This window comes from Rutidosis leptorrhynchoides, chromosome 1 (assembly GCF_046630445.1).
Source record: "Rutidosis leptorrhynchoides isolate AG116_Rl617_1_P2 chromosome 1, CSIRO_AGI_Rlap_v1, whole genome shotgun sequence".
Classification (NCBI taxonomy): domain Eukaryota; kingdom Viridiplantae; phylum Streptophyta; class Magnoliopsida; order Asterales; family Asteraceae; genus Rutidosis; species Rutidosis leptorrhynchoides.
Genome location: NC_092333.1, coordinates 467,211,211 through 467,283,299, shown reverse-complemented (window position 1 = coordinate 467,283,299; position 72,089 = coordinate 467,211,211). Strand labels below are relative to the sequence as shown.

General features: G+C 36.1%; 3 protein-coding genes across 3 annotated transcripts; 2 read left to right on the top strand and 1 right to left on the bottom strand.

Moving 5' to 3' along the window:
* Window positions 1–33,832: 33,832 nt before the first annotated feature.
* Window positions 33,833–37,816, top strand: LOC139886615 (transketolase, chloroplastic-like). Its single transcript, XM_071870530.1, has 7 exons — window positions 33,833–34,388; window positions 34,943–35,033; window positions 35,117–35,222; window positions 35,319–35,601; window positions 35,692–35,840; window positions 36,174–36,327; window positions 36,464–37,816. The coding sequence occupies exons 1-7, from the start codon at window positions 33,903–33,905 to the stop codon at window positions 37,421–37,423; spliced, it is 2,229 nt and encodes a 742-aa protein (XP_071726631.1). The 5' UTR covers window positions 33,833–33,902; the 3' UTR covers window positions 37,424–37,816.
* Window positions 37,817–40,201: 2,385 nt separating this feature from the next.
* LOC139874491 (uncharacterized) lies at window positions 40,202–41,415 on the top strand. Its single transcript, XM_071861919.1, has 2 exons — window positions 40,202–40,481; window positions 41,016–41,415. Exons 1-2 carry the CDS (start codon window positions 40,235–40,237, stop codon window positions 41,234–41,236), a joined length of 468 nt encoding a protein of 155 aa, XP_071718020.1. The 5' UTR covers window positions 40,202–40,234; the 3' UTR covers window positions 41,237–41,415.
* Window positions 41,416–43,899: 2,484 nt separating this feature from the next.
* Window positions 43,900–49,875, bottom strand: LOC139874488 (uncharacterized). The gene is made up of 8 exons (XM_071861916.1): window positions 49,627–49,875; window positions 46,021–46,108; window positions 45,531–45,678; window positions 45,361–45,450; window positions 45,149–45,203; window positions 44,941–45,063; window positions 44,421–44,477; window positions 43,900–44,220 (listed from the first exon to the last, which is right to left on the bottom strand). Exons 1-8 carry the CDS (start codon window positions 49,832–49,834, stop codon window positions 44,090–44,092), a joined length of 900 nt encoding a protein of 299 aa, XP_071718017.1. The 5' UTR covers window positions 49,835–49,875; the 3' UTR covers window positions 43,900–44,089.
* Window positions 49,876–72,089: the final 22,214 nt, after the last annotated feature.

Genomic DNA, 72,089 nt, shown 5'->3' with positions numbered 1-72,089 from the left:
TCCGCCTCTGCTAGCTCGCGGCCGGTCACCGCGTCGTCCTTTTCCCTACTGACCCTGTCAAGCTTAACCCGCAGATGCTCAGTCACACCCTTCGCCTGATCAACCGCCCCCACCAGCTCTTGATTTTTCTTCCTCTCCGCAATCAAGGCAGTTTTCATCTCGGCCGTAGAAGCTTCGGCAGCCTTGCGTGCCTCCTCCGCATCTTTCCTGTCATTCCTCAGCTGGTCAACACCCGCTTGTAGCAAACCGAGCTCAGTTTCTTTCCGCATTGCCACTTGGTGCAAATTGGTGGCACGGCGTGCATGATCCGAAAACATGCCAAAAAACACAAGGCCGTTTTGAATGAAGGTGTCGTGTGCTTGACGGAAGGGCAGTGCGGATAGTTGCTCACGAAATTCCACTGGAAAGATTTGTTGCAAAAAGGCAGACTGCTCGGCGGCGTTCTCTGTGGAGGACTGGGTGAGCTGGGCAAGATTAGCCAGGCGGAAGCTACCGTGCGGTGGCGTAGTATCTGAATCCAAGTCTATGGCCCGGTCTTTGGAGGTGGCAGTTGCTTCGAGGTCAGGATTCACCCGCGGCGGCGTCTGATGTGTATCATCAATATGCTCTGCGAGTACATGTGTAAGTTAGCACAAAGGAAACAATCATGCGGTATTCGAACAATAAGACGCTTACCAGTAACTGGGGGAGGCAGATCTGCGGACGGCTGCTCCACAGGGACAAAATTATCATTCCGCATATCCTCCTTTTGTTTAGGAGTCAGTTTCTTCTTTTTTTGTTGATTTGTTTATGTAGTCGCGGCTCCCTTGCGCTTGTTGGCCGAAGTCGCGGAGGCGAAAACCTCATTCTCGCCGATTTTTTCTTGCTCCAGCTGCTCATTGACGTTTTGCTTGCGGAAGGTGATATCCGCAATCTTCTCGGCGGTAAGAACTTTCTTCATCTTCATCTCTGCAAATATACGCGAGCAGTTAGAATACATATAAGTATGCAGCCGCGGTAAATATATTAACATGCATGTATACTATTCCTACCCTTGCCATTCAGTGTGATTATGGCTGGACGCATGTTCTCCCATGGCCAGTATGCCGATATCTTTCTTAACCGCAGCATAATGTTCCCATACGATCGATGCACAAGCTGTGCGTTAGCGCACTCCGCTAACAGTTTTGTTTCCTCATCATCAAGGATGGGGGTCTTGTTCACATCTTTCGCCACGCTATCGCACCAAATTAACGTTTGCAGAAAATTGGCTCCGACGACTGACTGGTCGATATAAAAGAAGGTTTCTTTCCAATGGCCAGCGTTAGATTTGGGGGTTTTGGTAAAATTCTGTCGGGCAAAGAAAGTGAACCAGGACTTATGGTGGGTGGCCAGACGGTATAGATGGCAAAACACCTTCACTAATGGTACTTTATTTAGCGCAACGCACCACATCTGAAAAAGCACTATCTTCCCTATGGCATACGGATGTAATTGCCCTAATCCTACGTGGTAATGGTCTAGAACGCCTAGAAAGAAGTCCGAAGGTGGAACCCTAAAGTTTCCGTGCTTAAAGGCGTGTTCGTATATGGCTACCTTCTTCTCCGGTGGTTCCTGGGCACGTTGGTTCGCATGGGGTGGCACCGGGTTGTACTGTTTTAACAGTGGGTACTGTTTCACTAACGAATCTATATGCTTCTGTTCTATAATCGATACTACGCTATCTACAAGTGTCTCAGTTGCTTTTGTCATTTTCTAAGAGTAATCGAAGAATTACTGAGCTTTTACGGCTTGCCGGAATACGCGAAAATTGATCGGAATTGATTAAGCAGAGTATCGGAGAAGCTTTTGGCAGAAAAGTAGAAATGAGGCTAAAACACGCCTATTTATAGTGAAGTGTTGGTGTAGTGGGTTGAAACGGTTTCATCGTAGGCGTACACATGTCTAGATCTGACGGTGGGCGTTTTTTATCGCGCATGCATCTTTGCTTACAGTTCCCAATATGGAGCGAGTGGCTCACACGCGCCTGATCAATGTCACTTTATGTCTTGTCAGCTGAATGGGCTTCTGCGACAGTGACAGGCATTTAATGACCTCGAGCTGCGTGTGGTAAATTTAATGCTCGTTTCTTTTTCTTTTTCTTTTTGCTTAATAGTTTGCTATCATATGTCTTGCGTCAAATAACACCAAACTGGGGGGGACATAATGATACCGCGACCCGCATGCGCATACTATACGTATGCGGGTAAGCATCAGTATGCGCATGCGCATGGAATATCTGCGGTAAGCGGTAGCGCATTGAATGTTTTGTTCCCGGTATGGCGGTTACTTGTTGACCAAGCGTGGTAATCTTTTCCATAATTATATCCGAGATACGGGGGAGTTGGTTATGGAAAGAATTATCGCTAGAATTAGGGGTTGTCTATATATACTAACCCTAATCGTCATTCTTGACAATAACACGTAACACATCTTACGTAACAACTATTATCATCATCTCTCTTATCTTATAGGGTTAACAGGTTAGTTCTCTTACGACTGTTGCCTACAACCTTACTTAGGGCTTTCTGATCGATGGCCGTCGTCGAAGGTGGACTTAATCACTTAGCCACCCCACCGACATCATCATGTCGGCCAGGGTTATTTACGGTAGTCGGACCGGAGACCTAAGTTCTAAGATCCTTAAACCTCTTTAAATGTATTGAGCGTGCATATTTACCTTCTGGAAAATATACGCATGATCAATAATTATATTATATTATATTATATTATAATTTATAATAAAAAGTTAAAAGACTCGTGAATTAAAGAATTTGTTTAAATAAAATACATATAATTCTATTTTTTTAAAACTTAGGAATTTTTCTTAAGCATTATTACATTCAGTTTATACAAACATATATAAAAATTACTGTAATGGGTAAATTTCCACCTTCAACTTAAAATACTACGGAGTACAATACAATGTTAGAATAAAAGGACACTAATTACTTATCACATACTCCCTCCCTCCCTCTCATTACAAGTTAATTTACATTTTGTAAACAATTTTAGGAAATTCTACCAACTTTATTCTCCACCAATAAGAAATATTCTCTCTCTAGAATAACCTCTTTTGATTAACTGAAATACAAAGTGAACACTTGAAATGAAACATCTTAAAATGAAAATTTGGACACTTTAAATGGGACGGAGGGAGTACTTTTTTGAACTGCGGTTAAGAGTCACTGACTGAGTTTGAACGCGATATCCGAACCCACCCACCCATTATCTAAGTTAACACAGGTAGTCACCAATTATCAAAACAATTGGTGGTGGAGGTTTAGAGTGAAAAATAATGATTTATGGTATACGGTCATAAAAAATATATATGGTGTCGATGGCGGTCTCGCCTATACTCTCATATTAATAACAAAAGTCTCACGTGCACTTGCCTACCATCATAAAAAAGGTAGATTTTTAGACTCGAGAGGTATTCCATTCACCTCTTCTTTTAAAAAAGTAATTTAGAAAGGTAAAACTACTAGTTTATGGAATGAACTTTGGTTAGGGGAGGTCAAACTTAAGGATAAATATAATCCTCTCTTTCGACTTGATTTAAACAAAAATGCAACTATCCATGATCGGGCCCGGGGAAAAACAATGGTATTGTTCCTATTTGGTTTTGCTCCTGTGAAATCTCGGGTAGACTTCATGAGGACCTCACCAATCTATCTAACAGTTTATCTAGTTTTGTGCCTTGTAACAATTGCAACACCAAATAATCTTGGGTCTTAACTTCTCATGGTCGGTTCTTGGTCAAGGAACTAGCATATACAGTATTGTCAAACAAGATAGTATAATGAGTGATTATGCGGTAGCTGAAACTTTGATCAATAAACTGGTACCTTTAAAGTTATTATATTTATTTGGAGAGAAAGGCGCTGATATGACCGAAACGGACGGTTTTATTTATACGGTGTCGTCAGACCTCAAGGCGTCAGAATCAGCTACCAAGAGAGGGAGGTAATAGTTTTAAATTTATATTTAGCGGAGCCTAAATCGTACTACTCCTTATTATGAGTAAGGGAAGTATGACCTAGGGTCGTATTTTTAAAATATCAGTAGAATCGAACCTATAATTAAAGCTTAAGATAATCTTAGAGTGAAGGAGTAGTGGGTTATTACCTAATTTTGGGTTTTCTAGTTTATAAGATAAAGTAAAGTAAATGCGATAAAATCTGTAATTCGGATAAGGTTAAAACAAACGCATACTGTGATTTTATCAGTTACTTTACCGAGATTATGGAATGTTGGCTCATGAATAGGTAGTGACCTTGTATTCATTACACTGGTCCTAAACGCCCATGTCATAAGACATGTCACTGGGTAATGCGTTAGGCTTGAAGATTCTGAATAGACAGCAACGTCCCTTACTCCCCGACGCCCGTGCAGTCTGACTACAAGCATACACATTCAGACGGCTCATCCAATTGAGCGACTCGGTTGGGTGACGTATTAACATTCCACAAATGTCTAAACTTTCTTAAGCATAATAGAATACAGAGTTTGCCATATCCGAGAGACGTGATGTGTTTCGATGCTAACCAATTGTGAAGGAATAAAGAGGGCGGAAACCTTCTTTTCTCCTTTCTTCCAATTATTTCATAGTATCAGCTAACCAATCATCTTTATCTTCACATTCCGATTTTTCAGATTTTTTACTATTAACTTCATTGTTTTCATTCATCTCTTCATTAACTTCTTCTTCCTTCTCATCAAACAACTCATGCATGAAAATTACCTCATCACGATCAAGACCTCGAACTTAGCATCTTTTGATTTATCTTCTTCAGTAGCAATTAACTTCTTTATTTCTTGATCATACTCTTCTTCTCCCATTTCAAACTCCCATAAGTACCTCAAACCAGGTTCATGAACATCAACCCTATTCACTTCTCTAATAACATTCACCTTTTCAAAACGAACTTCCTTAGAAAATTCAGATTAAACAGGAACTTTACCCTCGAAAAGTTTGAATAACTTAGTAACATTGCGCTCTAAGTTTTGAATGGACGCTTGATGATTATTTTGTACTTGGAAAAGTTGAGCTTTTATGTTTTCATTAGCTTCATTTTGATTTTTGATAAAAGTGAGGATGCTTTCTTCAAGATTAGACTTCTTATCATTAGAAGAATTTAGAATGAAAGGTGCTCTAACAGGAAAGAAACCAGTTGGGTTTTTATTATTAGTAGGATAAGGTGCATTATAATTATTACGGTAGTTTGGGTTTCCTTGAAAATGATTCACATACAAAACATTCTCAACTTGCTCCATAGTAAGACTAGCGACACAATCCTTAGTAGCATGAGGACCTTGACATTTTTCACAACCTACCTTAATCATATGCATCTCCTTAGTAAGCTTTTCAATTTGTCTTCCTAAATTACCCAATTGCACATTCATAGCCTTAACCATATCTTCAGAATCATAACTAAAAGATTTTGCCGAACGAGAAATATCTAAGTCTTGGTGCCATTCATGGGAATGCGCAGCCAACTTATTAATCAAAGTTTCAGCTTCTTCGACAGTTTTACTCATAATGTTCCCTTCAGTAGATGTATCAATCTCTCTTCTCGTAGCAATATCACAACCCTTATAGAAAGTAGTTACCTTTTTAAAATTTATCCAAACCATGTTTTGGACAACCTCTAAGCATTTGACCAAATCGAACCCAAGCAGAATAAAGAGACTCATTAGTTTTCTGACGAAAATTAGCAATTTCAGTTTGAAGGGTGACAGTTTTAGACGCAGGAAAGAATCGAGTGAGAAACTTTTCAACCATCGTATCCCAACTAGTAATATCTCCTTCAGGTAACGAGTTCAACCATTCTCTAGCTTCATCTTTTAGCGACCATGGGAAGAGACGAAGATAAATAGTATTACTTTCCACATTATTAATGTTAAACAGATTACAAATATCTTTAAAATTCCAAATGTGGGCATTAGCATCTTCCTTCTACGTACCCCTAAATTGATTATCTTTAAGCAAATGAAAAATAGGACCCTTCATATCAAAATTTTCTTTTATTTCAGGCTGAGTAATAGCATGACATAATCCTTCCCGACCTGCTTTCATTAACGCTTCCATTGAATCAGTCATTTTAATTTCTGAATCAAAAAGAGATCCTAAATTAGAATCAGGACTAGACGGGGGGCTAGATAATGAATCATCATTAGAAATAGTTCCCTCTTGGAAATCTAATTTCTTAACAATTTTCGAATCCTTAAAAAGTTTAAATAATATATCAGGATTTGACAACGTTCTTTGTAAGACCGGTTTCTTGGACCGAGTAATCATGTGATCTAAAATCATGAAAAGAAATATTTTAGGAGAAAATCTTTTAAGCCTTAAAGGATATATATATTTAAGTTTTATGTTTATATTAATATTTAAGAAATATCTTAGTATATTATTGAATTTTAAATAAATAAATATAATAAATATTAATAATATAATTAATAATATAAATATTAAATAACAACTTTTATCGCATAACAACGAATAATCAAACATACACGGCCTATTGAATCTTTCAATACTTAAGTGACCCGTCAACGTCTAGGTTCGAGCAGGAGCCTTTAAATCGGAACCCCAGCAACCCTCCCCTAAAGGAAGATAGTCATCACCCATTTTCAAGAAATATCAACAACCAAAGTATATCCAACTTCCGTATTTACCGCGCTACACTTCCCCGGCAGCGGCGCCAAAAAGTTGATGTGCAAAAGTGTGTAGTGCTTAATTTGCCTTTCAAACTTTTAAATTTATATAACCTTTATTATTACACTTTTAACATTCTAACGAGCTACAAAACCCGATCAGAGGTAGTATTTTAGGTTATCATCCAAAGGAAGTGCTAGGTATGGATAAGAGTTGTTTTATTATTTAATTCTTATTAAAGAATTAAAGATATATTTTTATGTCTTTTATGGGATAGATTTATCTCTTAAGAAAGAGTTTGCTTTTAAAGATAAACAAAGTAAAATAAGGAATTGAAGATTCAAAATAAAATAAAATATAAATATAAATAAAGATACAAGTAAAGATACAAGTAAAGATACAAGTGATTACATGGACAATTAATTCATACGGGAATCATATTAGATAAGTTTCATAACTTATATTAATCCAAATCAAGATAATAATCATAGACCAATTATTATCCCTAAGAAGGTTAAGACAAGTGTTGCATATTAATTAATAAGCAGGACTTAAAGCATATGCTAGATATGTGATGTGCATAACTAACATCTTAATTCTTCATGTTCAATTCAATTACATGATACATACTAATCTTGTGATGAGGATCAATATGCAAATAGACGGACAAATTATATAAGCTATTAAATACCAAGTAGATCAACTCAAGTTACTAGTTGAAAGTCAATTACTACTAAGTTTTCATGCAATCATTAATTAAACAAATCCAAACGAAGGATCTTCGATTAAGCCTAACAATATCAACTTCTATTATATAAGCGTAACTTAAATCAAATAAGTTTATCACTATTAAGTTCTTTAACTTAGTTGCATGCAATTCAATTTAACAAGTTTGATGGACTAGATCTAAACAAGTAGCATGAATCGAATAATAGATTATCGGATCAAGGACTAATCAACTCTAAAATCATGTTATTTAATCATTAAGCATGGAAAACAAGTGTAATTAAACAAAACAGACTCAAAACAACTCAAATATCATTACAAAAACTCAACCATACAGATCTGGAAAAGAACTAGAAATTGCACAGAATAAAGCACGAAGCCGGTGGCTTCCTTCACTCCAAGTCGGCGGCTTAAGGATGAAGCCAGCGGCTTCATCTGAATCCCAGATGAAGTTTAGTTTTCGTCCACGTAATCACTATGAACGTTTAGTTCATAATAAAACACGAACAGAAACGAATATAGTAAATAAAATAGATAAAACAATAAAATAAGGATAGAATCATACCTTGACAAGAAGATAGATGTAAAAAGACTTGAATTAAATCTTGAATCTTGATTACAAAAAGTAAATCTAACCTAAGGGTTTGGAGAAAACCTCTACAAAACGATCTAACAAAATCTGGAAAAACTATCTACTTCTGAACATATGAAAACTGAGACCAGAGGCCTTAATTTATAGAATTCTGGGGCGGTGGCCAAGCCGGTGGCTTCAGTGGGAAGCCGGCGGCTTGCCTTGAGTCGGTGACTCCTCGTGCAAGTTAAACTTTATCCGCAAGCTAAATCTTTGTAACCGTCATACTCAAGCCGGCGGCTTCAGTCCAGGCCGGCGGCTTCACTTGATTCGCCAAATCTTTCTGATTTTATCTTGATTTTGTTTCCATTTTTACTTGAACTTGGTCGATAAGTTGATAAACCGTGTCAACCAGGCCGGCGGCTTCATTGGGAAGCCGGCGGCTTCCTTGCCTTTTTCTTGATCAACAAGTTCTTTCAATTTTACATCGATTCTGGAACATTCTGGTCCGGCGACTTCATTATCACCATGCCGGCGGCTTCATCTAGCCACTTTGCAATTTTCTCTATTTTTGATCCTGTTTAATACATAACTTGGACATAATCATTAGAAATATCTTTTTCCCATTTTTACCCATTTTAGTGTGTTTTAGCATCAAAATGACTCAAAAATACTAAGATAACTCCTCAAAATGTTATCAAAAAACTGTATAATTTAGGAGTTATCAAAGACAAAGGATAGAAGTACCATTAGATTAAACGAGTTCCGGATACAAAAGTGACAACTTCAAACTCCAGACCGCTCCTAATAAAATCTTCGGCGTTCTTCTCCGGGTACTAGGTTTCCCGCACGGAGTCGAAGACCTTAAAAGTATGACTAATATTGTAGAGAGAGAGAGAGAAATGAATTGAAGTGTGTGTAAAAATGGGTGACAAAGACCCTTTAAATAGACTTGGAAATGGCCTGCATACGGCTGGCAAGTTGTATGGCAGGCTGTTTTTACATGCCGTTTGCTTTGACAGGCCGTTTTGCATGGTCGTTTGCCCAGGCCGTATGGCAGGCCATTTTTCCTACTGGTAGGTCGTACGGCAAGCCGTATGGCCTGCCCTGGTTTGCTGTTTTCACTGGATCGCAACTTGATTTCCTTGGTCGTAGCTTGGTTTCTCGTCTTTCACCATTTTCGCTCTAGAATCTTCATTTTAGCTCCGATTCTCTTGATTATTTTTGCACCGTCTTTGTAATTACTTAATCTTCGATTTCAACCGCGAAACGAGTATTTTGGCGATAAATCTTGAAACTTTATCGTTTTTGGGCCTCAATACCGGGGTGAAAACGTGACTTTTTAGCCGATATCAAATATCCCACACTTAGACTTTGCTTGTCCTCAAGTAAACTTCTTGTTTTTACTTTAAGAAATCTTTTTGGAGTTTCCTTTCTATTAACCTAAGCAGTTTGCTTTTTATTATAAGGGCGAAAAATAAGGTGAGTTATCTATGTTAGGGTTGAAACTATCTCTGCAAGCATGCGGGGAGGTTACATGACTTAGGCTAGCTCTCACGGGTCACTCAAATCACACAAGTGTTTAGGGTTCCCTATAGATCTAAGAAATGAATTCACTCATAGCCAATCATGTTGCACCCATTGTTATAGGCTTGATAAAGACTCAAATCCTTGCTACTAATGTGAAGAACGGTAATAACCATAGCTTCTAGGTCATTTGTCAATTTGGAATGATGGAAAGGAATTTTGGAGTGGTGGTGAAGTTGTTTTAAAAGAGGTGAGAAAAGGGTAATATAGTCTTTTTAAAGACTTTTATTCGGAATTTTGGAAATATAGGATAGATATGAGTGCTGATAATTTTGAGAAGTACTTTGAATTTTTCTCTTTTGGAGTGATAGGGGTTTGTGGTCAAGTTCTTCTTCGACGTTTCTCTTTATAAGTTCTGCTCCTTTTCTCAGAACTTTGAATATATATATATATATATATATATATATATATATATATATATATATATATATATATATATATATATATATATATATATATATATATATATATATATATATGTATGTATATATATACATACATATATACATACATACATACATACATACATACATACATACATACATACATACATACATACATACATATATATGTGGAAGTTTCGGTGAGAAGATTGCTCATTCTCGAGGCCATGAGAAATGCAATGTTGACAGTTTTCTTCTTTTCTAGACACCATAGTAATGCAAGCTGAGTGGCATGAATGTTGGCGTGATTTCTATCTTTACAATACACGTTGAAACTGATCACACTACTCCATAGTTCGTACTTAGGAAGTAGATGTCTTCCTAACACACCCTTTTCAAGAATCTCTTCACGTGGGGCTTCAAATTTACATAACATCTCAATCACTTCATTTGCATCTGGGAGAAAGTTTGGAAGATTGATTATGTCGCGATATCTGCTGTAGAATTCGTAACCCACTGATGGAACTTCCATTATTTCACCGAAATCCTTGGGGGAGAGGGAGTAGTTTTTGTTAAGGAGAACAAAGGAGATTACCCCATTTTCGAAGGTGAAATTGGCGTAGAATTCCCGGATGAGAGTTGGATAGATTGGTCCATCAAGAGTGAGAAATGCCTCATACATGAGTGCGGAAAAAGTAGTCATAAGATCAGGCAGCTGAGCATGAGCGACCCTTCTTCCTTCAGCAATCTTCCTGTCACTAAGGAATTGTATGTTGTAGTTGATTTCGGCATTTAGAGTTTTTGGAGTATTGTATGCTTTCTTTCCTCTTGATTTCGCATCCTTGGTTCTTGCCATTTCCTGTACAATAACACTCAATTTAAATCAAGGTGAGCATACAAATGACTCAATTGTGTAATCACTGTTTTGCAAACTTAGTTGACACAAGCACAAGTGTGTTCTAGTGTTAACATTCTTCATATTATCACCCTCTTTTGGTAAAAATGTGTTTGCAAATGTATGAATGCATATTTTCACAATATTCATACAAGATAATGATTTTCAAACTTGGTTATCATCAATACCTAGTGTTTTGATGGTAACGTTCTTCATATTCTCACCCTCTTTTGGTGATAATGCTTTTGCACTTTAGATTATTAGTGATTTTCATAATGTTCACATGGATTCATGTTTTACAAATTTGATTTTCATCAATATACAAGTGTTTTGATGTTACCAATTTCTACATTATTACTCTTCATTAGTGACAATGTGCTTAAACCATGTGAACAATGAACTTATGAAAACCTAATCTAGTTGTATGATGAACCCTAGAATTCATAATCTTGAATTGATGCGGTGTTAATCATGATTTCAAAGGATTTAGATGTTTTCATGAACACAATTAATTATTTGCATCAATTTGAGTTGATTTTTCTAATTAGGGTTTCTTCAAACAATGTTTGAAGATTTCATCATACCAACACAATTGAATGAATGAAATTTATAGATTAATCTTACTGATAGTGAAGATTAAGGATGAGAGAGCAAATTCTTCGGTGTGCGGTTTGAGGTCTTGAGCCGTGGAAGAGAGGGAGTGAAAATAGATTTTGGATAGAATGAGGAATGAGGGCTAGAAATAGAATAAAAAGCCGTCAGGACCAGTACAGTCGATCTGCGGTCAACCGTGGGGTTGACCATGGAGGGTGAAGTTTATGCAGTTGATCTCGCGATCTGTCGTGGTTCGACCGTGCAGATCAGAATAGTGAACTTTGTTCTCTTCTTCATGTCGAGCGCGTTTTGGCGATTTTGTTGTTCGGTAGAATACTTGAGGACAAGTGTTCTTAGCTTAACATTGTCTGATCACATCCAACTGATGTTTCATCATCAATGACATGTATGTAAGCGCACACACATACACACAATATATATATATATATATATATATATATATATATATATATATACATACATACATACATACATACTTACACATATATTAAACACATAAGGCACATTGTCCTACAACTAGCATGCAATCATTTCAAGTAAGCATTCATTCCTAAGCTAAGCATAATCTTATTGAGTAATCCTTATAATTACTTTGAGGATGTGCAATTTGAAATAGTGACACATTGACTTAAAACACATTAAGTTTTAAATGCACAATCCTCCATTCTTATCGTTTGATCATTGATTCTCATTGATCCTAAGATTACCCAACCTTTGACCTCCTATTGATTTGCTAGATTTGTTTACCCTTCATAGGTTTTCAACTTTCCTAATGATTGACCTTGGACTTAGAGTACCTTGTTTGTGTCTACTAGAATTGTGACTAGATTTCAAAACAATTTTATCTTTAAAACAATTTTTGTCATTTAAAGACCTTTTCAAATAATTTTTTTCATCACTTAAAATTTTGTTGAGTTGATTAATCTTTTGTAATTCTTTTTTCAACAATTTTACTTTGTCACAACTTCTAGTATACACAAAGTTTACCGCTTTGTACTCATCTAGCAAATCTTCATAATTAGAATGATAGAATACATGTACCTCATTGCTTTGAACGCTTGAGCTCTCTCCTTCTTCTTCTTGGAAGCAAGATTCAACCTCATATTCACTACGAGCATCTTGGCTTGGAGAGTATTTTGAACCCATGAGACAAAAAACTTCATCTTTATCTCCATTTTGATCATCTAACCAATTCCCACCAAGACATTCAAGTCTTGTTACCTCTTCATTGAACCCATTTTCCATCAAGCAACTTGAGGCTTCTTCAACTTGAGGACATAGTGCATTCCAACATTCCTTTGCACTTTCACATGAAAGCATTTTAACCCTTTCTTCACTTGGAAGAACTCTATTAAGTAGAGATACAGCATCAAATTGCTTTAGCACTTTGTTTACTACTTCATCATTTTGGAATGTTGAGTTCACCATGTTTAAAGATTCTTGAGGAACAAGGTTTCCTCCCTTGATGATCCTCCATATGTCATAATCCTTTAATTTGACATAGATCTCGAATCTTACTTTCCACACATAGACATCCTCTCTATCAAAGATTGGTTCTTCATTAGCCAATCTTTCAAGGTATGCCATTGTTTGAGTTGATCCCAAGAACGTTTGACTCAGGTTTTTACACAAAATGTTTTTTGACTCAATAAAAAACGTTTCTAAAGCAAATGTTCGAGCAACCGCTCTGACACCAATTGTAAGTAACTAGAGGGGGTGAATAGTTACTTAATACGATTTTAAAACTTTTTCGATGATCAACAAGATTTGAACAATTCTTAATCACTTTAATCAACTCAAACCAATGTGTGTCGTGTTTATGTTGGTAGTAATGCGGAATTTAAAGTAAAGAACATAAACACAAGGATTTATAATGGTTCGGGTGGATGTTAACTAATCCACCTAAATCCACTCCCCGATTCACTAATCGGGAGTTTTGCTTCACTAAGCACCTTCTCCAAATCCAGTGAAGATCCGATTTACAAGTCTTGTACTTCTTCTTATACAACAAACCTAATCCTTCTATCCCTGTGAAAGATTAAATCTAACTTAGGTGAACTTGTCTTCACCTTAGATGTAACAACCCAAACCGTAACCGACCAAACACGACGAAATTTCAAACAAAAAAAAAAAAAAAAAAAAAAAAATTTTGTTGTTCCAGGCCATCGGCGCGCCGTGCCAAAAGGGCCGCGCGCCGCGCCAAACCCCTGCTGTTACCGGAAAGTTTAAATGCGAAAAAGATGAACGTGTTCCAGGCATATTTAACCAAAACGCTTTTAACCATACATTCATATATGTAAAACTAGCACATAACTAAGGTATGAACAAGTTTTACAAGGTGGGGCCCACACGTGCCCAAAACGCCACTAAGTTTAAAATACAATGTTTAATACAAATTAGAGTTTCGACCACAAAAAGTTTAATTGCCAAACGACACAACGAGCATGGTGTTTGGGGTTAAACTACCCAAGTCTCGGTCAAACTCCAAGCCATAACCCAAAAGTGCTTCCTAATCATCGAAGCGGGAAACTCAATCCAAGGTAATGCCCTTACCCTTGTCCACACACGAACCTATAAAAAGGTAAACAACGAGAGGGTAAGCAAAGCTTAGTGAGCACAATAATTATACATACACATATATAATCTACTTACTCGCATCACTTACACAACATCATATTCGAGTTTAACAATTCATCAAGCATGCTACATTAATAAGCATATACCAATAATTCACAATCCCACAAGTAGCTAATAGTACAATAGCATACGATTCATAAATTAATACTTCCAATACATAATTCACATAACCTTGGTTAACCAATTCGAACACGGGAAGCGGTACTTACAAGACCGTTGGAGTTCATAACGTCCACTAGTGTTACTTACACACCGCGTAATCACTAGTCCCCGGGTGATGTCTTAAACACCGCGACTAACTCACCCTTACAACAATGTGGCGTCTTAAACACCGCGACGAATCCACACTTCATTCAATACAATGAGTGGTGTCTTAATCACCGCGACACTTCCACTCCCATGACATTGTGGTGTCTTAAACACCGCGACAATACCACAAGTCATTCATACCATGAGTAGTGTCTTAAACACCGCGACAATGCTACTCGTTACTTAGAATGTGGTGTCTTAAACACCGCGACAATACCACATTCGTGCAACACAAATAAATACATTATATACACATACGCATAATTATTCCACTCACCTTATGCCTTCGGTGATTATTAAACCAAGCTTGAATTCCAAGGTAACGTACCTATTTCACAAGCATAATTAATCAATCAACTTGGTCTAATCTCATAACACACACCATCCTAGGTCATCTTGACCCATTTTGACAACTAACCCTAAATTGGGTCGTTTTCACCAAAAACCCTAACACTTGTCACTCATGGCCTTCACACACATTAGAACACTAGGTTTTAGCACAAAACACTAATATTGACCCATCTTGGTCCATTTTGACCCATTTGACTCGATAAAAGTCAACACACCCATTTTGGGTCATTTATGCCCAAATCACACCCATTTACACTTCCTCAAGGTGTTCTAACAAATTACTAGCCAATTAGGGTTTCATAACAACAATTTATACATTTAAAACCCTAGCTTACACATAATTGAGTCTACATGACCCAAATTACCCAAGAACACCCAATTTACTTAAAATGGGTCTTAATGTTCATCTTTAACACAAACCCTAACCCATACACAAAATCAAATTAAGAAAAGAAAGTTAAGGCATACCACAACTATCAAAATGTAGCAAATGACGAGATGCACAACTTTAAAGCTTGCGATTAAACCCGAAACGAGCTTCTTCTCCTTCAAAGTGAGCTTTCTCACTCTACAATCACTCTCTCTCTAAACTTGAATTGAAAGGGATAAGGTTGGTGAGTTTTTGAGTAAATGATACTCTAACATCTGATCCCAAGCATTAAATCCGGCCTCCAATTGATTTTACCAAAATACCCTCCAAATATCTAATTTAAAAGAATGGAGAATCTGTCACAGTCAGATGGCGCGGCGCGCCACCTAGCCGCGCTGCGCGCAACCCTGCCAGTTCAGCTTCTTTTGTCTTCTTAATATATACAATAAAACCCCGTTTCAAATATCGTTCAATACACTTATATACACATATGTACATTACAATTATTCGGGTCTTACAACTCTCCCCCACTCATTCGGATTGCGTCCTCGCAATCCAAGCCGCATGACAAGCAGGAAGATAGACTAACACGAACTCTTCGGGTTCCCATGTAAACTCAGAACCTTTATTCCGTCGCCATTGAACCTTATAGGTCCTAACCTCTTTATGTCTCAACCGTTTGACCTTTTCATCAAGTATTGCAATTGGCTCTTCAACATACTCCAACTTATTGTTTAGCTCAATTTCATCTAAAGGCATCCATGAAGAATCATCCGCAAGGCACTTACGGAGGTGAGAAACATGAAACGTGTTATGGATCCCCGCAAGCTCTTCGGGCAATTCCAATCGATATGCAACTTCACCAACACGAGCTAAAACTTTAAACGGTCCAATAAACCGAGGACCTAACTTTCCCCGTTTTCGAAATCGAATAATACCCTTACATGGCGAGACCTTAAGCATAACCATGTCACCCTCTTGGAATTCGATCGTTCGTCTACGTTTATCGGCATACGACTTTTGCCTATCTTGAGCCTTCTTCAAATGCTCCCGAATAATATCAATCTTGTTATTCGTCTCTAAAACCAAATCGGTACTTCCGATTTCTCTTTGACCCACTTCTCCCCAACAAATGGGAGTTCGACACCTTCGGCCATAAAGCATCTCGTAAGGTAGCATCCCGATACTAGTATGAAAACTATTATTGTATGAGAATTCCACCAAAGGTAAATGCTCATCCCAACTACCACCAAAATCAATGATGCACGCCCGTAGCATATCTTCCAAAGTTTGATTCGTACGCTCGGTTTGACCGTCCGTTTGAGGATGATACGCCGTGCTCAACTTTAATTGTGTACCCATATCTTCATGAAACTTTTCCCAAAATCGAGATGTAAAACGGGTATCTCGATCCGAAATAATAGATATAGGAACGCCATGTCGCGAGACCACTTCCTTGATAAACAACTTAGCCAAGGCCTCCGACGATATTGCTTCTTTAATGGGAAGAAACAAGGCACTTTTCGTCAACCGGTCCACGATCACCCAAATCGAATCATATTGAGTTCTCGCCGTCTTAGGTAACTTAGTGATAAAATCCATGGTAATGTGCTCCCATTTCCACTTCGGGATTTCTAACGGTTGCAACTTACCATACGGCTTTTGATGCTCGGCTTTAACTTGCAAACAAGTAACACATCGTTCGACGTATTTTACAACATCGCGTTTCATGCCCGGCCACCAATAATCTTTCTTCAAGTCATGATACATTTTCGTCGCGCCCGGATGAATGGAATATTTCGACTTATGTGCTTCATCGAGTAGCACCCGTCGGTAATCACCCGTCTTAGGCACCCACACCCTTCCTTGAAAGGACAACAAACCCCGCGGACCCATAGTAATAAACTCCGATTGGCCCACAATTCGTTCCGCGTGCTTATCGTGAACATAAGCCTCTATTTGGTCTTCACCCATCTTTTCAAGAAAGTCGTTAGTGATAATCAAACGTAACGATGTTATACGTATCGCCGGATGTTGAGTCTTTCGACTTAACGCATCCGCGACCACATTCGCCTTACCCGGATGGTAAAGTATCTCACAATCATAATCTTTCACCACATCCATCCATCTACGTTGACGATAATTCAAATCCCTTTGAGTAAAAAGGTGTTTCAAATTCTTATGATCCGAATATATCGTACACTTGACACCATATAAGTAGTGGCGCCAAATTTTCAACGCATGCACAACCGCCGCCATTTCAAGATCATGAGTCGGGTACCTCGTTTCGTGTTCCTTTAATTGTCGAGAGGCATAAGCAATGACTTTACCCCTTTGCATAAGAACGCACCCGAGCCCATTTAAAGAAGCATCACAATAAACCACCATGTCTTCGACACCTTCCGGTAACACTAACACCGGAGCTTGACACAACTTCTCTTTCAATAATTGAAAAGCAATTTCTTGCTCGTTTTCCCAATTGAACTTAGCACTCTTCCTTGTCAACTTCGTTAATGGAGAAGCAATCTTAGAAAAGTCTTGGATAAACCGTCGATAATAACCGGCCAATCCGAGAAAACTTCGGATCTCCGTGGGCGTAGTCGGTCGTCCCCAACTCTTCACCGTCTCAATCTTCCCCGGATCCACTTGGATACCGCTTTCGTTCACAATGTGACCAAGAAATTGAACCTCTCTTAGCCAAAATTCACACTTAGAGAACTTAGCATACAACTTCTCCTTCCTCAGCGTCTTCAAAACTTCGCGCAAGTGACGTTCATGTTCGTGCATACTTTTCGAGTAGACTAGTATGTCGTCAATGAACACAATAACCGACTTGTCCAACATAGGTTGGCACACCCGGTTCATAAGATCCATGAATGCCGCCGGTGCATTCGTGAGACCAAAAGGCATCACCACAAACACAAAATGCCCATAACGCGTTCGGAAAGCCGTTTTCTCAATGTCTTCCTCACGGACCCGCATTTGATGATAGCCGGACCGTAGGTCGATCTTAGAGAAATACGTCGCACCTTGAAGTTGATCAAACAAATCGTCGATCCTAGGTAACGGATAACGATTCTTGATCGTCACTTTATTCAACTCACGGTAATCGATGCACATACGCATACTACCGTCTTTCTTCTTTACAAATAAAACCGGAGCGCCCCATGGCGACGCACTTGGTCGGATAAAACCCTTCCCGAGCAATTCTTGAATTTGATTCAATAACTCTTGCATCTCCGTTGGTGCTAAACGATAAGGAGTTTTAGCAATGGGGGTAGCCCCCGGAACCAACTCGATGCGAAATTCGACTTGTCTTTCCGCCGGGACACCCGGTAACTCATCCGGAAAGACATCTTCAAACTCATTAACTACCGGAATTTCACGAATTGGTGGTGGCTCATTACGAGTGTCGACAACATGAGCAAGGAAAGCCATACCACCGGTAACAACGTGACGTCGTGCCCGAGCAAAAGTGCATATCGGCACCGATCTCCTTCGTTTGTCACCATGAATAATCATCTCTCCCCCACTTGGGGTCTTTACACGAATAAACTTGTCGTGGCATGCAATATCGGCTCTATAACGATCGAGCCAATCCATACCAACGACAACATCAAAATCACCCAAAGTCATCGGAATAAGATCAATTTCGAAACTTTCGGCGCCAAACACAACATTGCAATTTTTACACACATCAACCACTAGCGCCGTCTTGCCATCCGCTATTTCAACTTCTACCGGACGACTCAACTTTACTAGCGGTTTATTTAACTTAGGCACAAATCTTGGAGATACGAAAGACAAATTAGCACCACTATCAAAAAGTATCCGAGCTGGATTAGAATTAACCATGAAAGTACCTGAAACGACTTCATTGGATTGTTTAGCTTCTTCATTAGACATCAAGTAGTTACGACCCCTAGCCGTACCCGCTGCCTTCTCTATCCGCTTAGCATTATCATTACGCAACTCGGGACACTCGGGTTTCTTGTGTCCCTCCTTCCCACAATTGTAGCAAGTGAATTTTGTAGTAGAAGATGGTTTGGTACAATCACGAGCCATGTGCCCCCTTCGCCCACAATTATGACAAGTATAGGGGAAATCCCCCGAGGCACCTTTATTCACACTCCCCACACTCTCGGTTGGGCCTTTCTTTGACTTCTTGCTTGAAAAATTTGAGTGACTCGAACCTTCATACTTTCTCTTCCTCAACACAATCGCTTCAAACCCTTTCGCCATATTAAACAACTCATCGAAGCTCTTCACCACGTTTACGCTAATCTTTTCTTGATAACTATCATTCAAGGTTCGATAGAAATCTTCTTTCAACATTTTATCATTCCCGACATACTCCGGGCAAAATTGCGTCTTGGACAAGAACACGGATTTGAGAGTGTTCAAGTCCATCGACCCTTGCCTCAAGGTACGTAGCTCGTCCTTAAGTCTTGTAAGATCGGCCGAAGTTCGGTATTCATCGAAGAACTCCGCTTTAAATTCCTCCCAAGTGAAGTCCATACATTGTTCTTCACCATAGAGTTGGATCTTAGCATCCCACCACAATTTCGCGTCTCCCCTTAACATGCTACAACCATACCTAGTCTTCTTGTCGGGTGGACACTCACAAGTACGGAAGGCCCCCTCCATATCGGAGATGAATCGGGCACTCTTGAGTGGGTCCCGATCGCCCTCAAAAGTAGGAGGTTGAGCATCCTTAAAGTTCTTGAAGAAAAAGTCACGCCTTCCCCCATTTTCTTCTTGAAGAGCAATCTTAATTTGCTCCTTAACCAAAGTGACGACTTGTTCGTCAATCGTCTCGAGAAACATCTTCTTAACATCTTCGCGAAACTCCGCCTTTTGGCGTTGAAAGATGGCCTCAACCTTGGCCGTGAACTCGGGGTCCTCGCTTGAGCCCCCATTATCAAGTTCGGTGTCGTGTCCGTTTCGCGTCTTCATTCTATAAAACGGAAGAGATTAAACAACGAAACGAAAGACATAACAATACGTATACATATACACCATACCACCCCATCTCGCTCGACGATCGTCGTACATCGCTCGTTTGACACGATTTGCACCCGTAGTAAGGGTAGCTAATCATTACTACGCGAGCACGTCGCGTAACTTGCTAGTACAACGTCCGTTCCGCTTGATGATTGCTATATAATACAAACAATAACGCATGATTAGTTCATATAAACCTATGCGATAACCAAGACCCGGTCCGACCCAAAGTCCTACAAGTCCCGCACAATACGCACACAAAAGTCTAAGTCTAGGCGCCTATCTCAAGTCACCTAAATCCCTTAGACCATGCTCTGATACCACTTGTAACAACCCAAACCGTAACCGACCAAACACGACGAAATTTCAAACAAAAAAAAAAAAAAATTTGTTGTTCCAGGCCATCGGCGCGCCGCGCCAAAAGGGCCGCGCGCCGCGCCAAACCCCTGCTGTTACCGGAAAGTTTAAATGCGAAAAAGATGAACGTGTTCCCGGCATATTTAACCAAAACGCTTTTAACCATACATTCATATATGTAAAACTAGCACATAACTAAGGTATGAACAAGTTTTACAAGGAGGGGCCCACACGTGCCCAAAACGCCACTAAGTTTAAAATACAATGTTTAATACAAATTAGAGTTTCGACCACAAAAAGTTTAATTGCCAAACGACACAACGAGCATGGTGTTTGGGGTTAAACTACCCAAGTCTCGGTCAAACTCCAAGCCATAACCCAAAAGTGCTTCATAATCATCGAAGCGGGAAACTCAATCCAAGGTAATGCCCTTACCCTTGTCCACACACGAACCTATAAAAAGGTAAACAACGAGAGGGTAAGCAAAGCTTAGTGAGCACAATAATTATACATACACATATATAATCTACTTACTCGCATCACTTACACAACATCATATTCGAGTTTAACAATTCATCAAGCATGCTACATTAATAAGCATATACCAATAATTCACAATCCCACAAGTAGCTAATAGTACAATAGCATACGATTCATAAATTAATACTTCCAATACATAATTCACATAACCTTGGTTAACCAATTCGAACACGAGAAGCGGTACTTACAAGACCGTTGGAGTTCATAACGTCCACTAGTGTTACTTACACACCGCGTAATCACTAGTCCCCGGGTGATGTCTTAAACACCGCGACTAACTCACCCTTACAACAATGTGGCGTCTTAAACACCGCGACGAATCCACACTTCATTCAATACAATGAGTGGTGTCTTAATCACCGCGACACTTCCACTCCCATGACATTGTGGTGTCTTAAACACCGCGACAATACCACAAGTCATTCATACCATGAGTAGTGTCTTAAACACCGCGACAATGCTACTCGTTACTTAGAATGTGGTATCTTAAACACCGCGACAATACCACATTCGTGCAACACAAATAAATACATTATATACACATACGCATAATTATTCCACTCACCTTATGCCTTCGGTGATTATTAAACCAAGCTTGAATTCCAAGGTAACGTACCTATTTCACAAGCATAATTAATCAATCAACTTGGTCTAATCTCATAACACACACCATCCTAGGTCATCTTGACCCATTTTGACAACTAACCCTAAATTGGGTCGTTTTCACCAAAAACCCTAACACTTGGCACTCATGGCCTTCACGCACATTAGAACACTAGGTTTTAGCACAAAACACTAATATTGACCCATCTTGGTCCATTTTGACCCATTTGACTCGATAAAAGTCAACACACCCATTTTGGGTCATTTATGCCCAAATCACACCCATTTACACTTCCTCAAGGTGTTCTAACAAATTACTAGCCAATTAGGGTTTCATAACAACAATTTATACATTTAAAACCCTAGCTTACACATAATTGAGTCTACATGACCCAAATTACCCAAGAACACCCAATTTACTTAAAATGGGTCTTAATGTTCATCTTTAACACAAACCCTAACCCATACACAAAATCAAATTAAGAAAAGAAAGTTAAGGCATACCACAACTATCAAAATGTAGCAAATGACGAGATGCACAACTTTAAAGCTTGCGATTAAACCCGAAACGAGCTTCTTCTCCTTCAAAGTGAGCTTTCTCACTCTACAATCACTCTCTCTCTAAACTTGAATTGAAAGGGATAAGGTTGGTGAGTTTTTGAGTAAATGATACTCTAACATCTGATCCCAAGCATTAAATCCGGCCTCCAATTGATTTTACCAAAATACCCTCCAAATATCTAATTTAAAAGAATGGAGAATCTGTCACAGTCAGATGGCGCGGCGCGCCACCTAGCCGCGCTGCGCGCAACCCTGCCAGTTCAGCTTCTTTTGTCTTCTTAATATATACAATAAAACCCCGTTTCAAATATCGTTCAATACACTTATATACACATATGTACATTACAATTATTCGGGTCTTACATTAGACAAGTATTAATCCCCAATGGAATTAATCAACTCCCTAGTTCTCTTTAAAGAAGATGATAGCTAAAGTAGCATATGCTTCTAGTTACAAAGTACAAGACTCGCCCTTTCTAGTGATGACAATCCTAAGACAATTCTTAGGATTAATACAACACTAAGTAAACTCACAAAGATACAAGTTTGATAGTAAGTTTACAACCCCTTTCATAATCTATGAGATTATAGAACTTCTCTTGCTAATCACAAACATATGTATGAGTGTTATGTTCTTGTGATTCTCCGATGATTTTGAGATGTAGCACGCAAGAGGTCCAAGTCTTTAAATCTCTCCAAGTCTTGCTAATTATATGGAGAGATAAAAAAATTAGTCGTTGCTGCGGCTGGGACCACGGTCGACCGCACGCGGTCCTGTCCAAAATTCATATCTATTGTATAGTCGTTTGAATCAGTTTTGGGCTTTAATCTTTGGACTATTTTCTTCATTTAACACCTGCAAAAGATACCCAATATCCTATACATGTATTATATGCATTAAGTGTTCATTTACCTTGGATGTATTAACTTGATAGTGACTTGTCATTCTTAAAGTGGAAAGTCTAACATTCTTGGATACAATCATGATTATCATTTGAGGCAATCGCAGTTTTGTCATAATCTTTTATTTGCAATTAACACATTTGCTAAATCCCTATTGGTTGGTCAACATGTCATTGATGACAACAACCCACTTTAATCACAAAGCACACTAGTATTCAAATTTAAACTTGTTTGTGAATTAATTAAGTGTGTTCATGATGTCTTAACAATTTAAGCAAGTAATATCAATTTAGCATGTTATAAGACATCAAGTAAACCAATTCTAAACCATTCATAAACTAGATTTTAGACTTAAGCAAACATATGTGTGCTAATGATTCATTATCTTTTAAGATTACTAGGTTATGACATGTTAAGGATTATCCAAGTATCATAAGCATATATTGAAGTAGTCCAAATGCAAGTTGACGGAATTCCAACTTGTAACTCATAGCAAGACAAGGTTCATACATAACATATTAAGTAACTACTTAGCAAGTTAGCATTTAACACATAGTCAAATAATACTCATGTATTAATAGGAAGTAGTCAAGTAATATTCATGTAATGACTAGCAAGAGATCACTAATTAATCTAGGATTAAATATATAGTGATAACATAGCATTAAACTAAGGCTATGTAAGTTTTACTTGTAAAGTGACATTTGCAAGATTAATGTATAAGTATACATTAATGTCTAACACATGTACAAGGAAAGAGCAATTCTTGGTTAGGACTTGATGACTATCCTAAGTATGTCTGAATACATTTTAGATGTACATGTTTTCCTATAACACTTATGTGTTATTTCTTAATCAAGGTTTAATCGTCATTAAGGTGTCATTAGGTGTGATTAACCAAGATTAATGTTCTAGAGACCAAAAAATCCTTTGGGTATGAAGGAGGCAACTATTCTAAGCATGTTTAAACAGGTTTCATAAATTATGGATGCCTCAATATGGTCGAACTGATATTGGTGGAAATTCGGACAGAAGCTTTTACGGTCGACCCACGGTTGACCGTGGGGTCGATCGTGCACACCTGGTTTCACAAACCAGGGTGCAAGGTTCCACGGTCTGACCTGCGGTCTACCGTGGACCTAACCGGAAGCTTATGTTATTATTTTAAGCTTTGTTTGATTTTGGTATTTTGCTAGAGTAAGTGTAGATTAGTGAACTTATATATTTTTGTCAAGATGCCTACCATCACCTCTAGTTATGTGCATATGTCATAATCAAAACACTTATTGTTATGGGTTAAGATTAGTATAGTCATTAAGCATAATCTCACATTAACTCACATTCTCCCCCAACACATCATTTATTTTTGTCCCCATATGTTATTTTACATCCATAAGCTCCACTAGTTACTAAAAGCCTAACTAACATACGTTTTAGCTTTTAGCTTAGCTCTAACTTCTAGCTGTAGCTACAAATGAGTTTCATTCAAACATGAATATTTTCAAACTATATTTACTAAAAATTCATTATAGCTGGATCAATAAAGGATAGTAGGGCACCCCTTGGCCCACTGCAAAATTTATTTTTATTTTTCGGAGTATTTTTTTCAGAAAATAAGATATAAGAAAATTTAGAAATTTCATTGAACCGATGAAGAGATCAAAGGAATACAATTGATCAAGTAACCGCTACATGAGATACCGATAATCTCAAAACCTTGACATACTACCCCAATATATATGGATCAAGTAACCACTACACAAAATACCGACAACATCAAAGCTTTGACATACCACCCCAATATCTATGAAACTTAAACAGAAAAGAACACCAACCAAATACTACCATCTAACAAATCACACTAAGAGATTATTAAGACAAATTCACTCTTTATCTCAAAGGCAAGAATGATGAACAGTAACCACATTCGCGCTTAAAATGTTTGTACCTCAAGCTCAAACTGTTGTACACACAAGCACTTCACACTACAAATTTGACAACCATTGAAAAAATCAAGTGCTGAAACGTAAATTATATTGGGGAAAATTGAAACTTTATATAGTGTAAAGTAGGGATGCCAATGGCCACCTGATCCATTGGATATCCATCCTATCCACCCGCTTCGTGATAGATATGGATGAACCTATATGAATATGGATACGGACATGAATGAACCTAAATGGATATGGATATGGATGAAAAGTTTCATCCATCGATATATCCATTAACACCCGAAATACATAAATAAATACATAAATATAGATTTATGCTTGCATAATTACTATAACAAATGTATTTACCATTAAATTTACATTTTTCTTTCAACCTTATAACGAAATAACTATGATATATTACAAAAACATGTATATCCAACAAAAAAACATACAAACTATATATTTAATTTTTCATTATCGATGTTTAATAGTAAATTCAATAAATTGTGTAACATCTTCAAAAAAGATTACACATTCTTGAAAATAAATTTTAATTATGTCATGTTATATTTATTATTGCTATACCACGTTTCGTTTTCGTTGCATATTACATAATATTATAATATTCTTTGATACTCAATGGATATTCATTAACCCGCTTGATCTAATGGATATTGATATGGATGGATAAACTAAAATTAAACGAATATGGATATGGATGAACAAAAACTAAATGAATATGGATATGGATACAACATCACCCATCCATATTAGATTCATTGTCATCCCTGGTGAAAAGGTTAACTTCGGGGTGACAAACTATAACTTCTTAATTTTTCATAAAACTTCCCACTAAATCCACCTAAATTTTTGACGGATTTTATTTCTTCGTTGGACTCGAGTCATCTTTCACCGATATAAGAGCACAGGGAGTCGTTGCCATTTTCACCGTTATCACAATCCGACGCCGGGGACGGTGGGAGCGTCGACCCCGTCCCGGCGTCTTGTCGCCATTAAAACCCACCGTCGGGGCTCACTGTCGAGTGAGCGACGTTGGTTTGCAGCTGTATTTTATTTCTTTTTTCTTATTCTTTTTCCTTTCTTTTTCTATTTCTTTATTTTTCTTTCCCTTTTCTTTTATGGTTGCAGGTTTATATGATGGAGAACAGAAGAAGTAAAAAGAGGCGTATAAATTATAAAGGGATATTGACTAAAATACATTTTTTTAAAACTTTTATAACAAAATACACTTTTTTAAAAAAATTTGTCAATTTACACCATCAGGGCGACCAAGAGTTTGGTCGATCACCATTATAACATGGTTGACTGCGTAGTCGACCAACTCTAATAAAGTGGTCGACCGACCAATACAAGGTGGTCGACCACTCTTATTCGCACAATAATTTGGTCGACTACCATTATAACATGGTTGACTACGTAGTCGACCAATACTAACAAGGTGGTCGACCAACCAATACAAGGTGGTCGACCAAATTTGTTCTACTTCACGTTTCCCCCTTTATCATGTACTCCTTTATATGTATATTTATATTATATTTATTCATCAAACTCCGTAACAGATTTTTAGTCAATTAAAGCATAGAAGTATCTAGTTGAGTTAATCTGAGCTTGATATATAAATTCAAATGATACATATTTTAGATCGAGTCAGTCGAAGTTGACCACAAAACTGTTAGTTTTCAATTTCAGAATCAAGGCTCAAATTAACAAGCTCAAGGAAGGTTTCTTAATTGAACCAATCTCAAATTTGAAACCAGACGGTTTTATTTATAAAAACAATAAATCAGCAACCATCATAACTTTAAGATCGACATCCATCTGTTCGTTTTCAATTTCTTGATTGTTGGGGTTTGGACCCAATTATGGTAGAATATGTATATAAATGTGAAGATGACTAACAATACATGTTTGAATATCATGATGTATGATAATGAGGGGTCCGATGGAATGGCGTCAGGGATAGGAAATGAAATCTAGGGTTGGTCGACCACCTTGTATTGGTTGGTCGACCACCTTGTTAGTGTTGGTCGACTACGTAGTCAACCATGTTATAACGGTAGTCGACCAAATTTTTGTGCGAATAAGAGTGGTCGACCACCTTGTAATGGTCGGTCGACCACCTTGTTAGAGTTGGTCGACTACGCAGTCAACCATGTTATAATGGTGGTCGACCAAACTCTTGGTCTCCCTGATGGTGTAAATTGGCAAAAAAAATTAAAAAAAAGTGCATTTTGTTATAAAAGTTTTTTAAAAAATGTATTTTAGTCAATATCCCAATTATAAATGCGCTTAGTGTTTTTAATTGGTTCTGATTTTAAATTTTAATATTAACTTGAGTCAAATATGGGCCAAATAATATAAAATAATTGGGCTAGAATTGTTTGGTAAATAATGCTGAACTCTTTTATTTGTTATATATTTTTGATTTTAAAATAATTAATTATTAAATAAATAATCAATAAAAAAGTATAATTATAATTGATTTTACACTGAAATTTAATACTGAACGATTTTTCTTATTTTGACCTCAGTGTTAAATCTCAGTGTTAAGCTTAACACTGAGATTTAACACAGTGTCATGACTCCTAATGTTCTAACCGTTAAATACGAAATAATTTTACGAACTAAACGAATAAATTACATTCGAAACAAAGTCCCGAAAAACGAGAACTCTTCAAATAGTTAAACCCAAACCACATAAACTAAAATTACTTAAAACTAAAAATACAAATGGCATACTAGTCACGCCGGCATTTGTACAATAAGGAATAAATTACTCCGTATCTTTTAAGGCAGCTTAAGCAAACCACAACCCCAATAGACATCCAGAGGACATGTCTACAAAGGGTCTTTACGTGAGTTTCAAAGATCAAAACGCATTGTTCTAACTAAAAATATTTAAATCTCTGTATTAAATCTTCAAATCCTCTTTATTTAAAAAAATAATGGAGACTTAGGTGGGTTCTTTTCATGTCATAATAGAAATAGATAGAAAGATAAATAGACATAAAAGTTTTTTATTTGTTTCAACAAAAATCGTCATCACTTATAAAAATGATATCTAAGAAAATCCTTTCATTATCTTTGCTGTAAAGTGTAAATCATCGAGATCATCATCTTAAACATGCATATTCAAATTTGTGCATTGTTTATATCAACGGCATTTGTAATATTAAGTAAAAGCACCATCTTTGCTGTAAACTCAAAATACTTCCATAATTACATCAAACGTCGAACAAGTAAAAATAATATACATGGTTTGTCAATAAACGGTACATGGTCCGAAGATCCTATTCTGATAAAACAAGAAGCATATTCGTATTTTAGCAACCTCTTCCAATCCAAACATCTCCGTGAGGAATGCCCCTTCGATAACGTTCCACATCTCGATTATATCACCCCTTTGGATAATCACCTACTAGAATCTAAATTCAGCGAAAAAGAAATATGGGAAGCCATATCTAACTGTGACAGCTCAAAAGCACCTGGCCCAGACGGTTTCAATATGAAATTCTTCAAAAAGCACTGGGAACTGATCAAAAATGACCTCACAAAATCTCTAGATTGGTTCTGGGATAATTCGGAAATATCCAAAGGGTGTAATGCTTCTTTCTTCACCTTAATCCCGAAAAAATCTAACCCTATCGGTCTTAACGAATACCGTCCGATTTGCCTAATAGGTAGCTACTACAAAATCCTCACGAAAATTCTTTCCAACCGCCTTGCTAAAGTCATCCATAAAGTCATAGGCTCTGAACAAACTGCCTTCCTCAAAGGACGCAACATCTTAGATAGTGTATTAATTGCAAATGAAATAATCGATGAATTAAAACGTAAAAAACAAAAAGGTCTAATCTTCCAAGTTGATTTCGAAAAGGCATTCGACTGCATCGAATGAGACTTTCTATTTAACACCATTCACTTCATGGGCTTTGGTCCAAAATGGATTAGCTTCATTCGAGCATGTCTCTACTCATCATCCATTTTCATATTAATCAACGGCTCACCCACCAAAGAATTCGTCCCTGAAAGGGGAATTCGACAAGGTGATCCCATATCGCCGTTTCTTTTCATCATCGTCGCTGAAGGTCTTAATATTCTTGTCAAAAGAGCATTATCCAATGGTCACCTACAATGTTTAAAAATTGGCCATGACAAACTTGTTATCACACACCTCCAATACGCAGACGATACAATTTTTTTCGGCGAGTGGAATAAAAGAAATGCCAAGTACATCTCCAAACTCCTAAAGTGTTTCAAAAACATATCGGGCCTCAAAGTCAACTTTCGCAAAAGCAAACTTTATGGTATCGGAACATCCACCACTGAAACCGAGCAAATGGCCAGATACATTAACTGTTCTGTGGGCTCTACTCCGTTTACCTATCTTGGCCTTCCTATTGGTGTACCCACATCTCACGCATCCTCTTGGCAGCCAATTGTTGAAAAATTCGACAAGAGACTTTCAGACTGGGCTACCAAATCCATCTCCTTCGGGGGCCGCCTTATGATCATCAAATCCATCCTTAGTAGCATTCCACTTTACTACTTCTCATTATTCCATGCACCTGCCGCTATCCTTAAGGTACTTGAATCTAAAAGACGAAAATTTTTCTGGGGAGGTTCCTCAAATGATAACAAAATTAATTGGATTAAATGGGATCAGATTATCTTGCCATATGAAAATGGGGGTTTAAACGTGGGGTCTCTTTTTGCTAAAAACACATCACTTCTTTGTAAATGGTGGTGGCGGTTCAAAAATGAACACAATGCTTTATGGGTAAAAATAATAAAAAGTATTTATGGGCCGGGGGGGGGGGGGGGGGTTGGATACTAATGTTTTATGCAGGAATATTTCAGGTCGCACCATTTGGAAAGAGATCATCAAAGCCGGAAAAGTCGCGGATAAATCAGGAACTTTCTTCATATCTTCGATTTCAAAGCGCATCGGCAATGGCACATCGATTAGTTTCTGGCATGACATATGGATCGGATCTGAAACCCTCAAAACCATTTTCCATAGATTATTCATGTTGGAATCTCCAAAAGAAGCAACTGTTGCCGACAGAATATCGAATGTTAATTCCATTTCAATCGGAATCTGGGATTGGTCCCGAGCACCCAGCTGTCGGGCATTGGACGAACTAAAGGAACTCACTAATTTAATATCATCCGTAATTATCTCGGATCATCCCGATTCATGGAAATTCTCCCTTGACGCATCCGGCTTATTCACTACATCATCATTATCAAATCTAATCAATACTCTCAAATACGGCATTCATTCTCGAAACATATCACTTCCCCGCATCAAATTCGTTCCGCAAAAGGTCTTCATATTCACATGGAGAGTCATTCAGCTAAAAATTCCTGTTAGAAGTGAACTGGACAAAAAAGGAATCGATCTTCACTCCATTTTATGTCCCTTATGAGATCATCATATCGAAACTATTGAACATGCGTTGCTTAATTGTCCTAAGGTGTCTCCAATTTGGGCACAAATGCTTGATTGGTGGAACCAAAATAACACTCCAATCTCCGACATCAACGGTGCCATCATCTCTGACCAAGGTTTCTCACATAACTCCATTGGATCCTCCTTATGGCAAGCTACTAAATGGATTGCGTGCTATATTATATGGAAACATAGAAACCTAAAAGTCTTCTCAAATAAAATATGGAATCCCGCTATGCTTATCTCCGAGATTCAAACCCAAAGCTTTAGCTGGATCTCAAACCGATCCCGGAAGAAAATCCCTATCGAATGGCATCAATGGCTCCTAAACCCTTCCTTTTATGTGGCACCGCCTTCAAATCGCATGGGAGTCCGTTAACACGGCATTACATAAATCGGACAGTGTCCGAAGTTTCTTCTTAGCATATGTGGGTAGATAAAATGGGATGGTTTGTTTGTCAACTTTGTCGCCGCTTGATCGGCACGGTTGCCTCTTCCCTCCCCGCTTGTTTTCTTCAAGTTCGTTCCCTCATACTGTTAAGTAGGCTTCGTCACTCCCGATTTTTTATTACTTAGTCTATATTCCAATCTTTTCCAACTGTTTCGATATTGTTCATATCATTGTATAGATGAATGTAGGAGCTTGTAACGATACAATTCAGATTTTATAATAATACTTTTTGCTTTTCAAAAAAAATATATTTATATTAATCTAAAGACGATTATTGTATATTTGTTTATTGCAAATCATAATAATAAGATATAAGAATAATCAATCATACGCGTTTACATAGTCGCCGCCGTGAACGATGACCATATTACCCTATATATGTACCAAACAAACCATTTCTACAAATGGTCAAGTTTTGTATGAGTAATATAGAGCTAAATTCAAAAATAAATTTAACCATAATTTATATTTAAATTAAAAATTAATCAATCAATTTTGTTCTATAAATGTGTCCCATGATTCCGATCTAAGATAATATTTGTTTAATTTATTTCAACAATTATGTTTGAAGAATGTGACGAAATTAATTGGAGCTGGAGTTTATAGGAATTGAAACTTATTGCTGAAGTTGAAAATTATAACTTGAGCTAATAATTAGATCTTATTTTTAAAATTGAAAGGCAGATTTATTATTTTTAATAAGTGTGATGATCACGTTAAGTGAGGGGGTAAGTGAAAAAAGTACTCCTATAGCGTTGTATCATTATTATACTTTAATATTAAAAGTTTAAGTCCACTATTTTGTACTATCATACAGAGGTGTCTTCGAGCATAGGCAAGATAGACAATCGTCTAGGGCTCAAAAATTTAGAAGGGCCCAAAATTTCGAATATGTAAATATTTTCTCAATATATTTAATTAAATCAAATAAAAATTTATCAATTAAAGTTAAAATACCTTGTTTTTAATATTTAAATACAATGTAAGTAAATAAATAGATAAATTAGAGTATTATTTTTTTATGTGTAGTAAAAAAAATTAACGTATATGTGGGCTCATTTTTATTTTTGTCTAGGGCCTTTAAATTGTTGAGACGACCCTGCTATCATACTGGTATTATATGGAGTAATTCTTAATTTTAAAGGGTGCAAATTTAGTCAAACAACAATGTTTTGGAGACGTATGCCATATATCATTAACTAATGTAAGTATGAAAAAGGGAGGTGATATTTCCAAGCTTTAAATTGATAGATCCACAAACATTTGTTGCTTTTTCCCAATAAATACTCTCCAATTAATTGTACCAAGAAATTTGTGTAACATATCATTAAGGTCAGTTTAGTAAATCTATTTGGATCTATCAAATACATGTTTGGAAATATCAATTCTAAAAACGAAAATATAGAAGGCAACATTAAATGTTATCATTATCTTTTACTTAGTCATTGACTTTTGACCTACCGAGTGGTGATCATTTCAACTTTGAGATTATATGTTCGAGTAATGTGATAGACAAAAATGTATATATTTATGAAATTGTTCGTGTAGAATTTGCGAGTTTACCTTTCAAGAAAAATCATAATCTAGTACTTTGAATAAAATTGGGAGTCAAAAATCACAATTTGTACTTTGTACTATCGGCTCAATCAAAGTTCTATTTCTAGTTACTATTGATTAGCCTATTCAAGATAATGGAATTTTTTTTTTTGGTTTTTTTTTTTCATTTAATAAATGTTACGGAGTATATGACACTAACTCTCGTAAATTCACGGAGTTATTAAAATATAGATTTTGACTCAAATTTGCAATAAACCCATATCATATCACTGTTATGTTAAAAATAATATGTATTCATATGGTAATTTTGTAGATTTTGAACAAAGTTTGCGGTGATTTTGTTTTTTCATCTCGTTTAGTATGTCGGTTTAATTTTTCATTTTGGAATTGTCGTTTCCATTTATATCAGATAGAGCATCTTCAACGTCGTCTATAGATCGTTTTGATTTCTTACGCCGTGTTATTTCTTGATTTTCCGTTCTAAACTAATTTTTCAATTCAAGCCGTTCCCATTGTCGTTAGCGACACTGCATTTCATTTTCCGTTCTAAAATTTCATTTTGCGGTTTGCTTCGGTGGAGTTGTCACGAGCAACTTTCCCCTTTTTTATTGGTTGTGGTTTTGGTTTATCTTCTTTAAGTTTAGCTTGTGGTTTGGGTAAGAGACATCGACAACTTTTAGCTTCTTTAGGTTTATTTAGGATTTCGGTGATTTTTTGTTGATAGTTTAAAGTGGTTTGGAATTCTCAGATGACTGATTTCTTCAGTTTCACATGGAATACTTCTCTCGATTTCTTGACATGTTTTCAATAGGTTGTCACAAACATTCACCATGTTGTTTGTGTTCAACATCAGTTGTTTTTTTCTATGTAGCATTTGTGCAATTTGTGCTGAAATTGTGGTCAATAGTCAATAGTCAATAGTCAATAATTTGTACCTACATAGATCCGTTGTACCTATAGATCGTTGAATTTTTTCAATTAGATTGTTGAAGTATGTATATACTCCGTAATAACTTTTAACACTTTAAATCTATTCTAATTTATTTTTTTTCAAAAAATAAAATATTAAATATTAAAAAATGGCATATACCTCTAAACCATTCTAACAAGATCAAAACAATCCAAATGTCCAAATACCAACTTAGCTGTTGAAGGGCAGACATTCATTTCCTACCCTCAATCAACGGCTCTGATCATCTCACGTACCTCATCCAACGCTCCATCTCTCCCCATTTCACCTCAACCACCCCTCTCCAATCTCTCCATTTTTTTCATCCTTAAAAAATTATAAATAAAAATCCACACCTTCATTTCAGCTCTATATCTATATCTATATCAGACCCAACGATATCACTCTCTCTCTACCACTTTCTCTCTCTAAAAAAACAGAGCCATGGCTTCTTCAACCTCTCTCACTCTCTCTCAAGCCGCTCTCTACACCACCGTTCCCCGCCATGGCTCTACCACCACCACCTCTGCAGCCGTCCAACAACCCACACTCTCAATCCCAACCTTTTCCGGCCTCAAAGCCACCGCAAGTTCATCAACACGTGCTGTCACGCGCCAACGCGTGAATTTCACGCGCGTGATAAAAAACGCGGTCGTAGAGACACTAGATAAGACTGATACTGCTTTGGTTGATAAGTCCGTGAATACAATTAGGTTTTTGGCAATTGATGCTGTTGAGAAAGCGAATTCGGGTCATCCTGGTTTGCCCATGGGTTGTGCACCCATGGGTCATATTTTGTACGATGAGGTTATGAGATATAACCCGAAGAACCCGTATTGGTTTAATAGGGATCGCTTTGTTTTATCCGCCGGACATGGTTGTATGCTTCAGTATGCTCTGTTACACCTTGCTGGTTATGATTCAGTCCTAGTAAGTCAATTTCTCAATTTTCGATGATATCTATGTTTTTTTTTATTGTTTTTTAATCTTAGTATCTGATTATGTTGAAATTTTGGTTTTACTATTAAAAGGTTTAAGATTTTGTTCATGTTTGATCTGTTTCATTGATTATGTCTGTCATGTGTTTGATGAAATGTCTCAGTGGAGTGGATTTTGTTTTTGGATCTGTTTTTAGGCAAAAAAGATTTTGTAGTTTTATGGCAAAATAAGTTATCTGTAGTTTGCTATATTAAACTTTTGGTGATGGTGCTTGTGTTTGGAGACATGTAACATTTATGGGATCTGAGGTTTGACTTTATATGAGTAAAAGGTTTGTTTTTAGTATGCTTGGTATGCTGTATAGTAATGAAGTTATTGACTTTGCTGGATCCTAAACTTTATGATTAATTGATCTAAGAATCAATCAATCCAAGTTAGAAATGTGTTCCTTTAATTAATGATGTATGACTTAGTAATTAAGTTAGTTTAATTTATACTTTTGATACTAATACTAATATGTCATATGTCATGTACTATTATAATAGGAAGAGGACTTGAAGCAATTTCGTCAATGGGGAAGCAAAACACCCGGCCATCCCGAAAACTTTGAAACTCCTGGAATTGAAGTTACTACCGGTTTGTTCCTGTATATGTATCAATGATCAATTTTTAAAAAACAATTTTGTTTATAAGCGTTTATTCAATTATTATGATTACAGGTCCTCTTGGTCAAGGTATTGCCAATGCTGTTGGTCTTGCTCTTGCTGAGAAGCATTTGGCTGCCCGATACAACAAACCCGATGCTGAGATTGTTGACCATTACACGTAAGATTCCAAAAATCTTTTTTTTTTTTTTTTTTTTTTTTTTTTGGTAATTTACAAGTCCAATGATATTAATATAAAGTTTGTGTTTTTATTCAGATACTGTATTCTTGGAGATGGTTGTCAAATGGAAGGAATTGCAAACGAAGCTTGTTCACTTGCTGGTCATTGGGGACTCGGCAAGCTGATTGCTTTCTACGATGACAACCATATCTCAATTGACGGTGACACAGAAATCGCATTCACCGAGAATGTCGACAAACGTTTCGAGGCTCTTGGGTGGCATATCATCTGGGTTAAGAACGGTAACACCGGTTATGATGAGATTCGTGCCGCCATTAAGGAAGCTAAATCCGTGACTGATAAGCCCACCTTGATTAAGGTTAGTGGTTATATGAATTTGGAAACCTGAGGGAAATTTAGTAGCTTTTTTTTTTTTTGGAGTTTGGTGATAATATGTGTTAATTTGCAGGTAACAACAACAATTGGTTTTGGATCACCAAATAAGGCGAATTCATACAGTGTACATGGAGCAGCTTTGGGTGCTAAAGAAGTAGATGCAACCAGACAAAACCTTGGATGGCCTTACGAGCCATTCCATGTTCCAGACGATGTGAAGAAGTAAGTAATATGTCTTAAAGCTTCTACCTTTTTTGTATTTTTCAGTCGATCTTGTAGGTGGCAAAATGGGTGGGTGGGTTACAGGTGATTTTATGCTATTGTTCAAGACAATTCATGCTTGCCTGAAACTTTCTAAATAACTAGTGTATCCAATAATTACAAGTTTTCTAAACAACCCGTATGACCCATTTCCTTCTAAAGTCAATTCTACCCACTAGAGATAAAAAATATCCCAAATGGGTCAGCTTATCTGTAAATGAATTGAAATATCCACCTATAATCAGTATGAAATTCTGAATTAGGGTTTGTTAATTTTGATTACAAATTTTTCAGGCACTGGAGCCGCCATACGCCCGAAGGTGCAGCTCTTGAAGCCGAATGGAACGCTAAATTTGCAGAGTACGAGAAAAAGTACGCCGCCGATGCGGCCGAATTGAAGTCTATTGCTGATGGTGTATTACCTAATGGATGGGAAAAGGCTCTTCCTGTAAGTATCTTCAAATTCACTACTTCTATCTGCATATTCTTCTCAAACCCTCATAACTTACTTTTTTTATACAAATTTTTTATTTTATTATTATTTTTTTTAAATTTATCTTTTTTTTTTTTTTTTTTTTTTTCAGACATACACCCCAGAAGTACCCGGTGATGCAACAAGAAACCTCTCACAAACAATGCTTAACGCATTAGCACCCGTTCTCCCGGGTCTCGTAGGTGGAAGTGCTGACCTGGCATCATCAAACATGACACTAATGAAAATGTTCGGCGACTTCCAAAAATCCACCCCCGAAGAACGCAACATCCGGTTCGGTGTTCGTGAACACGGTATGGGCGCCATTTGTAACGGAATCGCACTCCACAGCCCCGGTTTCGTCCCGTACTGTGCTACATTTTTCGTCTTCACCGATTACATGCGTGGTGCAATGAGAATCTCAGCTTTATCAGAAGCCGGAGTCATATACGTTATGACCCATGACTCTATTGGGTTAGGAGAAGACGGGCCGACCCATCAACCCATCGAACACTTAGCCAGTTTCCGGGCCATGCCCAATATCTTAATGTTCCGCCCAGCTGACGGTAACGAAACAGCCGGAGCTTATAAAGTTGCTGTAGAAAGTCGAAAACGCCCCTCGATTCTTGCACTTTCTAGGCAAAAACTGCCTAACTTAGCTGGAACTTCGATTGAAGGAACTGCAAAGGGAGGGTACACGATAAGTGACAATTCGACGGGTAATAAGCCCGATGTTATCTTGATCGGGACCGGTTCGGAACTCGAGATCGCAGCTAAAGCTGGTGATGAACTAAGAAAGGAAGGGAAAACGGTTAGGGTTGTGTCGTTTGTTTCATGGGAGCTTTTTGAGGAACAATCGGATGAGTACAAGGAGGGTGTTCTTCCGTCATCGGTAACCGCACGTGTCAGCATTGAAGCGGGGTCCACTTTTGGATGGGGGAAAATTGTGGGAAGTAAAGGGAAGGCAATTGGGATTGATAAATGGGGGTCGAGTGCACCTGCATCGAAGATTTATAAGGAGTATGGTATTACTGCTGAAGCTGTGATCGAAGCAGCTAAATCGGTACTTTAGGGTTTGGTTTGAATCTGATGTTAAAGTTGTTGATTTGTAATGGTCAGATGAAGAAATAAGAGGTTGGTTTTTAGTCTTTGATGCTTTTCATCGAACACCTTGCCTGCAAAATTGAACAAAGATCGGAAGAGAAGAACTGAAATTGTAACAAGATTGATTGAAATGTAATTTTCACCCAAGTTTTGGTATTTTGATATGTTTGGTTTTCATTGAGGTGTTCTTTTGAGTAATGTACAATTTTTAAACCGCATAATGACACTTTATTATAAAATCCTAGTTTTATATTCATGTAAGATAAGAAATTCAGACTTTCAAATGTTTTACATTATCATTATTGTTGTTACTTTTGGTTCCCCACTTCGGAATAAAACATTACTCCTTTATAGGTGACTATTATCACCTTTTTGTGTTGTTAAAATTGTAGGGATGTCATTTTCAAATCGGTATCAAATACATTACATTTACATCTTTACATGTTACTATAATAATACCAACAAGATTGTAGTTAGTGTTGTAATTCTGTATTTATTTGAAAATAAAGGTGGTTGTGTTTCATCTCTTGAATGGATTACTATTATGTGTTGAATGGATTGGGGATGAACATAAGCCATTGAAATTGGGTGAAGTTATCTACTTGTGTTGAAATTGGGTGAAGTTATCTACTTATGTTAAGCTTCGAGTGAGCATGGAAAGTGGGCCACACAAAAGAGAAGTACTAATCAATACAAGCACTGTTGTAAAAAAAAAAAAACTCCAATTAATTACAATTACTCATTTTTAAGAACGATCCGTTCTGATTTCTCAAAATCCGTTTAACTAATCGGTCAACGTCGATCGATAAGTCAAAATTGAATATGCTAATCAAGGTCATATTCAAAATTGATCAACATTTTAACATAAATTTAAGCTACAATTTTAGAGTTTTTGAATAAAATAAACAATTATAGACAATTATGTTAAAATATATGTTTATGTTTATGGTTTCCTCTATATTTACACATATAATTTTTAAATTTAATATTTAAATGTATACAGTAAAATCCGATTAATCTCCGAATTGCCGATTACTCATTCAAAGTCCTGACCGATTGATCCCCGATTAATCTCCGAATTGTCGATTACTCAGAAGTCCCGACCGATTAATCCCCGATAGCGAATTTTGCAACCTTGAATACAAGTGCTTTAGATATTTATTTTAGAAGAGGACAAAAAACACTAGATTATAGCAATGTACTAAAGTATATGTTAAAAGAAGGCATACGGTTGCAAGATGTGATGCCAAAAGAGTAAGGATAGGTCTGGAATGATAAGTAATTTTGTGATTGGTGAAGTATGTGGCTGTTGAAGCTTTGTCAGTTTTTGAGCAATACTATCTTCACATATGTCCTTTACAACTGAAAAGTCTATTTCACAAACAAATTATGTGCAAAACTTTATCTAACTGTGTTATATATATGTAAAACAACAATATGATATCATTTCTAAAGCTCTCTTTTAAACAACGATCTAAATATAGCCATTGTGTATTTAGATATCTATGTATTTGTCAATACTAGTGTTTTAATTAAAGGGCCAATTGCCCAAAAATGTAATGTAATGGTCACTTTTTCTCAACAAAGGATATATCAAAAAAAAAAAAAAAAAAAAAAAATTTGACCACAAAGGATTCTGATTTCATTTTAGTGGCTAAAAAGGTCTCTAATTGAAAAATGGTTGGAATTGGGATAATATCTGACATGTATGTTAGCTTTTGTTGGGGACATACATCACTAACTTGCAACTCAGATAGGTAAAACATTTCTTTGTTAGATAGAGCACGGGGAGTCGTTCGGTGTTAAATCTCAGTGTTAAATTTAACACTGGATTTAACACTGAAGCCAAAACAGGGGAAATGGTTCAGTGTTAAATCTCAGTATTAAATCATTATTTAATTATTTTTTTAATACTTTTAATAATATTATTTAACTTATTTTTTTTATACTCTTATCTATTATTTATTTAATATGATTATTAATTATAAACTATAAAAATAAATAATACTTTTAGTTAGTAATATTTATAATTATTATAAATTATAAATATTTAAAGAGAATTTAACCCAACTATAAAAATAAATGTAAGCCCACTAATTTGGCCCATTTTTTAACCAATTTTTAAACCTAATTATTTATTATTTATACTAATTATTTACTCCATATTCTTCTTCTTCCTAACTGAAACGCACCTGCAAAAATCAAAAAACACACCGAAACAACATCAAATAACAAAAGGAAAAAAGAAAGAAAAGAAGAAAAAAAAAAAGGAAAAAGAAGTAGAAACAGCGTTGGGTGGGTAACGGTGGCCACCGTTAAACTCATTTAACGCCGATTTAACGCCGAACCGGAGTCGACGAAACAGCCGTCGCCGGCGTTAAATTCCTTCGACGGTGAAAAATTGCATCGACTCCTGGTGCTCTAAGAAAGCATTTCTACATTCATCACTAATTTCCAACACTCATGGTTAGAGGTGTCAAAATGGTTGGGTCGGTGGGTTGGTTTAACAAGATACAAGCTGTAAATTATTCTTAAGACCTATTAAAAGCTCACTATGGACGACGTTAAACCTATTTCCTTTCTAAGCCACTTCATACATCAACATATGACTGACCCCGTAGATATTAACTTTTGATTTATTCATAAGTAACTGGGCCAACTTTGGCATTAACATTATCCAGTCCACCTTACGTTTTGGCCCACTTTTACAACCGCATATTCAGTTACTTCCCGCCATATACAAAAAAGCTTATCCACTTTTATCACAAACCCTTTTGTGATGATGTTTTCTATGCTCAAACTTCAACCACTTCTATCTAATAGTCCCCCATCTAATCATCAATTTGGATTCTACAGATGTTGCGAATGGAAGAAAAGGGGTAATTTGGTTCCGAATCGAGCTGCCCCAGACAGCAATTCAGATTATGAAATCGACATGGAAACTGCCCGTGAAGCTCTCCGCAAACTTGACCTACAACTTGACTCCATCTCTCAAAAACAACCCAACCCTGCTCCTAAAACTCAAGGTACTTTAACTATAAGAACTTATTGTTAATTCCCTAAATTAGTTATGATTAGTTAAAAAATTAAAGATTTCAAGCTTATTGATTTAAAGGCTTAATCTTCGAGTGCAAATTCGTCAACTCTTGTTATTTATTACCTGAATTAGACAGATGATAAAAAAAAATGTTAATTTATCGGTTAAATTGAGAATTTTGTCTACAGAAAAAGGATTAATATAATGTTGCCTCTTATCTTTGCATATACTCAACCATATAATGTTTTCATAATTTTTTTTATATAGTTTTGTTTTGCGTTGTTTTCTATATACTTGTAAACCAATTGAGCTCTTTCATTGAGATAAACTGGTACATGTATAAGGTTTTTCCCATTCAGACTACCCGAAGAGAGCGAGTATTACTAAGATATACGCGACCTAACTAGATTATCTTTATCTTGTGACTGTTTCTGACACTTTCCCTAGTTATCCAATACGTTAATTATTTTTTCAAAGCGTGCATCTATAGTCACGTGCCTAATACGTTCATAAATGATTGCAGCTTCCAACCCGTACGATCTAAGAGATGCAAATGACGTTCAAGTTGAAGATACAGGATCATTTCTACCGTATGCATTTTTTGCACTACTTATATTCACCATAGTCTATAACATAGTGTTCATAAAGGTAATAAAACCATCTGTAGATGGACAACAAGTGGAATTGGCCCCTGTTCGAGCATCACTTATGAGAGATATTTTGAAAGCCGAATTACTACCTTAAATGCAACACTGAATTGAACTTATAGGTTTGCTTATGACAAGCAAGTGATAGATTATTATGAGTGAAATATAGCCCTCTTTTTCTTTATAAAGGTTTAGAGATATTTGCCATTAATGAATATCATGTATTGAGTTTGTAAATCGAAATTATTGAAATCATATTAATTAGGGCTTGGCTAACTCTTGCTCTTAGGTCATAACATAAGCTTTATTTAATACAATAAAACTTTCCAGAATTAATATTAAAGTCATTTAATAAACTTATCAATTTCCATTTTTACATATATATATTTGTTATAATTCATAATATTCAGGGCAAATTTTATGCAATAAATAATTCTTAACTTCTGTCACGTTAAGTTGGGGTGTGCACCATTTGGTTTCAAACCGAATATCGAATTGAATCCAAACCAAAAGAAACCAAACCGAATTTTTTAAATGGTTTTCGGATCGATCGAAACCGAAACCAAATTTGTAATTCGGTTTTCGGTTTGGTTTTCGATTCGGTTAACTGAAAACCGAATTAAAAACCGAATTCAAATTAATAACATATTAAAACATATTTATATTTATATATTTATATTATGTTTGATGTATTATTATATTTTTATTAAACAATAAACATGTTATATACCCTGTATAATTAAATTAATTTCATAACCGTTATTCCTAATTTATATGTAAGTTTATGCTGGTTAGGATTTTTATTTTTAGTGATTTTAGGTTTTAACCGAAACCAAACCGAAATCAAATTCGGTTTTCTGTTCGGTTTTGGTTATGCTTTTGATATTTAAATTTGGTTTCGTTTTGATTTTTTTATAAGTTTCAAAACTGAACTGAATAAACCGAAAAACCAAAAATCGAACCGATGAATACCCTTAACGTTAAGCCACAAGTTAGATAATCCTTATACATTAACTGCTTTAAAAATGACCATAGAGTAGTGGGTGAACCAAGATTTGGGCACTCGTTAAAATTCATTAAATGAACCAAAAAACTTCTTTAAGAAATACAAAAAAAATAAAAATAAATAAAAGATTGCAAATGCCCGATAGTTTTGTTGCATTATATAGCACATCACATAATCGCAAAGCCTACCATGAAAGTACAATTAACATAATTAATCGTGCAATCAAATTATAGTACAAATGCAGGGCCGTCTCAACAATTCGAAGGCCCAAGGTGAAAATAAAAATGGGCTCCTGTACACGTTAAAATTTTATATACAGAAAAACATATAATATTAAAATTTATCAATACGAAAAAAGTTATCAAGACATGCTTATATATATATATATATATATATATATATATATATATATATATATATATATATATATATATATATATATATATATATATATTAAAAAATTTGGGCCCTTCAACATTTTTGGGCCCTAGGCGATCGTCTATCTTGTCTATGTTCAAAGACGCACAAATGCAAAATCTATAAAGATTTAATTTCAATAAAAAATTAGTTTCTAACACAATTATTTTTTGATTATTACGCTTCATAATAATTCATATGCTCAATATTTCACAAATAAATACCGAAATTTGGTCCCCTTGTAAACCCTTCTTTCCTTTTCTTAATAATTTCTATAACAAATATAAAATGACGAAAAATAAAAAAAATAATATTAAATTAGATACATAACCTCACTTCATGTAAAAAAAAAAAAATAAAAAAAAAAACATGAATCGATTTAAAAAATAAACAAACTTTACGCAATTTATTCTCCAAAATAAATGGCCGGACAAATTTAGTTGAGTAGCATGATCCTTTCGGTACTTCACCCAAACTGATGTTGGACCTATATCAGGTGGATAGTGCTCCCTTAAACGATCAACTCCAGTTTTTTTCAGTATCTCTTCAACTAAAAATGGTTCTATCTCTTAACAGTTTGCATTAGAAGCTGGTTCCGTTTCGTTTTGGCATTTCGGATTTCATCTGCTCGAATATGATAATAGAGAAGCAATGGTCATTCGCGGTTTGGTGGCCTCAGTTTCTGTGGACGGTCTTAGAGATAAAAAGTTTGATTGGCACCGTTTAAGAAATGAAGTTTATTCTTTTTCAAACGGTATGAGGCTAATGCTTTTAACTAAATGGGTAAGATTGAATATAAATCAATTCCCTCAAAAATTATGATTTTCCATTAACTCGCAATTCATTTTTCAATACCGGTAAAACAATTCATTTTATTTGGTCCATTTATTCACTCCAATTATTCTATTAATTAATTTCTTATCTACAAAATATTATCTTACGAGACATTTCTCTTAGAAAGTAAATGAATACTTATGGTATGTTTAGCAAGGAGTTTTTTATAGTTTATAACTTCCAGCTTCTATGAAAAACTTTTATTTAAATAAAAAAAAACCTTTGATTTAAAGTAGAAGTTTTTAGACGGATTGAAAAAGTTACAAGCTAAAACCTCCTACAACTAATGTTTTAGAAAAAACTCCCATCACTTTTTCATACATTTAAAAAGCTACAACCTATCAACTACCAACTGGTTTATCAAACATACCCTTAATCATACTTGATATATTTAAGTGTTATTATGTGACATCAACCAGTTCTAGCTCCGCCTCTATGCCATTTGAAGATAAGATGCATAATGAGCCTCTGGTGGTGGGTCTAACATGCTAAATACACACGGCTTACAAATTAGGAAGCAATTATATTTGAAGGTGAAGTTGGTTTCAGTAAATAAGAAAATAACATACAATGAGAATTATCCCATTTTTAGAAGACACTGTTTATACTGATGACTCCAAGATCAAATGTCGATTCAAGTTTTAAATTCTTGTTGAAGGAGAATGTTGAGGCGGTTTAGGTGACACATACGTCTCAAGACTCAAAAGGTATAAGCTTCCTATCAGGCCACGATTCTATCCTCTCGAAATACTTAACAGGTACAACACCATTAAAACCTTCTGTTAGTATCACCTTGTTTTCTGAAATGTAAAGCTTCATTCCCCCTGCAAAAACCATAAAATCTAATCTTTGTTAGCCAAAACTGATATCCAGTTACTTTCAACTCGTGAAAGAAGTATATATGTAAATATATCCTCGTAATAATGGAATGCAAAAAGGATGATAATCCAAATGAAACTAATTGCAATTCTCGTATGTATAGTTATTATAATTATTAACATAACTCTAAATGTTAAAGAAGTACCTTCAAGAGCTTTTCTGATATCAAGAAAGATCAAGATGTTGACATCCCTCCTCATACCTGCAATAACAAATTTGCATAATGTATCACCAAAATTTATCAACTTATTCACAATTTATAGCATTTTCAATCTCACCAATAGCTTGAAAGATTAAAGTGGAAATAACTTGATGCTTATATTCAGAGGCGGATCCAATGTGTTATAAAGGGGGGCGCCCGCACCCGGTGGATTTCGAAATTTTAGTGCAAATTTTTTCGGTTTTTCAATTTTGCCCCTGGTGGAATATTTTTTTTGCCCCAAACCCTTCATATTTTGCCCAAAAACTTCCATATTTCGCCCCAAAACCTTCGTATTTTGCTCAAAAACCTCTAAATTTTGCTCAAAAAACTCTATATTTTGCCCCAAAACCTCTATATTTTGTCAAAAAAAAAAATCCTTACGTTTTAAAAAAAAATTCGCCCCCGGTGAAAATTTTCCCTGGATCCGCCACTGCTTATATTGTGCAAGAATTGAAAAGATTACCACTGATTACTTCACCATCGGTTGGTAAGCCGCAAGAGAAATGGACATGTAACCTCTGCATGCGTTTAAGACCACCCTCCAATATAGACTTTAGATTCTTTCTGTACGTACCATGTACACAAACTGGACATCAAAAAACAAACATCGTCAACAAAAGAAACAGACATAAAGTAGATTGTCAAATGCGTGCCAGGTTGAATGAGTTTACCAGGATATTCTTCGGCCGAAAGTATGGGCTTAAGTAAACTTTCTGTCTCAACCAACTGCAAACCAAACAAATAGATCTTACGAACGTAACAAAAAAGGAAACTAAGGGAAATGAGATCATAAATCAGAAAATGTATTAAATTTGCCCCAAATAGAGTATTATTATCAAGAAAAATGTAAATAATTTTAAATGTAAATTTTAAGACGAATTACCGTTACAGTATGACCTTGGTTTGCACGAATTAAAAGCTCTCCGTTTTCTTCAAGCAAACCAAACCGTTGTTTATTATCTCTTCTGACAGCCTAAAATAAATTAAAACAAAATAAGGAAAAAATAAAAGAATTAAGTATAAGAATTACAACAAACTTTAGTGGGGGCAAACCTCTTTAATATCATCAATCGTATGATTACTTATTGGAACATTGGTGAACGTTTTAAGGTTGAGCCTCAATAAATCTTGAACCTTAACATACCCATCATTCCTCATATTTAAGCTCAGTTCAGATGCCATATGCCTTAATATTCGAGTCCTGAAACAAAAATGAGTTCATATCATCTGCAAAAATGGAAGCTTAACAGATGTTTATGATTTGATATTAGATTAACATCAATTTACTAACAATGGAAACTTAACAGATGTCCGAGATGTAATCAAATCCTACTTTGTGCCATTACATGTATAATGACTCACATTTTAGATTTTCTACAACGAAACCGTCTAATCAAGTGACAGAAAGATTTACGCCGAAAGTAAATCAGTGATATTAAATTCCATTTCCATAAAGTAAATCCCTATCTATTGTTTATTAATAAATAAATAAATAAATAAATTAAAAAAAAAAAAAAAAAAAAAAAAAAAACATTATACTTACAAGAGCCTTCCAAGAGCATCAATTCTATCTTGTCCACCGCCTCCACCTCGCCCTCTTGACCTTCCGTTTTCAGAACCTCTTCCTCCACCACTGCCACACACATATATATATATACATCAGCTTCTAAAAATTATATATATTATAATTATATTGTATATTAATCTATCAGAAAACTCTTAACATGAGCTTCCTAAAAAAATGCTTTTGTCGACTCAACTCATCAATTATAGTGTACGTCGTGTATATACTAAATTTCCACCTCTCTAGTACTTTATTTTCCTCTTTTGTACATGTACATCCAATGGTATTTTAGGAATAAACTTCAAGTAGCTTCAACAAATTGGATTCATTTCTTTCTTTTGCTAAATCTTTTCTGAAAAACCATATATACTTTGATAAGCAGAAAAACTTTTTTTGTCTTTCAGAATATAGCTAAACAAACCCGGTTGTTAAATGGATGATAGTTTGCAGTTATTTCTTCTAATTTAACTTGACATGGCAAAAAAGGGGTTCAAAAGAAAAGCCATCAACCAAACTAATCAATATGAGTATAGCACGTGTGAAATCTATAAACTTGATCACGGGCATAGAAAAATATGTGGTTTTCATATATGCAACCTTATATATAGAATATAAGAAACCACATATTTGATCATAATAGGATTAAAGCAATTCTTCTGTTCGCTGTATATTTCATTTGCTATAAACAGAAAAGGACAATTAAATTAGCTCACATACACATTTGACATTAAAGCATTCTGGACATAATAGTGAAGCAACAAAATTACTCGTATAACTTTTCCATATTTGAATTCTAACTGTGCCACTCTTTTCGTACTTTTTATACCACACACCAGTGACCTAACCTTCATGAGGAAGTTCATAAATTAATCTTTTGTAATAAATGTAATGATTTTCATCTGTAACTATGAAAATTTATGCTCAAGTTATTATCATCTATAATCTATAATCTATTTTATTCTAGGGAATGAGGAATGATTGTCTACATCTCACCTCCACAGACCTCACATTCATGTGATTGGGTATTGTCGTTGTTGTTGCATTATTGACCAAGAGTAGATGGCATTGGGTAACCTTCGGTATTATTAAGTTGAAGCTTGGGGTTTGTTTGGGCAAAATCAATTATTAGAAGAGATCCAAATGGGTCAATATTATAATGCCACTTTGCTAATTATTGGTCAAAATGGGCAGGACTTAAATACAATGTTAATGTGGACCAGAGGGATTGGTTTTCTCCTAATTGGTGGATTGTGGTTATTGATTTTACTGAAGCAGAATGATTGGGTAATCTCACCTCCCAAATACCTCACTAATGAAGCGCACATGAGCAAACGGCGTATTGGTTCATCTATTTTTGTGGAAAAATAAAAGATGTTATATAAAAGTGTGCATTCATCTCTCTTAGTGAACTACAAATCTAAACATGCAAACTAATGTTACGACTTTATTATGTTCTTATTCTTATGGATCTTAGATTATTCTATTTTGTAGTGGATTTTGCTACCAAATCTATCATTATCGATAGAACTAAATTAGGGTGCTGATGTTATATAGCTTAATTATGTTTTACAGAGATGATGAAATTTTAGAGGTTTGTTAATTATACTACGAAAGATAAACTCGTGTTGTTTATTTGGAATGCACACAGTAAACTTTTGGTTACCCTAAGTATTTGCATTATCTATTCAATCACCATCACAATAGCTATGTAAAAGTTGTACAATATAAATTGACGTGCCTCCACAGTTCCCCGCTTAGCTAATACAAGGGAAAATTGTTTGAAAATGCATCGAACTTTCACTAATTTCCTATTGTATGCATTCAACTTTCAAATATTCTATTGTATTCATTAAACTATCAAATCTCTACTATTGTATGTATTAAATTACTTATAGCTCAGGTAGCTGGTCAATATGTAGAAAAAGTTACATGATTGGTCCCTTAACTTAACAACCGTTAAATTTTCCCGTTAAATCTTCATCTTCATCTTTCTACCAAATTTCTCAGAAGGTAATAAAAGGTATATTTCATTTGTTGTTTGTATTAAACTGTATGGAGTATTTGATTTTAATACTGTAAAGCATCGTCGATTTCAATTTAGATTTGGGAATAAAAAATTAGAGAATGATATAGACTTGTTTACCAAACATATCAAACCTAATTAAGAAGAATTAGAGATGAACTCTCAAAATTCAACAATGAAACAAACATCCAGATTTCAATTTATCATACATACAGATCCAATTAATCACGCATTTTTGAGTGATTTTATTTGGGTATCTCTGATTCTGAAATCCAATTCACTCTTAAACAGTTGCGTTATCTGTAATAGGATATCATAAGCAAACTACAAATAATAATTCCCCTTTCTTCTTATATTTACCCCTGTTCATCACCATTGTATTTTCTTCCTTATAAAAAATCTTCAAAACCCACATCCTTCCAGTTAACCAAATTAAGCCCAAAGTGATACAAATGGATATGAAAAACACTCATGTCGAAAGGTTTATGATTTCATAATCATAAAGAAAACACCAAAAATAAATATATAAAAAAAAATCTCTAAATCTCTGAAAGCCATCGTCATCTTTTTTTGTTCAGATATGAATGTTGTACAAATCAAAACCCAGAACCTGTGTACAAACCGAAACCCACCACCAGATCTGATGTACATGTTTCCCGTGTTCAATATCCGTTCATGGCGGTGATGTGGTCTGACATGGAGGCCGAAATCGAAACCCACAAAATGGGGTTAAAGTTTTTTAAATGATGAAGCGTTGTCTGGTTGCTGAATCGAAACCCACAAATTGGTAATGAAACCGTGTGGTTGGAACAGGGTCTTGCTGTAACAATTGAAAAATCTGTTGGTTTTGCTGTAAAAGATGGGAAAAGGTGTTGGTTTTGCTTTAAACAAATTGGTTAATTGGAGTGAAACTAGAGCAAGAAATGTAAATTAATTGAAACAACAAGAATACAGTGGTCTTGCTGTAATAAAGTAGTATTGGTTTTGCTGTAAACGATGAGAACTAAGTAAAAGATTTTGAGAGTTCATCCCTAATTTTCTCCTAATTGGCTTTGATGTGTTTGGTAAACATGTCTTCTGTTTTGATAAAGTGCTTAAATTTAATTACATAAAATTCAATGATGATGAATAGATGAAGATGAAGATGAATGAAGGTAAAGAAGCAAGTTAAAGAAATTAGGGTAATAAGTTACATGGGACCAACGAAATTAGGGTTTACAAATAGAAGGGACTAATAATGTAAATGTTTAAAAATAAAATTGAGATTACCTGTAAAGTCACCTTCTATAACAGGTTGGATGCATACAATAGAATAATTTATATAGTTGAATGTATACAATATGAGATTTGAAAGTTAGATGCATACAATAGTAATTTGATGAAAGTTTAATGTATTTTCAAACATTTTTCCCTTAATACAATTCTAATTTACACTAACTTTGGCATGTGGATTCACTTGAGCATTTCATCAAACACATAACATGCACTATATATAAAAACATACAAATTTTAGTAATTGATGCTTATTATTAATTATGCTAGATTTAAGTCAATGTGGTACCTTCCAGAAGAACGAGCAGCAGATGTGGAAAACGATGAGCTTCTATGGCTGTTTCTATCATAATTGTTGATCGAATCCATTACTGAAATTAGGGCACGGACCTTGAAGACCGACGAATATGAACTGCAGTTGGATACAAATTGAAATGAAGAAGGAACACGAAAGTATCGCAAAGCTCCAAACGTACTCCCGGCAAGGGTTGCAAGCATCGGAGGTCTCCGGAGACTTTTTCGACTTGAACCTGCAAATCGATGGCCTGCAAATCAATCGAATGAGAGTATATGAATTATTGGTGATGACTGATGAACGGCGTTATATATAGGAGGAGAACACTAATATTTTCGTGAACAAGAGAAGGTTTGCTTTATAAAATTAATCGTATGCATATGAATTATACTTACTCTGTATCGTATATGAGATTCCGTATCTTTTGTTTCAATTGCAAATGCAACTTAGCGAATTGAATGATTTGGTAAAACCCTAAATCAATTTCATATTGTTCTGTTTGAAGATGGGTTGAAAAGGTGGATATGAGGTCCATGAGTATGTACTTCACTGGATGACCTTCTTAGTATTGTATATGGTACAAGTTTTTACTAAGGAGGATGGTACGAGTAGTATTGTATATGGTACAAGTTTTTACTAAGGAATATATGATCTTTTATGAAATACCAAAACTACCCTCACGTGCCAGCATGTGAACGTCTGTTAAATATTTGGAATCTCCACGTAATTATGAAAAGTATAGGATCCCCAAATCAAAAAATGTTTTTAAGTGGCAGGGACTTAAATGACATAAACAAAAATATACGGGCTAAAAGTTAACTGAAGTATAGTATACCATATTCACCAAAAAAAAAAAAAAAAGTCTCCATAGAGCTGTTACCCCCACGCTCGATTCCATAAAGTTAAAAACGATGCAAGATGTGCATTGGTTTCTTCCTAACATTGATATTGAGTTCCCGTAGCGCACGATCCCTAAGTTGACGGTTTTTTGTGTTAATGACTTAATGTAAACACTCTATCACACTCACTTTTTTGTTCATCCTTATAATTAAACAAACTTCAGCTTTCGTTAATGTTAAATGAAATAACATAAAGGAACATCTAACATAAACGAACATCTCACATAACTCACGAATTTGTTTTTTTTAACAAAAATTGAACCCATAGGTAATAACTAATAACACGAGGTGAAGGTAATATTCCGGCATCTGACTCTTTCGAAGTGGGTCTAGTAGATTTTCAAAGGAAAACATGATGTCAAGGTTAACACAAGTTGAGGGTTTGGTTAAAAAATAGAAACATTAAATCACTGTATCAATATCAATAACCGGTAGAAAATAAATTCCTTGTCTTGAAAAAAAAAAAAAAAAATCTCTCTGGTAAACTCCCTCAACCCTCATCGCCTTTCACCTACTTTCTTGTCGGAATCCTTTTTATAGCCGACACTTACCTCTTTCGTTCACCCTTCTTCACCGGTTTGTAGATCCAGTGCTAGACTCCGGATTTACTGCTTTTTGTAGGAATAAATGCAACCTCGATCTGTTTCTTCTCCGGTGATGTCCTACGTTGTTTTTTCTTCTCCGGTCTCCTACTGACGTCCAGGCGGCGATTCCAAGTGGTTCTCCTCGGGATCTGGGTTTTGGTTGGTTTTTGGGTTGGCTACGGTGTTTCCGGTGTCTATTGGGTCTAATGGGTCTCTCACATCTTCACTCCCTCTCCGATGATCGTTGTCGGCTTCTTTCCTGTGATGGTGGTAGGCGGCGAATCCCATCGGAATTCTCCTCCCATCTTGGTAAGTTTCGGTTTATGTTTTTTGTAGCGACCCGACAAAATCGTCATTGACGGCGCCGTCTACTTAGGTCCCGTTACGTGGTCATAAGTCTTTAAAACAACGTTTGACCAAAAGATATGTCGCATTCATTTCAAATGTAAAGATTGTTCAAAGTTTACAAGAATAGTTCCACCACAAGTTACGTTACAAAGTTATAAGTACAAATGAAACTTATGCGACACAATTTAAAAGTAGTCAAAAGACGCTCCATGTATGCATATATACTCAACATCCAATGCAAGTATCAAAATAATGAGCGGAAGCATGTATCATGTATCGTTCAAGGACCTGAGAAAAACATAGAAATCTGTCAACGAAAACGTTGGTGAAATCATAGGTTTAAGTAAGTAAGTACAAATGAACCACAAGATTTATAACATTTCAATAATAGTTAACCATTCCAAAAATTTGTTATCATGAGCACCCAATTATCAATGCTTAACATTTCTTCCATAGAACCCCATCACCTTAGTGTTAGAACATACACTGTTTCTCGAAAATATATTTCATTCGTAAACTGTAGCGAACCGTTTGAATGAGGGTTTGTCAAACCCATATGGCCATATAACATAAGTTCTCGCTTACACCCGGCAAGTGTAACTAATGATAATCGAATTGAGGATTTTTGTTCTAAACTCGTATGTAGAATGTTTGTTTTCCTGTACTTGTGTTCACTTAGTTAAAAAGGAACGTTTATGTTTTCTCATCCCAAATATAAGTTTCAAAAGTGTAAAAGTGGGACTATGATCTCACCTTGAGTGCACGAGTAGTAAAATACTTCAACAAGTAAACGTGTGCAAAGAACAATGCTAGTCTTGACCTAAACAATAGGTTGTATCAATAACGGTAAACACGATAGGTCAAAGATGTTCAATTAGTCCTATGGCTCGTTACGACTCGAATACTACAACATGTGAGTCAAATTGTCATATTTCATGCAAGATACGAGTATAAAAGCATGTTAGAACGATTTGCACAAACATTTGGTTAAGTTTGATTAAAAGTCAACTTGGTCGGGTCAAAGTCAACGAAAAAGTCAACACGTTCGGGTCGGGTCCCGAACTATTTATCTGAGGTTTTTAATCATATATGAGCACGTTAGAACAAGTTATATGTGAATCGGAGGTGCGTAGCATAGTAAACATTTTTCGAAAAATGACCAACGAAGACAGAAGCCTGTCAGTGTATCTGGACGGCGTCCAGATTGTTTGGACGGCGTCCAGCTTTGAAGGCTGGGACGGCGTCCAAAGATCTGGACGGCGTCCAGCTTTGTAATCTGGGACGGCGTCCAAGGATCTGGACGGCGTCCAGATTGGTATTCAAGTCTGATGCAGAAACTCCTAAGTGCACGAACCAAAAACCAAACTAACACATTTTATGATCCGCAAACAACCAAGACATGTATCTTATATCATCGAAAAGCTCTTTTGACAAGGAACACAACTAGATACATTTCCTAAATCAAGTTCATCATTTAAGACAACAAAAACCTCGTCGAAGGATCGTTAAACGTTCAAAATCAATGTTTCAAGTTCATCAAATGCATTTTAAGTTTCGGGAAACCAATTCACACATATGATATGCCGTTTTAAAGGTAATCAAACACACATTGCAACTAAACACTTATCAACAACATTTCATAGCATTTGATGCATCAAAAGTTCATATTAAGCCTATCAAACCCTAACCAAAATCTCAAAATCAATAATCATGTTAATGTAAGGTTTCATGTCAATCAACACACCAAAACGAAGCTAATGAAGTAACTAACACTTTGAACATACAAACATTAACATCTAAACACATTTCATCATCCAAAATCAAAGATTTAACAAACACTTTTTCAAGTTCATGCTAGTTATGTCAAATCACAAGATCGAGCATACTATTTACATATACGACATCACAATGAGCCATAGACACTAATTAACACACTTTTAAGTCAAGAACACTAAGATTATGAAATTTAGAGTTTTTAGAAAGTTACCCAATCGAGATGAAATTAGTATCAAAACGTAGAGAATGAAGAGAGGATTTCAAATATGTAATTTGTTTTGATGTTAGCCTCCAAAATCGGATTTAGATGATGAATTAAGGATTGAATGTTGAGAGGATTTGGAAGTAGTAAAAGATGAGGATGAGAATGAATGGGTGAAAGGGGTTTGACCCTTTGACCTAGTCAAGGGTTTGATCCCTTTTCAAGTTTAGTCCCTCAACTTTCGTTCGGGTGCGTGAATTACCTAAACGAGATAATTTAAAACGCGTATTAACGGGAGAGGTTATAAATATATAACGGACTTTAAAATAGTTAAACGGAAAGTAACCGGAAAAAGGCGGGATGTTACATTACCTACTCCTTAAAAGAAATTTCGTCCCGAAATTTAAGTAGGCGTAGTAGTCGTTGTTTCTTCCTCGAGATCTTGCGTTTCCGAATTCACGAATAGATGAGGATACTTCCTTTGCATTTGATCTTGTCTTTCCCAAGTAAACTCGGGTCCCCTTTTGGCATTCCAACGGACCTTGACAATTGGAATTCGGCTTTGTTTTAACGTTTTGACGGAGATGTCCACAATTTCAACCGGTTCCTCCACAAAGTGAAGTTTGTCATCGATAGTAAGCTCCTCGAGAGGGATGACGAGTTCGGGTTCGGCTAAACACTTTTTCAAGTTAGATACATGGAAAGTAGGATGAACGGAACTCAGTTGAGGCGGAAGATCTAAACGATAAGCAACGGTTCCAACACGCTCCAAGATTTCGAAAGGACCAATATACCGCGGATTTAGCTTCCCGCGTTTCCCGAAACGAATTACACCTTTCCAAGGTGCGACTTTTAACATTACGCGATCACCGACTTGGAATTCGAGGTCGTTGCGTCTAGTGTCGGTATAGCTCTTTTGACGACTACGGGCCGTCCTAAGCCTATCTCGGATTTGAACGATCTTCTCGGTTGTTTCATGAATAAGTTCAGGACCGGTGATTTGTTTGTCGCCTACTTCGGCCCAACAAAGAGGAGAACGACATTTTCGGCCATATAATGCTTCGAATGGTGCGGCATTAATACTCGCGTGATAACTATTGTTGTAGGAGAATTCGGCGAGAGGCAAGTGCTTATCCCAAGCTTTTCCAAAGTCGACAACGCAAGCTCGTAGCATGTCTTCCAAGGTTTGAATTGTGCGTTTGCTTTGTCCGTCGGTTTGTGGATGATATGCGGTGCTCATGTCTAAACGCGTTCCCAATGCTTCTTGCAAAGTACGCCAAAATCTAGAAACAAAACGGCCATCTCGGTCGGAGATAATCGATAAGGGTATACCGTGTCGGGCTACGATTTCTTTGATGTAGAGTTGTGCGAGTTTCTCCATGTTGTCGGTTTCCTTCTTGGCTAGGAAGTGCGCGGATTTAGTGAGTCGGTCAACAATGACCCAAATAGTATCATAACCGCCAACCGTCTTTGGTAGTTTGGTGATAAAATCCATCGTTATCCTTTCCCATTTCCATTGTGGGATTTCGGGTTGTTGAAGTAGTCCGGACGGTCTTTGATGTTCGGTTTTGACTTTGGAGCAAGTTAGGCACTTTCCAACATAAGTAGCGACGTCCCTTTTAATGTTCGGCCACCAATATTGTTCTTTGAGGTCGTGGTACATCTTATTGGCACCGGGGTGAATCGAATATCTTGACTTATGGGCTTCGTCTAAAATAAGGCTTCGCAAGTTCCCATAACTAGGTACCCAAATTCTTCCGGCGAAATATCGGAGTCCGGTTTCTTTAACTTCGAATTGAGAGGTGAGGACGTTCAAGTGTTCGAGAGAGATGTTTTCATCCTTGAGAGCTTCGTCTTGGGCTACACGAATTTGACTATTGAGGTTGGTGTGAATGGTGATGTTTAAAGCTCGGACACGAAGAGGCACCGTTCTTTCTTTTCGACTTAAGGCATCGGCTACTACGTTTGCCTTCCCGGGATGGTAACGAAGCTCGCAATCGTAATCGTTCAAAGTTTCAATCCACCGTCGTTGTCTCATGTTTAGTTGCTTTTGATCGAAGATGTGTTGAAGGCTTTTGTGATCGGTGAAGATAGTACTCTTGGTTCCATAAAGATAGTGTCTCCACATTTTAAGTGCAAAGACAACGACTCCGAGTTCGAGATCATGAGTCGTGTAATTCCGTTCATGAATTTTTAGTTGTCGAGAGGCATAAGCAATGACTTTCTTCCGTTGCATCAATACACACCCAAAACCATGTTTCGAGGCATCGCAATATACAACAAAATCATCATTGCCTTCGGGAAGTGACAAGATAGGAGCGGTGGTTAGCTTTGTTTTCAAGATTTGAAATGCGGATTCTTGTTCGGTCGCCCAAATGAATTTCTTTCCCTTGTGAGTTAATGCGGTTAGAGGACGTGCAACCAAAGAGAAGTTTTTGATGAATCTACGATAGTACCCGGCGAGACCCAAGAATTGACGAATGTGAGTAGGAGTAGTAGGAGTCTCCCATTTACTAATGGCTTCGATTTTCGTGGGATCGACTTTAATACCTTGATCACTTACAACATGACCAAGAAATTGAACTTCCTTCAACCAAAATTCACACTTGGAGAATTTGGCATAAAGTCGTTCTTGTCTCAAGAGTTCAAGCACAAGTCGGAGATGTTGTTCGTGCTCTTCTTCATTTTTAGAATAGATCAATATGTCATCGATGAATACAATAATGAATTTATCGAGATACGGTTTGCACACGCGGTTCATAAGATCCATGAACACCGCCGGTGCGTTAGTGAGACCAAATGGCATGACAAGGAATTCATAACTACCATAACGAGTTCGGAAAGCGGTTTTGGAGACATCTTCCCCCTTAACCCTTAATTGATGATAACCCGAGCGGAGATCGATTTTCGAATATATACAAGACCCTTGTAGTTGATCAAAGAGGTCATCGATGTGAGGAAGAGGATATCGGTTCTTAACCGTCAATTTATTTAGTTCACGATAATCAATGCACATTCGTAGGGATCTGTCTTTCTTTTTAACAAACAAAATCGGAGCGCCCCATGGTGAATGGCTAGGTTGGATAAAACCACGGTTAAGTAGTTCTTGGATTTGACTTTGCAATTCTTGCATTTCGGATGGAGCAAGTCTATACGGTGCACGTGCTACGGGTGCGGCTCCCGGAATAAGATCGATTTGGAATTCTACCGGTCGATGAGGCGGAAGACCCAGCAATTCGTCGGGAAATACATCGGAAAAGTCACTAACAATTGGCACATCATCGATATGCTTCTCATCGGACTCGACTTTCTTAACGTGGGCAAGGATCACAAAACAACCCTTACGGAGTAGTTTTCTAACTTTAAGGCACGAAACGAGGTTGAGTCTGGTGCAACTCTTATCGCCATAAACAATCAAAGGTTCACCATTCTCGATAGGAATTCGGATTGCGTTAAGATCACAAAGGATGTGAGATTTCGTTTTGACTAACCAATTCATACCGATTATTACATCAAAGCTTCCTAGTTCCATGGGTATCAAGTCAATTTCAAATTCCTTACCCAAAATGTTTAACGTACACCCCCGGTAATATGTGTCGGCACTTAATAGTTTCCCGTTAGCCACTTCAATGGTATAAGTGGTATCTAATGGAAGAGGTGTAGTGCTAAAAGAATGAGTCAAAGTCTTGGATACAAAGCATTTATCGGCACCCGAATCGAATAAGCAAGAGACATAAGAATTGTTGAGAAGAAACGTACTCGTGACTAGTTCAGTGTCATCCCGGGCTTCCTCGGTGTTGATGTTGAAAGCTCGGCCGCGCGTGTTGGGGTTATCTTTCTTCTTTGGGCATGCATTTCTATAATGACCCGTTTGGCCACATTCGTAACAAGTGCCCGTCTTTGGTGCATTGGGCCACTTTCGAGCGACGGGAGTGGCACTTTTACAATCGTTGGCCTTATGACCAATTCCTTGGCACCGATGGCAAATTAGCTTACTACATTCGCCAAAGTGATGTTTGTTGCATTTGTTGCAAAGAGGTAGATTTTCGGCATAACCCTTCTTGCCGTCGGAGGTGAAAGATTTCTTGGCAAAGTTGTTGTTGCTTGATTGGGGAGCTTCCCATTTTTTTTTGTTATTACCCGACTTGTCCTCGGCTTTAGGTGCCGGTACTACGATTTCGTCCACCGTCTCTATCAATTTGCGGGCCATGTTCAAAGCTTCTTGATGATTAGGGGGTTTGGATGACATTACTCCGTGTTTGATGCTCTTTGGAAGACCATCCATGTAAAGTTCAACCCTTAAAGACTCGGGGTTCACAAGGTTTGGGCACATCAAGGCTAGTTCATAAAATCGTTGATTATAGGCCTTGAGATCGTTTCCGACCGCTTTTAGAGTTCTTAGCTCTTGTTCAAGCTTTCGGGTTTCCTCGCGCGGAAAGTATTCTGTGATCATCTTTCCTTTCAAATCGGACCAAGAGAGAGCGTGGGCTTCATCGGTACCCACCGATTGTACATAGGTGTTCCACCAAGTGAGAGTGACGCCGGAGAAAGTGTGAGTGGAGTACTTGACCTTGTCTTGGTCCCGACAACCGCTTATGCTAAAAACGGCTTTCGTTTGCTCAAACCATCGAGTGAGAGCAACCGGTCCTCCGGTTCCATCGAAAGTGTGAGGCTTGCACCCCATGAAAGCTTTATAGGAGCATCCCTCGTTTGAGTTACCGGCTCCATTGTTGTTGTTGTTGTTGTTGTTGTGGTTGTTATTATTATTGTTGTTGGATGAGTGACCGGCCATGGCCGCATCTACGGTGGTGGCTATCATGCGTTGTAGAGCTTGTTCGGGAGTTTCACGGCGTGGCGCACGGCGAGGAGGCATTGTTCCTTCAAAACAAAAGAATACCGTTGGTTAGTATTCTAAATAATACTAACCGTGATATGGAATAAAGATAGAGAGAAAATTTTTCTTGACTCGCCTTAAATTCTTTATGCCACAATGTCGGAACGTTCATATGAGTCACCGTAATATAATCCCGGAAATTATATTACCCTGATTCATATGTGCATTCGACATCATTTCATATAGTCAAGGTGGCGTGTCAATCAAATTAAACAACGTGAGATTAAGATGAACTAAGAGTAGATATGAGTAGAAGCGTTCGAGTATAAATGCACAAGTAGTCAAGTAATTCCTACTTCAAGTCTATATGCCGGTTGTAGTCTAGACTCACCAATGTACCCTATGACTCGAGGTTGACACCAATGAACTCTAAATCCCTACAACCAACGCTCTGATACCATCTGTAGCGACCCGACAAAATCTTCATTGACGGCGCCGTCTACTTAGGTCCCGTTACGTGGTCATAAGTCTTTAAAACAACGTTTGACCAAAAGATATGTCGCATTCATTTCAAATGTAAAGATTGTTCAAAGTTTACAAGAATAGTTCTACCACAAGTTACGTTACAAAGTTATAAGTACAAATGAAACTTATGCGACACAATTTAAAAGTAGCCAAAAGACGCTCCGTGTATGCATATATACTCAACATCCAATGCAAGTATCAAAATAATGAGCGGAAGCATGTATTATGTATCGTTCAAGGACCTGAGAAAAACATAGAAATCTGTCAACGAAAACGTTGGTGAAATCATAGGTTTAAGTAAGTAAGTACAAATGAACCACAAGATTTATAACATTTCAATAATAGTTAACCATTCCAAAAATTTGTTATCACGAGCACCCAATTATCAATGCTTAAAATTTCTTCCATAGAACCCCATCACCTTAGTGTTAGAACATACACTGTTTCTCGAAAATATATTTCATTCGTAAACGGTAGCGAACCGTTTGAATGAGGGTTTGTCAAACCCATATGGCCATATAACATAAGTTCTCGCTTACACCCGGCAAGTGTAACTAATGATAATCGAATTGAGGATTTTTGTTCTAAACTCGTATGTAGAATGTTTGTTTTCCTGTACTTGTGTTCACTTCGTTAAAAAAGAACGTTTATGTTTTCTCATCCCAAATATAAGTTTCAAAAGTGTAAAAGTGGGACTATGATCTCACCTTGAGTGCACGAGTAGTAAAATACTTCAACAAGTAAACGTGTGCAAAGAACAATGCTAGTCTTGACCTAAACAATAGGTTGTATCAATAACGGTAAACACGATAGGTCAAAGATGTTCAATTAGTCCTATGGCTCTTTACGACTCGAATACTACAACATGTGAGTCAAATTGTCATATTTCATGCAAGATACGAGTATAAAAGCATGTTAGAACGATTTGCACAAACATTTGGTTAAGTTTGATTAAAAGTCAACTTGGTCGGGTCAAAGTCAACGAAAAAGTCAACACGTTCGGGTCGGGTCCCGAACTATTTCTCTGAGGTTTTAATCATATATGAGCACGTTAGAACAAGTTACATGTGAATCGGAGGTGCGTAGCATAGTAAACATTTTTCGAAAAATGACCAACGAAGACAGAAGCCTGTCAGTGTATCTGGACGGCGTCCAGATTGTTTGGACGGCGTCCAGCTTTGAAGGCTGGGACGGCGTCCAAAGATCTGGACGGCGTCCATCTTTGTAATCTGGGACGGCGTCCAAGGATCTGGACGGCGTCCAGATTGGTATTCAAGTCTGATGCAGAAACTCCTAAGTGCACGAACCAAAAACCAAACTAACACATTTTATGATCCGCAAACAACCAAGACATGTATCTTATATCATCGAAAAGCTCTTTTGACAAGGAACACAACTAGATACATTTCCTAAATCAAGTTCATCATTTAAGACAACAAAAACCTCGTCGAAGGATCGTTAAACATTCAAAATCAATGTTTCAAGTTCATCAAATGCATTTTAAGTTTCGGGAAACCAATTCACACATATGATATGCCGTTTTAAAGGTAATCAAACACACATTGCAACCAAACACTTATCAACAACATTTCATAGCATTTGATGCATCAAAAGTTCATATTAAGCCTATCAAACCCTAACCAAAATCTCAAAATCAATAATCATGTTAATGTAAGGTTTTCATGTCAATCAACACACCAAAACGAAGCTAATGAAGTAACTAACACTTTGAACATACAAACATTAACATCTAAACACATTTCATCATCCAAAATCAAAGATTTAACAAACACTTTTTCAAGTTCATGCTAGTTATGTCAAATCACAAGATCGAGCATACAATTTACATATACGACATCACAATGAGCCATAGACACTAATTAACACACTTTTAAGTCAAGAACACTAAGATTATGAAATTTAGAGTTTTTAGAAAGTTACCCAATCGAGATGAAATTAGTATCAAAACGTAGAGAATGAAGAGAGGATTTCAAATATGTAATTTGTTTTGATGTTAGCCTCCAAAATCGGATTTAGATGATGAATTAAGGATTGAATGTTGAGAAGATTTGGAAGTAGTAAAAGATGAGGATGAGAATGAATGGGTGAAAGGGGTTTGACCCTTTGACCTAGTCAAGGGTTTGATCCCTTTTCAAGTTTAGTCCCTCAACTTTCGTTCGGGTGCGTGAATTACCTAAATGAGATAATTTAAAACGCGTATTAACGGGAGAGGTTATAAATATATAACAGACTTTAAAATAGTTAAACGGAAAGTAACCGGAAAAAGGCGGGATGTTACATTACCTACTCCTTAAAAGAAATTTCGTCCCGAAATTTAAGTAGGCGTAGTAGTCGTTGTTTCTTCCTCGAGATCTTGCGTTTCCGAATTCACGAATAGATGAGGATACTTCCTTTGCATTTGATCTTGTCTTTCCCAAGTAAACTCGGGTCCCCTTTTGGCATTCCAACGGACCTTGACAATTGGAATTCGGCTTTGTTTTAACGTTTTGACGGAGGTGTCCACAATTTCAACCGGTTCCTCCACAAAGTGTAGTTTGTCATCGATAGTAAGCTCCTCGAGAGGGATGACGAGTTCGGGTTCGGCTAAACACTTTTTCAAGTTAGATACATGGAAAGTAGGATGAACGGAACTCAGTTGAGGCGGAAGATCTAAACGATAAGCAACGGTTCCAACACGCTCCAAGATTTCGAAAGGACCAATATACCGCGGATTTAGCTTCCCGCGTTTCCCGAAACGAATTACACCTTTCCAAGGTGCGACTTTTAACATTACGCGATCACCGACTTGGAATTCGAGGTCGTTGCGTCTAATGTCGGTATAGCTCTTTTGACGACTACGGGCCGTCCTAAGCCTATCTCGGATTTGAACGATCTTCTCGGTTGTTTCATGAATAAGTTCGGGACCGGTGATTTGTTTGTCGCCTACTTCGGCCCAACAAAGAGGAGAACGACATTTTCGGCCATATAATGCTTCGAATGGTGCGGCGTTAATACTCGCGTGATAACTATTGTTGTAGGAGAATTCGGTGAGAGGCAAGTGCTTATCCCAAGCTTTTCCAAAGTCGACAACGCAAGCTCGTAGCATGTCTTCCAAGGTTTGAATTGTGCGTTTTTTAAAAAAAGAAAAAAAAAATCTCGTTTTTTTAAAAAAAAAAAAATTATATTTTTAAGATTTTGTCTATAAAATTAAAAAAATATATATTTTAAGTTTTATTACCTTTAGTTTTTTTTTAGACTATAGTCACAACTTTTAGTATTAAATTTAGTTTTTTTTTGCCGTAGTTATTTTTATACTACCAGATTTTTAGGCTTTGCCGTAAAATCCCTTAAGTGCTTATTCCTTAGACTAAGTATTAGGTGCTTTAGAATTTTGCGACACCGTTTTTCGCGCTACTTTCTTATTTTTATTTTTCGACGCGTTTACCTATGTATCAATTACAATTCCAATTAGTGATCTCCATTTGTAGCTTTAATTTTAAGATAGTGATCGTTATAAGGTTGGATTAACCGCGTGTTTACAAACCACTCTTCGTCTTTTTCATTTTTCTATTTTTCGACGCGCAATCTTTTTCTTTCTTATTTCTCGCTATTCTAGTTTTAGGACATAGATTTTTATTCTACTTCTTATCTAAATTTTCTTAAAATTACGAAAATTTATTTTAAGTGGTTAAATTGATAGACATCAAAATTTTCTGGTTCGTAGTAATAGTTGGATTTGTACGTGGACAGGGTTATTGGAGCCAAACAGTCCTCAATTATATTGAGACCAAACGAATCCTGCCCCTCTGCTGCATCTTTTGGCTATTCGAAACGTGGGCAAAATCAGAAAAGTCTATTGATTGGATAACTTATATAATTTTTCTTTCCTTTTTAAAAACTAATAGGATATTCAGTGAATGCACCGAGCAAGACGTTCACCACCTTTTGTACGTTCACCACCTGTAACTCGATCAAGACATTTAGCAAATATAACCGCCGTTGATTTTTCTTTAGAATCGTCATCCAGTCAACCAAGTACTTCAGTTCAAATTTCCGATAATCTATTTTTTGAACCCAACCTCACAATTGAGAATCCAGAGAATATTCAGGAACGGTTCGTAGATCCTGAACCATTAAACTTTCCTCTGGAACCACCAATCATTTAAACAGAGATTGTTGAGGAACGAACCATTAAATCAGAATCATCTAGTGATACCGATTCAACAAATTCAATTATGGAGAATCTGGAACCTCTAAGTATGGAAGACCGAATGAGAGCTAAACGCACTGGCCAAGGTCACGCAATTACTCATCCAGACATTAATGCGCCAGATTATGAAATCAAAGGACAAATTCTACACATGGTGACTAATCAATGCTAATTTAGTGGTGCGCCGAAGGAAGATCCAAATGAACATCTACGTACCTTTAATAGGATCTGCACACTATTTAAAATCCGAGAAGTGGAGGATGAACAGATATATCTCATGTTATTTCCCTGGACTTTAAAGGGAGAAGCCAAAGATTGGTTGGAATCGTTACCTGAAGGGGCGATCGATACATGGGATGTTTTAGTTGACAAATTTCTTAAACAATTCTTTCCTGCATCTAAAGCCGTAAGACTTCAAGCAGAAATTGTTACGTTCACACAGAAACCAAATGAAACTCTATATGAGGCGTGGACAAGATATGGAAAGTTATTAAGAGGATGTCCGCAACATGGTTTAGACACCTGTCAAATAGTACAAATATTCTACCAAGGATGCGACATCACTACAAGGAAAGACATAGATATAGCAGCTGGTGGTTCTATTATGAAGAAAACCGAAACTGATGCTTACAAAATTATTGATAACACTGCTTCCCACTCACATGAGTGGCACCAAGAAAAAGATATCATTAGATCATCTAAAGCAGCTAGAGCCGATTCTAGCCATGACTTAGATTCCATTTCCGCAAAGATAGATGCTGTGGAGAGACGAATGGAAAAGATGACTAAAGATATTCACTCAATACGAATTAGTTGTGAGCAGTGTGGAGGACCACATTTGACAAAAGATTGTCTCAGTATTGAATTAACAATGGAACAAAGAGAGAATATTTCATACATAAACCAAAGGCCTGGAAATAATTATCAGAATAATTATCAACCGCCAAGACCGATTTACAATCAAAACCAGAATTATAACCGAAATATTCCATACAACAACCAACAAGGTCCTAGCAATCAACAAGTATCCAATAATAATTACAATCAGCAAAGACCAAATTTTCAAAACAAACCACCACAACAAACCGATGATAAAAAGCCGAATTTAGAAGATATGATGACGAAGCTAGTTGAAACTCAAACGCAGTTTTTCACCTCTCAGAAACAAACCAATGAACAAAATGCTCAAGCATTTAGAAATCAACAAGCTTCTATTCAAAATCTGGAACAAGAAGTAAGTAACCTAGCAAGGTTAATAGGTGAAAGAAAACCGGGAAGTCTACCTAGTGATACAAATGCTAACCCCCGGAATGAAATAGCTAAAGCCATTACCACAAGAAGTGGTACAACACTTAAACCACCGGAAATACCTGTAACTTCTGATGAAGCTATTCCTACTCCACAAGAACCACAACCTGATCAAGATAAGGAAAAAGAACCGGTAGTTGAGAAGGTTAATGAAGATAACAAAGTTAAGGATAAACCTTATGTTAAACCATACCAACCACCACTTCCTTACCCGAGTAAAATGAAGAAAGAAAAACTTGAAGCCGAGCAATCCAAATTCTTGGATATGTTTAAACAGATAAATGTAAATCTTCCTTTCATTGATGTGATTTCAGGAATGCCTAGATATGCTAAATTCTTGAAAGATCTAATCATGAATAGAAAGAAAATGGAAGAACTCTCGGCTGTTACTATGAATGCTAATTGTTCAGCAGTACTGTTGAATAAGATACCAGAAAAACTATCTGATCCAGGAAGTTTCACAATTCCATGTTTTCTGGGTAGTCTTAGTTCAATAGAAGCATTGGCAGACTTAGGTGCTAGTATAAATTTAATGCCGTATTCACTATACTCTAAACTAGACCTTGGAGAATTGAAACCAACAAGAATAAGTATACAACTAGCCGATAGATCAGTAAAATATCCTAGAGGGATAATGGAGAACATGCTAGTTAAAGTTGGTAATTTAGTATTTCCAGTAGATTTTGTTATTCTGGACATGGAAGAAGATTCTCGAGTTCCTCTCATTTTAGGAAGACCATTTTTAAACACGGCTAAAGCAATAATAGACGTGTTCGGTAAGAAACTGACCCTAAGTATAGAGGACGAGAGTGTTACCTTTTCAGTTGATAGAGCAATGCAACAACCACAATCTGCAGATGATACATGTTATTATATTCAAACTATAGATGCACATGCAGAATTATTAGAAGAATTTACAGAATTACAAGGAACAGGAGAATGTTCTTTAGGAGAAGGTAATGAATCAATTGATGAAGCTGAAATGTTAGCTACACTTATAGTTAATGGATATGAACCAACAACGGAAGAAATTCAAATGTTAAAAGAAGAAGACAGATATCGATACAAATCATCGATAGAAGAACCTCCGAAATTAGAGTTAAAGCCACTTCCAAACCATTTGGAATACGCTTATTTACATGGTGAATCTGAATTACCTGTAATAATATCGTCTTCTCTTACTGAAAATGAGAAATCACAACTCATTTCTGTGTTGAAAGCTCATAAACCAGCCATTGCATGAAAGATTCATGATATTAAAGGAATAAGTCCTTCGTATTGCACACATAAAATCCTTATGGAAGAAGGTCATAAAACGTATGTGCAACGCCAACGAAGACTAAATCCTAATATGCAAGATGTAGTTAAGAAAGAGATTATTAAACTGCTAGATGCAGGTCTAATTTATCCAATCTCTGATAGTCCATGGGTAAGCCCAGTTCAATGCGTCTCTAAGAAGGGTGGCATGACTGTCATTACAAATGAGAAAAATGAGCTTATTCCTACTAGGACTGTAACAGGATGGCGTGTGTGTATTGATTATAGAAAATTAAATGACGCCACCAGAAAAGATCACTTTCCCTTACCTTTCATAGATCAAATGTTGGAAAGATTAGCCGGAAATAGTTACTATTGTTTTCTAGATGGATATTCCGGATATTTTCAAATTCCAATAGCACCCGAGGACCAAGAGAAAACCACATTCACGTGCCCTTATGGTACTTTTGCTTACAAACGCATGCCATTTGGACTTTGCAACGCCCCTGCAACCTTTCAAAGGTGTATGATGGCGATTTTTCACGACATGATAGAAGAATGCATGGAAGTTTTCATGGATGACTTTTCAGTCTTCGGTGATACATTTGAATCATGTCTAGTTAATCTGGAACGAATGCTTCTTAGATGCGAACAATCAAATCTAGTTCTTAATTGGGAGAAATGCCATTTCATGGTTAAAGCAGGCATCGTTCTTGGTCATAAAATTTCAAAGAAAGGAATTGAAGTGGATAGAGCTAAAGTAGATGTAATTGCTAAACTTCCACATCCCACCAATGTTAAAGGAGTTAGGAGTTTTCTAGGGCATGCCGGTTTTTACCGACGTTTCATAAAAGATTTTTCTAAAATTGCCACTCCTATGAATAAACTCCTAGAAAAGGATGCTCCATTCATCTTTTCAGATGAGTGTATCAAATCTTTTAATATTCTTAAAGAAAAACTCACTAATGCGCCGATCATGATAACACCAAATTGGAATCTACCATTTGAACTAATGTGCGATGCAAGTGATTTTGCAATGGGAGCCGTTTTAGGACAAAGGATTGAAAAACGATTTCAACCTATATATTATGCTAGTAAGACGTTACAAGGAGCACAAACGAACTATAAAACTACTGAAAAAGAACTCCTTGCTATTGTCTTTGCTTTTGACAAATTTCGATCATATCTCGTTCTAGCAAAAACGGTGGTCTATACCGACCATTCTGCTCTTAGATACCTATTTTCAAAACAAGATGCTAAACCACGATTAATTCGTTGGATCTTACTATTACAAGAGTTTGATATTGAAATCCGAGACAAAAAGGGAGCAGAAAATCTCGCCGCCGATCATCTTTCTCGTCTTGAAAATCCCGATTTAGAAGTTCTAAATGAATCAGCCATACAAGACAACTTTCCTGATGAATATCTATTGAAAATAGATTATAAAGAAATCCCATGGTTTGCAGACTATGCAAACTACTTAGTTTGTGGATTCCTTGAAAAAGGATTATCGTACCAAAGACGAAAGAAATTCTTCAGTGATATAAAACACTATTTTTGGGAAGATCCACATCTGTTTAAAAGTTGTCCCGATGGAATAATACGCCGATGTGTATTTGGAGATGAAGCTAGTAAAATATTAAACCATTGTCACACAGGACCAACAGGAGGGCATTATGGGCCTCAACTAACAGCAATAAAAGTTTATGATGCTGGATTCTATTGGCCTACAATTTACAAAGATGCACACTTTCTTTGCAAATTCTGTGATGCTTGTCAAAGGGCCGAAAAAATAAGTCAACGTGATGAAATGCCACAAAATGTCATCCAAGTATGTGAAGTATTTGACATTTGGGGTATTGACTTTATGGGTCCATTTCCAAAATATCATAATAATCTATATATACTCGTAGCCATTGATTATGTATCTAAATGGGCGGAAGCACAAGCTCTCCCAACTAACGATGCACGAGTTGTAGTCAACTTTTTAAAACGTCTTTTTGCAAGGTTTGGAACACCGAAAGCTTTAATAAGTGATCGGGGTACTCATTTCTGTAATAATCAACTTGAGAAAGTTCTTAAAAGATATGGAGTAACTCATAAAATCTCCACCGCATATCATCCACAAACAAGTGGACAAGTTGAAAATACCAACCGAGCCTTAAAACGTATTCTAGAGAAAACCGTAGGATCAAATCCGAAGGAATGGTCCATTAAATTGGAGGATGCACTTTGGGCTTTTAGAACAGCCTACAAAACTCCAATTGGAACCACACCTTTTAGACTTGTTTATGGAAAAGCATGTCATCTTCCAGTAAAAATTGAACACAAAGCATTTTGGGCTTTGAAATCATGTAATCTTGATTTACATGAAGCTGTACGTCTACGATTAAGTCAACTAAACGAATTAGAAGAATTAAGACATGAAGCATACGAAAATTCGTTAATCTATAAAGAAAGAACGAAGAAATGGCATGATAAAAGAATCAGAAGTTTAAAAGAATTTAAAGAAGGAGACTGATAATGCTAAAAACGAACATATATTTCATAGCATTATTCCTCAAGAAAGACAAGCTTTTAGTTGCAATTGTTCTATTTACAAGAGATATTCGTTTAAATAATAAAAGGTGAAGACAAAAGACAGATTCGACGAATTGAAGACGCAAACGACCAAAAAGCTCAAAAGTACAAAAGACAATCAAAAAGGTTCCAATTATTGATAAGAAACGTCTCGAAATTACAAGAGTACAAGATTGAAAATGCAAAGTACAAAATATAAAATTGTACGCAAGGACGTTCGAAAATCCGGAACCGGGACTAGAGTCAACTCTTAACGCTCGACGCAACGGACTAAAAATTACAAGTTAACTATGTATATAAATGTAATATAATATATAATTAATTATATTAATTATATATATATTATATATATATATTAAAAACCGTCGGCAGAGAAAACTCCAAGGACTGAGCTGTAAAATTAACCTCCGCGACTCGCGGAGTTTGAAGGGGATTTTGCCGCGAGTCGCGGAGCCCCAAAATTCAAATCTGGCTATAAAGCAAACCGAATTCTGATCAAATTTCATATTCAAAATCTATCTCTCTCTCAATATATACGTAATATATATATATATATAATTTATATTTTAATTTTAATTTTAATTTTAAATTCTAATAATAAGGGTATGTTAGCGAATGTTGTAAGGGTGTAAGTCGAAATTCTGTCCGTGTAACGCTACGCTATTTTTAATCATTGTAAGTTATGTTCAACCTTTTTATATTAATGTCTCGTAGCTAAGTTATTATTATGCTTATTTAAAACGAAGTAATCATGATGTTGGGCTAATTACTAAAATTGGGTAATTGGGCTTTGTACCATAATTGGGGTTTGGATAAAAGAACGACACTTGTGGAAATTAGACTATGGGCTATTAATGGGCTTTATATTTGTTTAACTAAATGAAAGTTTGTTAATGTTAATATAAAGATTTACAATTGGGCGTCCCTATAAATTACCATATACACTCGATCGGACACGATGGGCGGGGTATTTATATGTACGAATAATCGTTCATTTAACCGGACACGGGAATGAATTAATAGCCACTAGAATAATTAAAACAGGGGTGAAATTACATTCAAGGGTAATTGGTGTAATTGTTAACAAAGTAGTAAAACCTTGGTTTACACGCAGTCGATAACCTGGTGTATTCATTAAACAAAGTATTAAAACCTTGTTACAATTCGAATCCCCAATTAGTTGGAATATTTAACTTCGGGTATAATAATAATTTGACAAGGACACTTGCAATTTATATTTATGACTGATGGACTGTTATGGACAAAAACCAGACGGACATATTAAATAATCCAGGACAAAGGACAATTAACCCATGGGCATAAAACTAAAATCAACACGTCAAACATCATGATTACGGAAGTTTAAATAAGCATAATTCTTTTATTTCATATTTAATTTCCTTTATTTTATATTTAATTGCACTTCTAATTATCGCACTTTTATTTATTGTTATTTAATCGCACTTTTAATTATCGTACTTTTTAATTATCGCAATTTTATTTTATCGCACTTTTATTATTCGCAATTTCATTATCGTTATTTACTTTACGCTTTAATTTAAGTCTTGTATTTATTTTATATTTTACATTAGGTTTTAACTGCGACTAAAGTTTTAAAATCGACAAACCGGTCATTAAACGGTAAAAACCCCCCTTTATAATAATAATATTACTTATATATATGTTTGTATTTTTATAAAAGTAAACTAATATAGCGTTGAGCTTTGTTTAAAGATTTCCCTGTGGAACGAACCGGACTTACTAAAAACTACACTACTGTACGATTAGGTACACTGCCTATAAGTGTTGTAGCAAGGTTTAAGTATATCCATTCTATAAATAAATAAATATCTTGTGTAAAATTGTATCGTATTTAATAGTGTTTCCTGCTAAAATTAATAACTATTTTATATACACCTCGCATAACATCAAGTATTTTTGGCGCCGCTGCCGGGGAACTATCTTAAAAGCCGGAAGCGCAACGCTAATATAAAAAAAAAAGAATTTTTGTTTACTTTTATTAAAATTCGCTTTTGTAAAAATACGTTTTAAATATTCGAAAATATAAAAAGAAAAAACAAAAATATAAGTATTTTTAAGATTTTGTTAAATATTTAAGTTTTATAAGTTTCTTTATTTTTATTTTAAGTTTATAAAAATATAAGTTTTATTTTAAAAATCTTTTATTTATTTTAAAACAGAAAACAGAAAATAATAAAAAAAATAAATAAAGAAAAAGGCGTAAAAATTTAAATCTGTCAACTGAATTTCTGAACCCCGCGACTCGCGGGGTTTGAAGCATTAAATGCCGCGACTCGCGGAGAGTATCTGACAGGCGACAGGAAGCCCTAATCGAGCATTAATTACGGGTTATTATTAATATTAATTATTATTTAAACCTAATTATTATTATTATTATTATTATTAGTTTTATTTTTACTTTTACTTTTTATTTATATATTTTAGTTAAATTAGTTTTATTAAATTGTAAAATTAGTAGTTTTATTAAATAAATAATATAAAAATAATATTTTTATAAAAATTGTACTTTTTACAACTTTTTGTATATTTTTATATTTTGTCCCTTTTTAATCGTTGTAGCGTAATATTTGTATTTTTCGCTCATATTTAATTTTAAACTTAGTTTTTGCTATAGTTATTTTTACTCCTAGATTTTTAGGCTTTTCCGTAGAATTCCTTAAGTACTTTTTCTTTAGACTAAGATTTAGGTACTTTAGAATTTTGCGACGCCTTTTTAAGTTTTAGTTTCTTTTTAAGTTATTTCCATTTGGGATTTAGTTTTTCCTTGTAAGCTTTAATATTTTTAGACCTTTTACTATGTATCAATTATCATTTCAATTAGTAATTTCAATTTGCGATTATAATTTTAAGTTAGTTGTAGTAATAAGGTTAGGTTAGTTAAGTATTTTTAAGTTTTTATAAGTTTCTTTTAATTTTCCGTCACCTTTTATTTTCCAACCATTTATTTTTCTTTTTCGACCTTTTGCGACGAACTCTTTTTCTCTCTTATTTCTCGCCATTCTAGTTTTTAGGACATAGAATTTTTTCTACTTCTTATCTAAATTTCTTAAAATTACGAAAATTTATTTTAAGTGGTTAAATTAATAGACATCAAAATTTTCTGGTTCGTAGTAATAGTTGGATTTGTACGTGGACCGGGTTATTGGAGCCAAACAGTCCTCAATTATATTGAGACCAAACGAATCCTGCCCCTCTGCTGCATCTTTTGGCTATTCGAAACGTGGGCAAAATCAGAAAAGTCTATTGATTGGATAACTTATTATAATTTTTCTTTCCTTTTTAAAAACTAATAGGATATTCAGTGAATGCACCGAGCAAGACGTTCACCACCTTTTGTACGTTCACCACCTGTAACTAGATCAAGACATTTAGCAAATATAACCGCCGTTGATTTTTCTTTAGAATCGTCATCCAGTCGACCAAGTACTTCAGTTCAAATTTCCGATAATCCATTTTTTGAACCCGACCTCACAATTGAGAATCCGGGGAATATTCAGGAACGGTTCATAGATCCTGAACCACTAAACTTCCTCCGGAACCACCAATCATTCAAACAGAGATTGTTGAGGAACGAACCATTAAATCAGAATCATCTAGTGATACCGATTCAACAAATTCAATTATGGAGAATCTGGAACCTTTAAGTATGGAAGACCGAATGAGAGCTAAACGCACTGGCCAAGGTCACGCAATTACTCATCCAGACATTAATGTGCCAGATTATGAAATCAAAGGACAAATTCTACACATGGTGACTAATCAATGCCAATTTAGTGGTGCGCCGAAGGAAGATCCAAATGAACATCTACGTACCTTTAATAGGATCTGCACACTATTTAAAATACGAGAAGTGGAGGATGAACAGATATATCTCATGTTATTTCCCTGGACTT

What these genes read in the sequence shown, in the direction of transcription:
- LOC139874488 (XM_071861916.1), bottom strand. Translation starts at nt 49,834, where the DNA reads ATGCTTGCAACCCTTGCCGGGAGTACGTTTGGAGCTTTGCGATACTTT. An exon ending in TGCTGCTCGTTCTTCTGGAA is followed by an intron (nt 46,109 to 49,626) that starts GGTACCACATTG and finishes TGTGTGGCAGTG; the next exon opens with GTGGAGGAAGAGGTTCTGAA. An exon ending in ACCAAGGTCATACTGTAACG is followed by an intron (nt 45,204 to 45,360) that starts GTAATTCGTCTT and finishes TTTGGTTTGCAG; the next exon opens with TTGGTTGAGACAGAAAGTTT.
- LOC139874491 (XM_071861919.1), top strand. Translation starts at nt 40,235, where the DNA reads ATGATGTTTTCTATGCTCAAACTTCAACCACTTCTATCTAATAGTCCC. An exon ending in CCCTGCTCCTAAAACTCAAG is followed by an intron (nt 40,482 to 41,015) that starts GTACTTTAACTA and finishes AAATGATTGCAG; the next exon opens with CTTCCAACCCGTACGATCTA.
- LOC139886615 (XM_071870530.1), top strand. Translation starts at nt 33,903, where the DNA reads ATGGCTTCTTCAACCTCTCTCACTCTCTCTCAAGCCGCTCTCTACACC. An exon ending in ATAAGCCCACCTTGATTAAG is followed by an intron (nt 35,602 to 35,691) that starts GTTAGTGGTTAT and finishes GTTAATTTGCAG; the next exon opens with GTAACAACAACAATTGGTTT. An exon ending in GTTCCAGACGATGTGAAGAA is followed by an intron (nt 35,841 to 36,173) that starts GTAAGTAATATG and finishes CAAATTTTTCAG; the next exon opens with GCACTGGAGCCGCCATACGC.